Raw genomic sequence first — 72089 nt, forward strand, 5'->3', positions numbered from 1 at the left:
GTATTCTAGTGGCATTATTTTAGAAAAGAAGAAATCTAGTGACACATGGATAGAGACAGGTGGACTTTTTCTTTTATTTATTTATTTATTTGGAAACTTAATATTTTTCTACTAGTTGGCTCGTTTGCTTCCGTTCTTACCTACGGCCGTTGAAAAGAAAGTCGCGGAGTAGATAATAATTCAAGATTAAGGTCAACGTTGAGGTCGTATTTCTTTTTTTCTTTTTCTTTTTAATAATTTCAAGCAAGGAAATTTCAAGCATGGCAACGTTTCTATTTCTCTAAATTTCAGTTTTTTTGTTCCACCGAACAAAAAAGGGAAAATTGCCAAAAAAGTCATAAACCTTTTGTATTTGTGTCAATTTAGTCATAAACCTTTATTTTTGTGCCAATTTAGTCCTAAACCTCTTTATTTAGTGCCAATAAGTCTTTTCTGGCCAATTTTGGCCGGATTTTTGACGGATGCCAAAGAAGAATGTTGACAATTTTTAATAATATTTTAATATTTTAGAATTTTTTATTATTTTTATTTTTTATTCTTTATTTTTTTCTTCTCTCCTCCTTCCTTCGGCCGTTGGCTAGACTACGAGGACTAGCCAGAGGCAATGGTCGACAAGGCTCGCCCTTGCTGGCGTCGCCCAAGCCGTGATTCAGCGAGGTTGAGCCTCGCTGGCCATGGGCGAGGCTTGACCCTCGCCAGATTTGGTGTGAGGCGGCCTCCTGCCGAGTTGGAGAGGCTCGCCTTGCACCGGGCTGGCGAGGCTCGACCTTGCCTAATCGCGGCCTAGGTGGCGCCGGCAAGGTTGAGCCTTGCCCATGGTCGGCGAGGCTTGACCTCGCCGAATTGTAGCCTGGGTGGCGCCGACGAGGCTCGACCCTCACCAGATTCGGCAAGGGTGAGCCTTGCCGCCTAGCGTGAGGCCGCCTTTGTGGCCACTGGTGAGGTGGCCGGTGAGCCTTGCCGGCCGTTGCCTTTGGCTAGTGGCCGCGATTTAGCAAGGTCGAGCCTCGTCGGCCATGGGCGAGGCTTGACCCTCACCAGATTCGGTGCGAGGCAGCCTCTCGCCGGGTTGGAGATGCTCGACCTCGCCGAATCACTGCTTGGGCGGCGCCGGCGAGGTCGAGCCTTGCTGGTCATTGGCGAGGCTCGACCCTTGCCAAATCTAGCGAGGGCGAACCTCACCGCTTAGCGTGAGGCCGCCCTTGTGGCCACTGGTGAGGTGGTCGGTGAGCGTCACCGACCGTCGCCTCTGGCTGGTCGCCATGGTCCGCCTAGCGGCCGGAGGAAGGAGGAGAGAAGAAAAAAAGAATAAAGAATAAAGAAAAAGAACAAAAAATTATAAAATATTAAAATATTATTAAAAGTTTTCAATGTGAGCCTCGATTAGACCACTTCACCCGACCGGTGTCCAATTAGCAAAATCCGGCCAAAATTGACCGGAAATGACCGAATCGGCACTATGTAAAAATGTTTAGGATTTTTTTGGCACTTTTCCTGAACAAAAAAATAGAAATCCGTTTGGTAACGCTAACTTATTTTTCTATTCCCGGAATAGAAAAGTAGCCGAGAATAGATTTGAAACAAAATAAGAAACAAAAAAAGGTAGTTCCTTGTTGCGAGAACAATTTCTAGAAATAAGTATTTTTATTTATGGAAATAAGTCTATTTTTTCTTTTATATTTTTCTTTTGTTCTTCTTTCTTGCTATAGCCACCGCTGGTCCCCCTGCTAACCATCGACCACCTTCGGCGGCCCGCGGCCATTGTCGGCCGACCGCCGGTCATTAGCCATTGCCGCCGACCACCGGAGACCGTCGTTGCCTCCGCCGCCCAACCGTTGTCGGCCGATCGCCGATCGCTGTTGCCTGACAGCAGGTGATCGTCATCATTGCCGCTACTTAACCGTCGTCGCCATAGCCTCTAACTACCGGTGATAGTCATTGTCGCTGCCCACAGCCCATTGGCCACCCCTGTTGGCCAGCAACTGCCCGACCGCCAGCCGCCTACCGGTTGATGATAGCCGCTTGACCGTCACATGATCGCTGCTCGACCGCCACATGACAACCACCTGACCACCGCATGACAGCTGCCCGACTGTCGCATGACTGCCGCACAACCACCACCCATAGCCCACCGACCATCAGCCACAAGCGGTGATCGTGCCGCGGCCGGCGACGGTTGGCGATCCGTGAGCAAGAAGAAAAAACAAATATATTCAAAATTTATAAATCATATCAAACGCATTTCTATTCTTTTTCTATTTCAAAAATAGAAATTTTGTATTGTTACCAAACACGTTATTTTACTCTGAAATTGTTCCCTGGAGTAGAAATAAAAACAACTATTTCTTAAAAGAAACTGTTTCCCGGAATAGAAGCGTTGCCATGCGCACCTGTAATATCCTCCTTAAACTTTTAATATATTAAATGTGATCCTTAAATTATTCCTAGATGTTTAATGTAGTCCTTAAACATTCAATTTGTTCGATCTAGTCTATAAACTTTCCATAACAAAATTAAATAAATTATTTGATATTATTCACAATTTTTCACAATGGCAATTTAATAGAAATTTAGAATCCCTTTTAGTTCAATCATTTTCATTAATCAGCAGGTATATTTGAGCTTGATTTAAACTAATTTAAAGTCGTATTGGATTTACTATATCTACTCTTTCTAGTCTAAGTGTTTTATTAAATATACCTAGGACTGATATTAATTTATCTATATCCACCTGTACTTTTATAGATCTTGTTCCTAAATTTTTACATTAATATAATTTCCACTCTTGTGTGTTTCATGTTGTCTAAAAAATAAGGAACGATGTTTTGATTTAGATTAATATATGTACGGATATCTATAAATAAATTAATATCGTTTCTCTCATGATATTTTTTATTTTGGTCGAAAGATATCCTCATGAGATACATACATAATATAGCAAACTTGTCAATGTGAGACACCTCAAAGGAAGTTTATTCTTTTACTATTATACAGAGCATAAGTTAAAATTTACTTACGTTAATCTATTGTAATATTTATAAAGATTAGAAAGGTTGATTCCTGAAAATAATGGAAATGAAACAGGTAACTCTAAAATCTGGGTAAGGTTGCAATTATGAAAACTTGTTAGTATAACCGAAGGACTGAGTTGAATTTGTTATGAAAAGTTAAGGGATTAGATTGAACAAATTGAAAGTTTAAGAACTCTATCAAAGTGTGATACTTCATATGTATAGCTTTTGCGTTTTGTTTCATCTCACCCCTTGTTTCGATTTGAGCAATGCAAGATATGAATTGAGTTGATTTGTGAATTTTGTATTGGACTCTAGGAATTTTTGTGTTGTTAGATTTATTAGATGCAGAATAGTTAAAAAAAAACTATAAAAAGTTACGCCTTAAACAACCGACTTCTCTTCTCTAGCAACTCTCTTATTTTTCAAAAACTTTTATTTACTCTTCTTATCGGCGCTTTAGATTTATTAACTATTGTATGATATAATTAATCTTTGTTTCGGTGACTTAGAAGGTTTTTTTTTTTCCATTTAAGTGACACAACAAAAAAGTCAGTAAATTAAATAAACCAAATATACTTTGATGAATAACTGAAATGAGAGTAATCCCAAATAAGTTTATAGCTTAACCGAAGAAAAGTTGATAAATCACTTAACTTGAAGTTAGTAATTTCATATAGGTGTCAATAAATTTAAGACATAGTTAATAAAATAAATAAAAGTTGTATAAGATACCAAAAGTTGTTTATCAAAAGAAAATGAAGTTAATAATTTTTTAAAGAGTTGGTAAATCAAGATGTTGTTGAGAAATGTAAATAAAAGTTCGTAAATGGTAAATCGAAATATCCATGAGTAACTCAATGGGAGTTGACCCAATACTAGCAAGCAATGTAACATGAGAAAATTTGGAGATTCACGCTAAATTAGATTGTAATCGCTAAAAAGAGTTGGTAAATAAGAAATTGTTAACCAAGTTGAATAAAAATCGGTAACTTGATAAAAAAAAATTGCTAAGTTGACAAAACAGAAACCAAAATTCAGTAAGTAAGTCAAATTGGTAGCCCAAAATTACTGGTTAATTTAATATGACAAAATTTGGTAAGTCGATCTAATTTAGATTGGTAATTTTTTTTTATAAGAGCGTAAATTCAAAACGCAAGTGAATTATACAAATAAAAGTTTGTAAATTGCTACAAACGTCCATGATTTACAAACTACATAACGACAATAGTAGCAGCCGATCATAGTCATCGCGCTCAATTCGGATTAGACCACTTCGAATGAATGGTTTAAATCTTTTCACATCCTCTCTCTCCTCGACATCTTCCTAGATCTTTCCTTCCCCTTCTAATGAAAGCTACGTAAAGAAAGCTACGTAAAGACGTGACCGTTTGCCCTTTTGACTTGTCTCCATGATCAAGTTGTCCGAGGACGGATTTCGAACCACATCGAGAAACATCATTCGATCAGCTCGATGCGTTCTAGGTACAGCCAGAAAACGTAGCGAAGTTCATTAGATTCCATAAAACTGCTAGATTCTTAATGTATGGACCTGGTTGTATCCGACGCAACTAGGACCATCGCCCGGCAGTATTTTGTATGTTTGCACGAGAAATAGCATGGAGATGTTTTGGATACATCCAATCATAGTGATTGTGAGATCTAAGTGTAAATAATAATTTTGTAGCAAGTGACTCTTATCACCAAATCGATTGGATGCGTTTGAACTATGATCTTTCATATTTTCAAGAGATTAACGGAAAATATCTTCTCGTGCTTAACTTCTTAACAAAGTAATTACATGAAAAATCATGGCATGGGTGGATCAAAGAGTGACATGTGTGTAGACTAGAAAATGCCATCACGAAACTTGATTCTCACTTCATCAAGTGCATGCAATTTCGACGTTCAACTCCATGCCCGAGTTTCGAGCACACTTCTAGAATATGATTGAGATACTTCATAGATCCAATGTTTTCTAACCTATATTGAGGTGTGATTCATATTCCCCATCAAAAGAATGGCATGGATGCATGATACTAATTATGGTAGAATTTTCAACTGAACGTAGCACTAGCTTTATGATGAACTCGGATAAAACTTTACATCTCAAATTTTCTCAATCGTTTTTACTCTTTCCCTTTTTTGTGATTGTGTAGTGAATCCCAACAACCTGAAGCAAGAAACCATAGGAAACAATGAATGCTATCCAGTTATTCTCTCATCAGCTAGGAAACTGATATTGGTCATGTATCAAAAATTGAATGACCTTTCCAAGGTTCCGCGGACGTGAATCTAGGATAGGCGGAATACAAGACCCCAGAATATCCCTAGGTATTCTGCAATTGGTGCAAGAAAGTGAAATACACCAATCACTGGAAGTTGTGTTATATAAACATATGTGCTGGATGCTGAAATTTCACACATGCGCATCTCCCCCGTCTGACGCGACTTGCATGACCTTTCGTTCCCGCATCTAGTATAGATCTGAAAAGACGACCGAATAAGATTTGGCAGACTTCAGATCAATTTCAAGTTCCATCACTCCGTATACACTTCTTGATCTTGCTCTAGAGAGATACCGATGATGGGTTCGTCCCATGCACATGTACACGCCGTGTGCGTCCCCTTCCCGGCCCAGGGCCATGTCAACCCCATGATGCAGCTCGCCAAGCTCCTCCATGCGCGCGGTGTCTTCGTCACGTTCGTCAACACCGAGTTCAACCACCGCCGCCTCCTCCGGTCTAAGGGACTCGACTCCCTCCGAGACCTTGGAAACTTCCGCTTTGAGACGATCCCAGATGGCCTCCCACCGTCGGACCGCGATGCAACACAGGACCCCCCGGCCCTTTGTGACTCGACTCGGAAGAACTGCTTGGGCCCTTTCAAGGAATTGCTTGCCAGGATCAATAGCGACGAGGTTGTTCCGCCTGTGACTTGTGTGATATCGGATGGGGTGACGAGCTTCGCCAGTAAAGCTGCGAGAGAGCTTGGAGTCCCGGAGGTTCAATTCTGGACTACCTCGGCCTGTGGCTTCATGGGTTATTTGCAGTATAGAGAGCTTGTTAAGAGAGGGATCGTTCCATTCAAAGGTACTCCCCTTGTTTACTTATTCAATTTTGCTCCTCTCGTATAGATTCACTAGATCTTTATTTGTTTATTTAGTTATCTCTCCCTTCATGAGTTATTTCCATTCATCTGTTGCTCTTATTTAAACTTCTTTATTGGGTCCTTCCTACATATTTTATGTAACAGATGAAGACTTCCTGAACAACGGGAGGCTCGATGATCCTGTCGACTGGATCCCTGGCATGAGAAACATCCGACTCCGTGACATCCCAAGCTTCATACGGACCACGGACCCAAATGACATCCTGTTCGACTTCATAGGAGAAGAAGCGCAGCATTGCCTGAAATCATCCGCTATCTTGTTCAACACCTTCAATGAGTTCGAGCATGAAGTACTAGAGAAAATAGCAGACATTTCCCCTCGAATTTACTGTACCGGGCCCCTTTCATTGCTCATCCAGGATATTCCCTCGAGCTCAGTCAAGTCTTTCAGGTCCAGTCTGTGGAAGGAAGACTACAGCTGCCTCGAATGGCTTGATCAGAGAGAAGCCGAGTCGGTTGTGTATGTGAACTATGGGAGTGTCACTGTCATGACTGATCAACACCTGAAGGAGTTTGCTTGGGGCCTTGCAAATAGCAAGAACCCATTTTTGTGGGTGATCAGGCCTGATGTTGTGGAGGGTGATTCTGCACTTCTACCTCAGGAATTCCTTGAGGAAGTGAAAGACAGAGGGTTCTTGACGAGTTGGTGTCCGCAGGATCGAGTCCTGAGTCACAGATCAGTCGGCGCTTTCCTCACGCACTGCGGGTGGAATTCTACCTTGGAAGGTATCTGTGGAGGCGTTCCTCTCATTTGCTGGCCATTCTTTGCCGAGCAACAGACAAACTGTCGTTACGCATGTACTGAATGGGGGATTGGCTTGGAAGTGAACCAGGATGTGAGGCGTGAGGAAATAGAGGCTCTTGTTCGGGAAGTGATGGAAGGGGTTAGGGGGAAGAAGATGAGGGAGAAGGCTAAGAAGTGGAAGGAGAGAGCTGCGGAAGCCGCCAGTCTTGGAGGGTCATCGTACAATGACTTCAACAGATTCATTAAAGAGGTTGTCCATTTGAGGGAGTAGATTAAGGGGAACTATTACCATATTCCTCTATCTTCCATTATATATATACACACACATACTTATATGATGAATTTATTCTCAATAATCAGTCACATGTTATGTGATCACAGCTCTAAGTAACTATATATTTTGTGAACTATTCTTCCGATTATACATATATGCATACGACAGATTTTGCTCTCGCTCTCTCTCTCTATCTCTCTTTGGGTATGTGGCCGACGATGGAGTCTTTCTGTATATTATTTTATGGTGTTCTCTCTTTCTTTATCTTTCATTTTGCTTGGTATTTAGCATCGTATGCAAGAACCCAGATGGACCATTGCTTCTTTTTCTGAAAATCTGATCATGTCTGATGTCAAAGTTGGAGACTTTCATTCTCGAGCCTTCCTCTTTTTGCGAGGAATGATCGTGTCTGATGTCAAAGTTGGAGTCTTTCCTTCTCGAGGCTCCCTCTTTTTTGCAAGGATTGATGTTGACACCTAAATTTTGGCGACCCGCTTAGTCATTTATTGCATTAAAAAATTAGGGGTTAATTTTATTCCAGAAAAAATAGTTAATTGCATAGCATATAGTTTTAGGTGCATTTGTTTCTTAATTTGCATTTACATTGGGTCGGTGACAAATGGGTTTGATTTAGTAGTTCTAAGCTTTAATTTGGCGAGTCGGACTAAGCCCACGAAGCAAGTAAATTGGCCCGAGCCCGTTTTCTTTTAATGACAAGAATTACCTAAATTGAGATTTGAAATAATATTACGGTGGATTTTTGGAATTTAAGAAAATCGGGTTGCAATCTTATCTTTAGGTGATAAAATTAGGAGATGTGGAAAATAAAAGAAAAGTGATATTGCGTGCGGAAAAAAATCTTCGCGGATGCGATTTGAAAAAAAATAAAACCCTGTCTTCAGCCTATAAAAGGTTTTCGCGTAGGGTTTCAGGGAGCTCAATAGAATACACGGCCATTGATAAAAACACATCAAGGGATACACACGTGAGAGAGAAGGTTGGCGGAGCCTCCCACAATCCATTGATCCCCTTGCCGTCCGTCGATCGTGACGCCTACCATTGCGCCGGTGCTGCTTTGTTTGATGATATCCATCAACGACTTTGCTTGATAGTCAACACCTCCGTGCATCACATCGTGAAGCAGAAGCATCGCGTCAATCCGCTGTACCTCACCAGTTGAGGCCACGCATATTGATACATACGGCCACAAAAAGAGAGTATTTTTCTATTCTTTCTTTCTTGCAGGTTCTGAAGGTACAAGGAGAAAACTCGCTCACCTCGTTGGAGAATACGACAAAAGGGGGCCACTTCATAGATTACACATGCGGCCGCATCGAGAAAAGTGCAATAGAGAGAGGCGAGTCACGGCCGCAACACAGAGAACACACGTTCTCCGCAAAAGAGAAGCGAGGGCTACATAGAATAGTGAGAGGATAAATCGTGGGAGTTTCTTTTATTTCTTGGGTTAATCCGGATGCTTTTATCAAGAGAGAGAGAGGGAGGAGAATAAAAAAGGTGACACATATTCTGCACATTGAAGAGGACGCACTAGAGAATGTCAAAGGAGGAAACGTGGAGAGGAGTCATGCATTAAAGAAAGCACACCATCCGAAAAGAAGGTCAAGCGAGATCAATTGACCCGAGAAGCCTCAGTCCCAAATCCAGTCGCCGTCCAGTCGTTTGTTCTTTATTTGCAGGTTTCCGGTGATCCCAGCGCTCGCAGCCCTTGCTCTGCCAATTTTGCTTCACTTTCTTGCGGGTTTTTAATCACGTCCGAGGTCTCGCCATCAAGCCTACAGTTGCTGCCACCCCCAGCGACGTCCCCAAGGCCAAGCCATCACCTATGATCCATGAAGCCGCTGAGCCGAGCCTCACCGCAACCGTATCCGTTCGTGACGCGCCTGGCCGAGTATCGTTAACCGTCCAAGCCGTGCTTCTCACTGACTTGAAGTCCACGGTCAAAAAGTTGAGGAATCAGCAAAGCTTGTTATTGGTCAAAGCAAGAAGACAAGAAAATTTTCTTTGGATCGTAAGGCGGTTTTTCCTTCAAGAAGTTGCAGACTTGTGCCACCGCACCACATTAACGTCAGCAATTCTCTCTGGGGGCTCTGACCAATGTCTATTTATTACCACGAAGCGGTTAATCGAGTCATCCATTAGCAAGTCTTGGTATATCTCTAGCCTGCCATGAGCCACGCCTAGTGGACTTTTGTTGATTCTCCCGCAGGTTCTCCGGCGATTTCCGCCGGTAACTACGGCACTCGGCCTCGCTTTGCATGATCCCAGCCGCCGCCACACTGGTCAATCCCACCGTGAGCAGCCAAGCCCTGTTTTGGAAAGAAAACAAAAGAGAAATTAGGTAGTTTTTCTTTTACCTTATTTTACTTTTATTATTATGTTTTATTTGCTTTTTTAGTATAATTATTCCTTAACGAGAGATTGAGATTCGAAATTGTGTTAATTAGAAATCATATCTATTGGCTGAGTAACCCTAGTTGATTTCTGGCACGGGTGAGATGTGATGTGTTTAAGCGTGTAAAGCATTGCTGTTCGAGGGGTTCTATCGCTGCTTCCTTCGTTCTCGTGGAGCACTGCTGTCACGATATCTTTTGACTTTCATCGTGCGTTATAGAATCTCTCTAGCGCTTTGCCAATTCGGCATTAAACAGCAGAATGATCACATTATTCATCTTTTTTCGTATACTCCTGAAGAATATAATCATGATGAAATTATGGTCGATATCCTCTTAGTTAACTCGTTGGGCCTATCAATATAAATTTGCAGGATTTGTGACAGTTCTGCAGGAGTTGATGTCACTAGCCAGTGTGGCTCATCAATGCCTCTTTGTATCGCAGGCAGTACGGAACAAGGAAAAGTAAAGAAGTCACCATTGAAGGGAGGGTTCAATTTGACTTGTTCTACGTACGGTTTCCAGAGGTTTTACCTGAGTACCTCGCTCTTTTCGAAGGATATATATGGATAACCCAAAGTTTTCTCTTTTGTGATAGGCTATGCAACGAGATTATAAACTGAGTTCTTATTCAATGAACTCTGTTTCAGCACACTTCCTTTCTGAACAGGTGAGCTTCAATCTCTTGCTGAAGTTTAGGTCAGCATTTGCTTCTGTGGTGACTGTTTTTTTCATTTGGCATATGCGTGATCGAGATGCAAGGTAGTTTCTGTGGCTAGGAGGAAAAGTTTCTGTACTGTTTCTGCAGTAACTGGTAATTGAAATGTCTTCGTTAGTGTTGGTGTTTGCGGAAGCATGTGCGCGCGCGCAAGTGTGTATGTGTGAAGCATGGGTGGATATTAGTGGACTATAATGGCAAGGGAGTATGAGTAAAAAAAAGAACTTTTATTATAAAAATTTGTATTACAAAGGAAGGAGTATTGCTGGTTTTTTATGCTACATAAAACACACACCTCAACTCCTATTTATAGGCGTGAATCACCGCCATCCTTCACCGACATTGAGTACAAAATTAATATAAATTAGCTGGCTTCTTGTCTTCTGCTTGTTGCGACTTCTTCCGCATCTTCTGGTGGCTTTTCAATTATTCTTCATTTTTCTATTCTCTCGGCTGCCCACGTACTCTAGATCATTCTTTCTTCATGGACAAGCAGCCATTGTTGACTTTCATTCAAGATTTGCCATGCACAAATTTTCCATGCATGAGACTTTTCTAGTTTGTTCTCCTTCAGCCGCTATTCTTGACTTTTCTTTTGCTTTTTGCTGCCCAGGTGGTCTTGCTACCAGAAAGTTCAACATTTGAGAATCTTCTTACATTTTCTTGCATGCATGTGTACTTACTTGTTGCCGCCAACTTTTTTCATTCTCCATTAAGCATGAATAGTCTAAAGCTTTACCACCGGCCGCGGTGGCTCCGGGATAAGATCCTGCTGATCTTCAGCTCAGAAGTGAATGGTTCAAAATCAAGGGAGACGCTAGGTGTATTAAGTGTGCTCAGGGATGGTGGGTCCTCCTGCTTAAGTGTAACCTGGGAGTTTACGGCGCGGCTGTCGGCTGCAAACCGGTTATTCCAGCACAAAAAAAAGAAAAAAAGTCTAAAGCTTTCAAAAATGGATCACTTTTTAACAGTTAGTTTGAGGGACTTCTTTTTTGTTTGGGCATCAGAGCATGGTGTGCATCCTGGAAAGATGTTATAGGATAACATATTGTAAAGATAATTGGAAAGGTTAATTGTAATGTCAGCTTTACAAGTTCACATCTGAGTTCCCTTATGCTCCAGCTTAAGGTTCACCTACCATCTTCATGATGAGGGAAAACTTTGTATCATTGTTCTCATAGCTTGATGAGCTGATGACGAAATGTGATGACATAAGATGTTTAATGTTTGCCAATAATAAAAGCATTGTTAGTCTAAGGAGCTGGATTATTTTCTCCGCGACTGATCTCTTCTTCTACAGTTTTACTTTTGAGACTTGCTTTTTCGTGAGGGCCTCGGCATTACCAGCCTTACATCTTTGAAGATTATTATTGAGGGCTACACATGTTTAGAAGTTAATTTAATGTGTATTTTGACGATTGGAAAGATTTTTTTGTTATGTTTGACTGAACTCTTCACTGTTATAAGGAGTGGTCACAAGATTTAGTCGATTCAATTGTTTCAATTATCAGCTTATTATATGGTGAGCTAGGAAGCACAATATTTATTAGCCTATCATAGCTCATGTCCCATTGACAATGCTTTTCATCTGCATGCTTTGGTGACACGCATGGTCGAAGAAAATATTTGCCGGTCAATGCATCAATGGTCGTACCATCTCATTCGCAATATGATGCTTCCACTAGTAGGATTTGAAGAATTGTTCTTCTAGGGATCTGGCTTTTCATAAGTTAATTAAGAGCATAAATATCAACTGTGATTTTTGTAATTGAACATATTTCCCTTCATCACTTTCTTGGAGGTAGCCAAACTATCTTATATGAGTTCATGGCACTTCTTTTCATTCAGAAAGAGGATGTTCACCATTAAATTATATTGGATCTTCAAAATGGCAATGCGGAAACGAGGAGGTGGCTTGCTGTATATTGTTTGAAGGTACAGACGTTCTTTGGAAGTTTTCTTCTACTTCCAGTATATATTACCCTTGCTCCATACGTGTTCCTATATATTGGCTGGGTAGTGTGTACGGTTTTGATATAATTCCACAATTAGTTAGTAATCTGCAGGAGGGTGGAGCTTGACGCTTCCGAGCCACAGGCAAATCAAATGCTGTTGCCATTTTTTTATCCTATCTAGTGTGATCTAGTGCATTTTTCTATTTGGATTTCCATTTTGATATAGTTTTTTGTTTATTAACGTTGGCCACAGCCTATAACAGCTGCTTGTCAAATCATGGTTTGTTGGTTTATGTTCCAGCAGGAATTATGTGGAAATACAGAGTGCTTTCAGGATGCACATTAGAAGTGTCCTGTTGATGCATGGTCTTGTTAAGAAATTGCTTGACTGGATTACGTAATATTTGAATCAGTTAAATTGCTTTAGAGCGTTTGATAGGTTGTCCTGAGGTTAGTGTATGGCTTTGTCTACCTTGTTTTTCCTCGAGTGTTGCATTCAATCCTCGAGAATTAGATGAGGTCTGTCACAGTGTAGGTACCGTCGAAAACATCCATGTATCTCCATTTACATTTTGACTATAGCTTTGCTTTAGGAGACATTTCTTGCAACTAATGCATTGCTGGATAACATTTCTTTTGATTGCAGGATGCTTATCTCCCACAGCGGTTGCTGGACAAACTGATGTTAGTTTACAATCACGTGGAGATGGCAAGGGTCACCGGTTTTCCCATATCTTTTCTTCTTTTCCGGGGGCAGAGCATTAAGGTCGTGTATTCTTGGGTTTTAATTTGATGATCATTTCATTTTTAAATATTGTTGCTGATTTCGGAAAATCCTACCATTCATTGTTGCAGGTGCTTTCCCAACTTCTTAGGAAGGCAAAACAGAAGAATCTTGTTATCCCAAATATGAAACGGGCAAGATCTGAGCAAGGAACATATGAGGGTGCTACATTGAGTTGGTCTTATAAACTTCTCTGTCCGAAAACTGCCAGATAGTTTTAGTACCACTGCCGATAGCTCCCTTTTCTCACTAGCCAATAGTTATGTCGTTCTCACTGAGCATATTTAGGAAAACCAACTTTACATCGCTTGCAGCCTGTGACAATTTAAAAATAACTCGTATTTCTTGATGGTCCGTGATTTTTCAGGTTCTGGAAGCCAAGGCAGGTTTCTATGAAAAGCTTATTGCGACATTGGATTTTGCTTCTCTGTATCCATCAATAATGACGCCCTATAATTTGTGCTATTGCACACTGGTGATTCTTCTTGCTGTGGCTCCTTATAATGCCTTCAAGTTATTTCAAGACAAAAAGATGTAGGGAAAATTATATTTCATTTTCATCTGAGGTAGAAGCATTTTGTGGTGATTGTTATTTATTATAAAACTATTCTTTGTTATGCTTGAGTTTACTCCGCCATGTATTGAATGGTCAATTGCTAATACAACTTACACGGTACTGGTATCCTTTCCGGCTATTATTTAGACTGGCTGTGAACTTTACTTCATAAATCCTTCTAGATATGAGAGTGGGTTTTCTCATAGTGATGTTCTGCCGAGTCAATACACTAATGTATACCAACCAAAAAAAAAAAAAAAAATACAGTAATGTATTGTTGATCAGACTTGATCCCACTTGGCACGTGCTCCCTAATCACATCATGTTTTTTCTTGGAGGAAAGAGAGAATCACGTGTCATGGTCAAGAGGTTCTTGTGGCTAAATGACCGTGTACTTTTGAGGAGGTTCTCGAGATCACCATGTTTCCCGCAAGAGAGCTTCCGGAGTGTTCCAATGGCGGGTGATACAGTAATTGTGCTGAATCTAGAACTCTCTTGCAAGAGAGCTTCCGGAGTGTTTCAAGGGCGGGTGATACAGTAATTGCGCCGAGATTTAGAACTCTCTTGCAATTAGTGTTGGTGGTTGGTAGGTTGGGTAGTATGATCTCGTTCGCCAGATGAAATTTCGATCAATGGTTGTAATCTGAGAACTTCAAGTATAAGAGAGATGCTCTCTCCCTCATTTGTATTCATCCAACCATTTAGTAATCAAAGGCTTCTTTCTTTTTTCCAAAGCTTCGGCTTAGCACCCGACGATCCAAACGATCTAAAAAGAGCCTAAGCTGCCAATCACTCGAGGACTAGATTTCTTTTGAGAAGTAACTCAACTTATCATAGTTCAACGCTAAAAGAGGGCACTATGAGCTATTTTTTGTCAAATTGTTGACAATTTTAGTTACAACTCAAATGGTAAACAACACTATTCGTAACTTGGGCCTTTTAAAACTAGAACAAATCTTCGACCATAGTATAAAAGTTACAAAACAGGCATGATAGAGATCTTTTCAACTTACTAAATAGTGTCACCAAAAAGCTATGATAACAAGTATAAAAGCTACCCTATTTTGTTGTGCCAAGAAAGTAAACAATTAATTTTTTTCTGAAAGAAAGAAATAGTTTTTCAAATGGTTGAGAAAGTATTGGTAGGAATACTGGCTTTGTCATGATATTGACTAGAGCCCTTAGCTTCTAGTACAAAGATCACCTTAGAAATCAATTGTTTAGACAAATTTTGTGCTTATATAATCCATTCATACCTTGGCATTGCTAACTGCAAAATAACTTGCTTCAAGTTTACCATTGAAGGAGCTGATCGAAAGACCTTGCAGCCGGGTCGGGCATGGATGGGACAGCTTACTTGCACTAATAGCCGGTGGTTTGTCTGTACCACTTCTTCCAAAGAACAGATGTGCCCCCAAACAGAAAAACCCACCCCCAAATAGAAAAAAACCACTTCTTTATGCATAAACCCTCTGCCCCACGGAAACAAACCCCCTTATGTAGAAACTAGAAAGTCAAATTGTACAAACCCAAATAGAAAAAACCCCCAAAACAGAAAAAACTGAACCCCAAACTACCTCTCTGTGTGTTGCTTTCGTTGACTTCTACTGGTTGACTTCTACCCGCGTATTTGTTACTTTCGTTGACTTCTACCCGTGTGTTTGGGGCGCTCTCTCACTTTTGCTGATAAGAATACAAGGAGATCAATTGAGTTGCTGATAAGAATGCAAGGAGATCAATTGAGAGCAGTAGGGTTTACTTCCTCCACGAAGTGCCGTTAATGTTCAGTTAGGTAAATCGTCAATTATTGCTGTGTATGCTATTTTCATTAGTAATGTATAAAACCACCTTCATGAAGCGCTATTAATGTTCAGTCAGGTAAATCGTCAATTATTGCTGTGTATGCTATCTTCATTAGTAATATATACTTTCTTGGGTATGTGGTTTTGTAATGAGAAGTCAGAGTAAAATATTGACACCATTACTTATAATGATTTGCTTATATTATTTGAACATATTGTGCTTTCTTGATATTGATGAAAGTTCTAGGCTACATTTAATCATCTTGCCCGCAAGTTGCAAAACTGATTTTCAGTGGAGTGTTCATGGAAAACATCAAGCATCGGTGGCAACTCTGCATAAAGACTAACTGAGCGTTTTAAACATGCATCGAGAATTGCTCTTGCTGTGGAAGTCTGAGACCTCTTACTCCTGAAATCATTATTAAATGATTTACGATCATACCAAAATAAACATGTACGTTGGTTCGTTAAGGAAAAAAACCTATCTTGATTATGGAAATGTGGCCCTGGCATAAAATAGGCTTACAAGCCTATTGATTCGCGCTGATTTGGTAGCACTCTGCATGAAGACTAGCTATTGCAAACAATGCCGCTCTGAAACCAAGTGACTGTGGCTCCTATTTTAATATCAGAGAACATTGCGGCGGATTGCGTTGAATAAAGCGTAATATCGCTCACGGAATATGACCGCCCACAATTGGATTCCTTCCATTGTCTTAGCGCGGGGGAGAGAATTTAGGATTCGGAGAGAGGGAGGGTTGGCTGCGAGCCTGCGACCTCTGGCCGTCGTGCCCAAAACAGGGCAAGAAACAGGGCACGGACATAGGCTTCCCGGTTCGGCTCGATGGCGTCGACCACAAAGAGTCGTGGGCGGAGCTCGCGCGCGGCCGAGGTATCGGATGAAGCCCTCCCGTTCTCGCTCGCGGTTCTCACTCGCGGCTCTCTCTCCCTCACTCGGTTCTCCTCTCTCTCTCTCTCTCCGAACCCAGCAAACGAACCCGGCCTTCTCTCGCTTTTAAGCAGCGGCGCACATGGCCTCTGACATGCCAGCTGCTCCTGGCCGGCCTGGCCCCGACCACCAACTCCCGGTCGACGCTCTACCTTTTGTCCCTCGTCCTTTGTCCGTGCTCCTGCTGCAAATCGTGAAGGACAAAAGGGAAGAGGGGAATGGGAAGGAACGAGCCGGGCCGGGCGGAAGGGAAAGAAAATGGGCCGGGCCCATATGGGAAAGAGGAACAAGAAGGAAGAGAAAAAAGGCCGGCCGGGCCGGGCCTGCCCCCGGCCCGGTCTCGCTTTCTTCTTTCTTGTTTTTTTTTTTTTTTTTTTTTTTTTAAAAATAATAATATTTTTTAAATAAAATAAAATAAAAATAGTTATAAATTTTTTTAAATTAACGCTAGTAATATAAATGCTTCTAATGTCTATATGGGGTGCAATTTAATGAAAACTATTTTTGTTAGGGGTTAATAAATTAATCCATAATTTTCTGTGTAGTTAATGACCCTTCTACATTAACTACTGTTTCGGCAAGTCTAGACACGATCAATTTTGTGTAGTTTGTTTGATGATTTTTTTCGATCATTAAGAGCTCAAATAGAGATTTTCAAGCGTCGCAACCGCTAGTACAAAAGAACTCGCGTCTATCTATATTTTGCTTACTGCTTTTCTGAGACAAACTCAACATATTTACTTTGATGCAAAGATTGATCTCTTTGAGTGCTGACTCATTTAAGCACTTGAGATTACAACACATTGCCTAGATTAACCTTGCAGACACATTTGCAAATGTTCTATGATTGTTAGGTGATAAAATTTGATCAGTTTTACCTTTCTTCAAGTCAAGAGGATCTCAGAAAGCCCAATATAGAAGCAAAATGATTTGATAAGACGAACAGAAATCCAAGCTTTCTCGGATAACCATTGAAGGAAAGAGGGAAGGGTATTCTAGGGTGACGATCCTCGCCAGAAGTTATGATCTCAATATTTAGAGCAAACATCGTTTCAGGGCAACCTATTCCACTTCATCAAGTCCAAGCCAGTCATAAATAAAAGAGAACACTACTGGCGTTGGGAACACATTTGGAAGCATGAAGTACCATGTCCTATGGGTATGCCTTCGTTTTAGCAGTTTCAAAGGAGTTTGGACGACAGTTATGATGTATTTAGTGCCCAATAAAGGTATTCCTGAAACCTAGCTTTGCCGAGACAAGGGACAGGAGAGAATTCAAGATGCTAACTTCATCCGCGACCATGAGTTCATCGGACACCTACGGACTAGCCGCTCATGCACCCGCAGCCTCCAATTCAGACCAAAAGAAAGAAATCAGATGACACAGCTACTCACCTCAGCCATCACTCAACAGACAAGGTCAGAGAACAGAGACCTTTGTAGCAGCCGACAAGTTGAGTCGGTCAGCACTCGGACTTGAAATTCACCACATGTCACCAAATGCACGGTGCGTAGATGTGGTTTTCCATTCTCAAAATCAAGACACTGCAGTGGACATGCCGCACAATAATACTATCTCAAGGGAAATGTTTTCCCGCATCTACTTGCAAGCAAGCAAAATCAACTAAAGAGGATAACATATAAGGATTTATTGACCAACTTTCTGGAAAATGTGAGCTAGAGGGTGCGTTTGTTTGTGTTTTTCGTTTAAAAATTGTTGGGAAAATAGAAAAAAAAATGTTTACGTTCCGGGAACAATTTTTGAACAAAAACGCGTTTGTAAATTTGTTCCGGGAATAAAAATAAACAGAAACACGTTTGGTAAATTTGTATAATTTTTTTATTTTTTAATATTTTTATTCTATTTATTCTATTTTTTTCTTATTTTTCCTTTTTTTTTTTTTCTTTTTCTTTTTTTTTTTTTTTTCTTCTTTTTTGGCCGTCGCCGCCTCGCCATGGCCGGCGACCGGCCGACGAGGGCCGGCGGCCTCGCCCGGCCCACGGCGAGGCTCGCCGGCCCTCGGCGAGGTCGAGCCTCGCCGTAGCCGGGCGAGCTCGGCCTCGGAGGCCGGCGAGGCTCGGCCTCGCCCGGGATCGGGTGAGATCGAGCTCGCCCGGCCCGGCGCGAGGTCGGCCTCGCCTTGGCTGGGCGAGCTCGAGCTCGCCCAGATTCGGCAAGGCCGAGCTCGCCCGGCCGGCCGGCGAGGCTCGGCCTCGCCGGCCACCGCCCGAGCGACGCCGACTGGCGGTGGCTTGGCGAACTAGGCCGACCCTCGCCGTGGCTGGGCGAGGCCGCCGGCCCTCGTCGGCCGGTCGCCGGCCATGGCCGAGGCCGACGACCGGGAAAGAAAAAGAAAGAAAATAAGAAGAAGAAAATAAGAAGAAAAAGAAGAAGAAATACAAAAGTGTTTCTAAGATTTGTTTCAAATAAGAAACACAAAATTTGTGTTTCTTATTTGTGTTTCTTTTTGTTCCTGAACAAAAGAACAAAAGGAACAAAACGCACAAACGCGTTTCTTTCCTTTTTTGTTCCCAGGAACAAAAATACAGAAAAAGTGTTTAAAAACAAAAAAAAGAAACATAAACAAACAGACCCTTAGTGTTCCCATAATACATGAAATGAAAATATGTAACTCTGGTTCAGATAATTGAGAGAGAGTTTTTTCACTCTGCAGCCTAGCAAGAAATAGAAATGCAAAGAAGCCAGATCCGCCCATCAACCCAAATTTTGGGTAGTTCTTGTCAGTCCGACGTTAACTGCCATCAAAGGGAATTACCTATGGAGAAAAAAGGACAAAAACAAGTACCAATAAGAAATCAGTAGTAACTTCACAAAATTTAGTAAAAATGTAAAACCATGTACCTTCAAGTAAGACCATAAGAATAAATGTCCACATAGCAGACTCAAATTGTCCCTTGAGCTCAGCAATGCCTCACCATTTGCCAAATGCTAGCAAAGAATATTGAAATATAAGCAATGAGTATTCCCTATTTGAATATTCGAACTGGCAACTATACTAAAGCAACATTTAGACCTTCAGCACCCCGCATTTCTCATCTTGCTGGTTTAAATTTACAGTTACTTGACCCATCCATCATCATCTCACCAGCCTCTCTGTAATCTAACAGAGTCTAGTTAATGACAGAAAGAAAAAGGAAAGAAGAGAGAGCACATGAGTTTGTAAACACGTGAGCCATAATTGCTTTCCACTTATTTATGGGATAGCACAAGAAATAAATTGAGAAGAGATTAGAGTAGAAACCTGAGCATAAATCTAAGCGGCAGCCTTCAGCGGCTCTCTCCCGGCATGGTCCCTAATCCTTCTCTCGAGTGCTGGCCTAAAATGCCGAATGAGACCCTGGACAGGCCAAGCTGCCACATCACCTAAAGCACATATTGTATGCCCTTCAGTCTGCTTCACCTTGCATTCCCAACCTTTCCATTATCATCCAGAGCCATCCTGTGCCTTCCCTGCAGGGTGTGCACTGCCCACAGCTCTCATGCTTATAGAAATAAGAAAGCCTTGCGCTTGCATCGACAGCATTGGTGGATTTAGCCATCACTGTAACAGCTGCTGTTCCTAGATCAGACTGGACAGCCTTCAGAGCATCATCGTCCATCAGCACATCATCACATATGTTCATTGGAAGAAGCAGTACAGACAAACCACTGGGTATTAGTGCAAGTAAGCTGTCCCATCCATGCCTGATCCCGCTGCAAGGTCTTTCGATCAGCTCCTTCAATGGTAAACTTGAAGCAAGTCATTTTGCAGCTAGCAATGCCAAGGTATGAATGGATTATATAAGCACAAAATTTGCCTAAAAAATTGATTTCTAAGGTGATCTTTGTACTAGAAGCTAAGCCTCTAGTCAATATTATGACAAAGCCAGTATTCCTGTACCAATACTTTCTCAGCCATCTAAAAGACTATTTCTTTCTTTCAGAAAAAAAATTAGTTGTTTACTTTCTTGGCACAACAATATAGGGTAGCTTTTATACTTGTTACATGGCTTTTTGGTGATACTATTTAGTAAGTTGAAAAGAGCTTTATCATGCCTGTTATACTATGGTTGAAGATTTGTTCTAGTTTTAGAAGGCCCTAGTTATGAAGAGGGTTGTTTACTATCTGAGCTGTAACTCTGAAATTGTCAATAATTTGACAAAAAACAGCTCACAGTGCCCTCTTTTAACGTTGAACTATGATAAGTTAAATTATTTTGTCTACAATTAGAGTTTGGTGGCTCATTTGACAAATTGCATTTTTCCGGTTACATGGAGAAATGTGTAGGATTCTCTCTGCAATTTATTGCAAAGTATTGGCAATTTTACTTGAATTAGAAGCTGCAAAGCCTAGAAGAAACTCTCAAATTCAGGCTTTGTGCTCGTTGCATGTGGCCCCGGAAAAAAAAAACCAAAAATATGCTTCAGCATTGCTCAGGACGTGGTAAACTTTACCTGGTAACTTTCTTCTTGAAACTTTGGGCGATGCCATTCTCTTATTTGTGATCTTATGGCATTGTGAATTTTATGCGGCTTCCAACGGAGGTTTCTTTTGGGAGATTGAAGAGGCATTCTGTGTAATGAGTCTTATCTTCTTCTCCTATTTTATTTGATCATTACATTAGTTTTGATTTCGTGTGCCAAGCTTTGTAGTTTTCTCTCAGCAACCCATTTTCCATTGCAGGCAATAACAGGGGATTCTGTTCTTCTTTAGTTTGAAAAGGCTCAGTTTGCTCTTGCAGATAGCCTCAGAAGAGTTGAAGACAGTCTCGCAGTGTATTAGTTGTGAGGTAATTTTTAGTCGTTTAGACTACTATCGATATAGGGGCAAGTTCCTTCTTTTTGTAAATCAAGCTGATTTTTATGGAGATCTTTCTCCTAAATTGAGAGGAACTAGGATGATTTATACGTTGATGACTGGCTGTTTATCTACTTAGTAAGCAAAGCTTCAGATGAGGGGCACTGAGAGACCTACTCTTTTACTCTATTGATTTAATGGAACATTCTTTGTGGCAATTACTTATATGTTTCTACAAATTCGTTGCCCTTCTATGTGGTCAATTTTATTGAATGTTATTATTTTGCATGTTGTATTTTTCTATTTTCATTTTAAGTAATTTGAATGGTCCATGAGTCCCTCTTGCTTAAACGGAAATAGGCTGAACCAGACACTATATTCTATTTTTGCAGATGTTGGAGATTGTTGCTGAACTGGAGGCTGTTGTATTTTCATTTGATCCGCAAAAGAAGCAAGTTGGCGAGGAAACAATTGCATTGCTCCAGCAAGAAATTTAATGATTCTAATGATAATAATGAACTTGAGTCTTTCCATCAAGCAGCTACTCAACTTGGAATAACCTCTTCTGGAGCGGCTCTTACGGAGAGAAGAGCTCTAAAGAAACTCATTGAAAGAGCTAGTGCAGAGGAAGCTAAGTGAAAAAAATCAATTGTGGCTTATCTCTTACATTTAATACGAAAGTAGCTGAAGTTATTCAGGAGTGAATTCTCTGACGACAATGATTTGCAGGGATCAACTCCTTGTTCACCAACCAGTCGGTTGAGTTCTTTTAACTTCAGGCCGAGAATCAGGAAATCAGGCCAGATGCCACTTCCACCATGAGAGTTGAGGTGTCCGATATCCTTGCAGCTTATGCATGATCCAGTTATTATTTCTTCTGGACAGACATATGAAAGGATCTAGAAATGGTTTAGTGATGAACACAACACCTGTCCTAAAACTCAACTGAAGCTGTCTCATCTTTGTTTGACTCCTAATTACTGTGTGACGGGACTTGTTGCTAGCTGGTGCGAACAAAATGGTGTTCCTGTCCCAGAGGGGCCTCCAGGCTGGCATTGTCTGAGTCTGAGCCCACAAATTCAAGATCAATGAACAGTATTGCTTCCTACAAGTCAAAGGGGGTCAAAGTGGTTCCTTTGGCGGAGGGTGGTACCACTGAGGAGGAAGAGGATGAGAAAGGGAATTTTTCTGCATCGGAACAGGTGCCTGAGGTCAATATTTCTCAAAAACATGACCATTTTCTTGAAGTGCTCACTGGAGGCTAGGAATTGTGCAGAAAGTGCAAAGTGATAGAACAAACAGGCTTTTGTTAAAGGATGACGAGGAGGCTAGAATTTTCATGGGGGCCAATCGCTTTGTTGAAGCCCCTACTACAGTTTCTGGAGTTGGTTGTCCATGAGAGGAATGTGAGGGCTCAGGACGTTGGAGCAATGGCTTCATTCAACCTTGCCGTCAACAATGATAGTTTTAGTGTAGTACTTAGCTGGTACGTCCATGATGGGGTGCGATTGGACCGCACCATTTGGACTTGATACGGTACGATGGAAGGACACCATTTGTAGGGGTGTCACGGAGACGTATAAAAGCCTCCTGAACACAACTGTTGGAGAGGTTGGCAAACATACGCACCAAATTTCTCTCCATTTCCATCAAGGAAGAAGAAGGCATTCCATTTCAGTTTTGCAAGAACAATCGGCATTTACGCCGTGGAAATCGGGTGTTTTCTTTGTGATTGCATCCAGACTAACGTGAGGTAGTGTTGTTCGTAATTTATTCGCAATTCAACGTTTGTTCTAGGGCTATTTGCTATTTGCCCATCGGAATCAGGTAAGTCGTCTTTCGCCGACTTGAATTCCAATATTTAGCTTTAAGTGTATCGCAATTTTGAGGGCTCTCAATACACTTTTGGCCATTTTGACAATTATTTATGGGGCAAAAGCAACAGGGTATTCAGTCGGAAGCTATCTGCGGAGGCGTTCCTCTCATTTGCAGGCCATTCTTCGCCGAGCAACAGATAAACTGTCAGTATGCGTGTACGGAATTGGGGATTGGCACGGAAGTGAATCAGGTCGTGAGGCGCAGGGAAATAGAAGCTCTTGTCCATGAAATGATGGAAGGAGTCGGCGGGAAGAAGATGAGGGAGAATGCTCAGAAGTGGAAGGAGAGAGCTGTGGAAGCCGCCAGTGGTGGAGGGTCATCGTATAATGACTTCAACAGATTCATTAAGGAGGTTGTGCATTCGAAGGATTAGATTAAAGGGAACTATCACCATATTCTCATATCTTCCAAGAATATATCGAAAGAAGTATTCAGAACACCGCGGTTCCATATTTCCCTTTTTCTTGTTTCCAATCTGTTAGCTTGCCCAGCCACTTTCCCTTACCGAACTCAATAGCAATATCTCTTTATGACTATAAAGTTAAAAGAGATTATTGCTTCTACGGTCTATGCTTGATCTCTATTCAATCTTTCCCATTAGAGAGCTCGAAGTGTCATAAGAATATCGTTGTGGAAGGCAATCAAAACTTTGCAATTAAATTGAGAGGGAGATAAATTCAACAAAGAAATAAAATGAGAAACAATAAAGGATATGAGAGATTTACTTGGTTTGGTCTCAAGTGTTGAAACCTACAACCCCCAGGGAGAGCCAACCGTCAATAATCTACTACTGAATTGGAGAATTACATAATCATAATCGTTCACTTGCTTGAGTGTCTTCAATTCTATAACTATAACCAATTTCCACGGTTTATACAGCATGAAGTTTGTGCTCAGCACTCCCCTTTGTTCGGGGTCTGTTTGGCTGATGAAAGAAAGCATAAAACACCAAAGGGACTACTACACATTGTGCTCAAAATAATACACAAAGGGAGTCTCTCGTCTATACCCCCATTTCCTTCATTGCAATTTACAAGAGTTCTTCTTTTGTGCTGAATGGACTCTGCACATCCTATCCTTGCTCCTTACATTGCTCATGCTTATAAATCTATTGCAAAGCCAATCAACTGTCTTGGATAGATGGGATGACATATTGAGAGGACAAGTGAAGCTTCACAACAAAAATTGGATAGGTCCCGCACTCCACATCCTCAAACGGTCGCTGTACTCTTTGGTTGCCACATGTTTGATGGGCCTCACTTGACGGGGGACTCCAAAGTCCTCCCTATCTCAGCTCAATTACAAGCCTTTGCATTCAAAATCTTAACTTCATTTTCTGTCTCCATTTTACTAATCTGAACTAATGTTTCAAAATATTAACTTGATTTTCTATCTCCATTTCACTAATGTGAACTAATGCACCTCACATCCGAATCAACATCTTAACACTCAATTTTTTGTCTCCATTTCATTGATGTGAGCTAATGAACCTTGCATTTGAATTGACATATTAATGAACATATGTTCGACATCTTAACCCGATTTTCCATTTCCATTTCACTAAATGATCTATTGTTATATCTTCATCAATTTCTTTGCTTGCTTTTCCTTGTGTGATAGTAGCTTCTTCTTCTTCACGCTTCACTTCTCATTTCCTAATACACTAGAGAGAGAGAGAGAGAGAGAGAGAGAGAGAGAGAGAGAGAGAGAGAGAGAGATTAATGGAGAAGAAAATACAAAGGAGAGTTTGAAATCTCTTGACAAGTGGCGTGACGCTCAAAGAATAGAGTAATTATTCGCTCATATGGAGTGTTGGGCCTACCCAATATATTCTTCTAGAGGATATTGTGTAGAACTATCTCTCCATGTAAGATTATAGATCAGTCTATTTATCGTTTGATACATGTACGGTAAGACCGAGTCATCAATTTTTATTTGGTGAGTGGGACTCACTACTATTTGCATGGATGAGGCCTCTCTTCCTTTTCTTCTCTCCGATATTCATCTTGCCAAACAAATCCACCGTTTCACCCAAAGTCTCTCTCCTAGCAACATCTTCCACAACAAATGCAATTTTTTTTTGTCACAATAAAACACAGAAACTTGTCAATAAATAAGATAATCACATTTAGCAAAAAGGAAGGAAGAGTAAAAGAAAAACAAAAAGAAACTTAGGATAAATAGTGTTGGAAGATAGTGTGGCTCGAATTCACTTTAGATCATATAATTAGAGGAATTCTGCCGTGGCTATGATCTAATATAATCAAGTCTCTAAATCCATTGAATTTCTAGTTCTTAGAAATAAAATATATTCATGCACTTAGATGCTTATTTGATAATAATTGATTAGTAGTGGCTCTAAAAGGTTAGATAAATTGCATGTTTAATTGAGTGCGAAGTTGCGGTTGATAGAGTTTGAGAGAGTCTGTGCTAAGTGTATGTTTAGTAATTTGACGATTTTCCCTTGACGGTCCATCTCTGAGAAGGTCACGAAATTCTTGTGCCATTATTTTAGAAAAGAATATATCTATTGACACAACGAATAAAGACATGTGGACTTTTATTTATTTATTTATTATTTGGAAACTTAATATTTTTCTACTAGTTGGCTCATTTGCTCCCGTTCGTACCTGCGGCTGTTTAAAAGAAGTTCAAGATGAAGGTCCACGTCGAGGTCACATTTCTTTTTTAAAAGAAACAATAATTTCAAGCAAGGAAATTGACATTAATAATCTCTAAGTTTTTGCTGTGTAATATCATCCTTAAACTTTTAATATATTAAATGCGATCCTTGAACTATTTCAGATATTTAATATAGTCCTTAAACATTCAAGTTGTTCAATCTAGTCTATTAAATTTCCACAACAAAATCAAATAAATTATTTGATATTATTCACAATTTTTCATAATGGCCATTTAATGAAAATTTAGAATACCTTTTTATTTCAATCATTTTCATGAATCAACAAAGTATATTTGCACCTAAAATCAAGTAGAAACTAATTTAAAGTCGTATTGGATTACTATATCTACTCTTTCTAGTCTAAGTGTTTTATTAAATATATCTAGGACTGATATTAATTTATCTATATTCACCCGTACTTTTATAGATCTTGCTCCTAAATTTTTACATTAATATAATTTCTACTCTTGTGTGTTTTGTGTTGTCTAAAAAATAAAGAACAAGATTTAGTTTAGATTAATATACATATGGATATCTAAAAATAAATTAATATCATTTCTAGATATCCTCATGATATTTTTTATTTTGGTCGAAAGATATCCTCATGAGATACATATACATAATAGCAAAATTATCAACTGAGACAGCTCTAAGGAAGTTTATTCTTTTACTATTATAAATAGCATAAGTTAAAATTTACTTACGTTGAACTGTTATAATATTTATAAAGACTAGAAAGGTTGATTCCTGAAAACAATGGAAATGAAACAGGTAACTCTTAAATCTAGGTAATGTTCCAATTATGAAAACTTGTTAATATAACCAAAGGACTTAGTTGAATTTGTTATGAAAATTAGGGATTAGATTAAACAAATTGAAAGTTTAAGAGCTCTATCTAAGTGTGGCTCTTCATATGTGTAGGTTTTGTGTTTTGTTTCATCTCACCCCTTGTTTTGATCTGAGCAATGCAAGATATGAATTAAGTTTTTTTTTTTGGTCGTAAGATATGAATTAAGTTGATTTGTGAATTTTGTATTGGACTCTTGGAATTTTTGTGTTGTTAGATTTACTAGATGCTGAATAGTAAAAAAAATAATAAAAGTTTGGTCTTACACGACCAACTTCTCTTCTCTAGTAATTCTCTTATTTTTTTACCAATTTTTATTTACTTTTCTTATTGGCACTTTAAATTTATTAAATATTGTATGATATAATCAATCTTTGTTTCGGTGACTTAGAAGCTTTTTTTCCATTTAAGTGACACAATAAAAACTTAGTAAATTAAATAAACCAAATATATTTTGATGAATAACTGAAATGAAAGTAATCCCAAATTAGTTTATAGCTTAATCAAAGAAAAGTTGATAAATCACTTTAACTTGAAGTTAGTAATTTCATATTGGTGTCAATAAATTTAAGACATAGTTAATAAAGTAAAAAAAAAAAAGTTGTAAAAGATACAAAAGTTGTTTATCAAAAGAAAATAAATGTAATAATTTTATTAAAGAATTCGTAAATCAAGGTGCTGTTAAGAAATGTAATTAAAAGTTTGTAAATGGTAAATCAGAATATCCGTGAGTAACTCAATGGGAGTTAACCCAATGCTAGAAAGCAACATAAGAAAATTTGGTGATTCACGCTAAATTAGATTGCAATCGCTAAAAAGAGTTAGTAAATAAGAAATTTTTACCCCAGTTGAATAGAAATTGGTAACTTGATATAAAAGAAAACAAAAATTGCTAAGTTGAAAAAACAAAAACCAAAATTCGGTAAGTAAGTCAAATTGGTAGCCCAAAACTACTGGTTAATTTAATATGATAAAATTTGGTAAGCCGTTCTAATTTTAATTGGTAATTTTTTTTTATAAGAGCATAAATTTAAAATGCAAGTGAATTATACAAAAAAAAGTTTGTAAATTGGTACAAACGTCCATGATTTACAAACTACATCACAACAATGGCAGCAGCCGGTCATAGTCATCGTGCTCAATTGGGATTAGACCGCATCGGATAGTTTACATCTTTCCTTATCCTTCCCCTTCTAATTCAAATCCCTCGCCCCCGATCGCATGTCCTCCTCAACGCATCCGAACGGCCCCAGCACAACATGATCATGAAAGCTACGTAAAGACGTGACCGTTTGCCCTTTTGAGGACGGATTTCGAACCTCATCGCCAAACATCATTCGACCAGCTCGATGCGCTTTAAGTACAGCCAGAAAACGAAGTGAAGTTCATTGGACTCCACAGAACTGCTGGATTCTTTATGTATGGACCTGGTTGTGTCAGACGCAACTAGGACCATTGCCCGGCAGTATTTTGTCCGTTTGCACGAGTAATTGCACGGAGATGTTTTGGATACATCAAATCATAGTGACTGTGAGATCTAGCGTTAATAATTTCGTAGCAAGTGACTCTTATCATCAGATGTGTTTAAATTAAGATTTTTCACATTTTCAAGAGATTAACCGAAAATATCTTCTCATACTTAACTACTAGACAGTAATTACACAAAATATCACGGGCATGGGTGGATTGAAGAGTGACGTGAGTGTATACTAGGAAATGCAGTCACAAAGCTCAATTCTCACATCATCAAGTGCATGCAATTTCGATTTTCAACTCCATGCGCAAGTTTTGAGCACACCTTGAGAATATGATTGAGATACTTCATAGATCCAACGTTTTCTAATATGTATTAGGATGTGATTCGTACTCTCCATCGATAAGATGGCATTGGTGCAAAATACTAATTATGGTGGAATTTTTAACTGGATGTAGCTTTGATTTTATGATGAATCATGATAAAACTTTATGTCTTAAATTTTCTCTTTCGTTTTTACTTATTTTCTTTGTGATTATGTGGTGAATCCTAACAACCTGAAAGCAAGAAACCATAGGAAACAATGAATGCTATCCAGTTATTCTCTCATCGGCAAGGAAACTGATATTGGTCATGTATAAAAAATTGAATGACCTTTACAAGGTTCAGCGGGAAGTGTTCGAGGCAATCGAGTCACCTGACCACCTTGCCCGTCTTCTTCCAAGAATCTAGGATAAGCCGAATACAAGACACCAGAATATCCCTATGATTCTGCAATTGATGTAAAAAAGTGAAATGCACCAATCACGGGAAGTTATCTTATATAAACATACGTGCAGGATGCTGAAATTTCACACATGTGCGTCTCCCCCGCTAACGCGACTTGCATGACCTCTCGTTCCCGCATCTAGTATAGATCTGAAAATACCGACCGAAATTGAGTAAGATTTGGCAGACTTCAGATCAATTTCAACTTCCAGCACTCAGTATACACTTCTTGATCTTGCTCTAGAGAGAGATACAGGTGATGGGTTCGTCGCCCCTAGAATCAAGAAACTCCCGTGCACCTGCACACGCCGTATGCGTCCCCTTCCCGGCCCAAGGCCACATCAACCCCATGATGCAGCTCGCAAAGCTCCTCCACGCTCACGGCGTCTTCATCACGTTCGTCAACACCGAGTTCAACCACCGCCGCCTCCTCTGGTCTAAGGGATCCGATTCGCTCCGAGACCTCGGAAACTTCCGCTTTGAGATGATCCCAGATGGCCTCCCGCCGTCAGACCGCAACGCGACGCAGGATGTCCCAGCCCTCTGCGACTCGACCCAGAAGAACTGCTTGGGCCCTTTCAAGAAATTGCTTGCCAGGATCAAGAGTGACGAGGTTGTTCCGCCTGTGACTTGTGTGATATCAGATGGGATAACGGGCTTCGCCAGTGAAGCTGCGAGAGAGCTTGGAGTCCAAGAGGTTCGGTTCTGGACTGCCTCGGCTTGTGGGTTCATGGGTTATTTGCAGTACAGAGAGCTTGTTAAGAGAGGGATCGTTCCATTCAACGGTACTTACTTTTTCTATATTTTTTATTTGCTTCTCTCGGGTAAATTCACTAGACCTTTATTTGTTTATTTAGTTATCTCCCCATTCATGAGCCATTTCCATTCATCTCTTTCTCTTGTTAAAGTTCTGGATTGGCTCCTCACTACATATTATATGGAACAGATGAAGACTTCCTGAACAACGGGACGCTCGATGATCCTGTCGACTGGATCCCTGGTATGAGAAACATCCGACTCCGGGACATCCCAAGCTTCATGCGGACCACAGACCTGAACGACATCATGTTCAACTTTGAAGGAGAAGAAGCCCAGCACTGCCTGAAATCATCCGCTATCTTGTTCAACACCTTCCATGAGCTCGAGCACGAAGTACTGGAGAAAATAGCAGACATTTCCCCTCGAATTTACTGTACCGGGCCCCTTTCATTGCTCATCCAGGATATTCCCTCGAGCTCAGTCAAGTCTTTCAGGTCCAGTCTGTGGAAGGAAGACTACAGCTGCCTCGAATGGCTTGATCAGAGAGAAGCCGAGTCGGTTGTGTATGTGAACTATGGAAGTATCACTGTCATGACTGAGGAACACCTGAAGGAGTTTGCTTGGGGCCTTGCAAATAGCAAGCAGCCATTTTTCTGGGTGATCAGGCCTGATGTTGTGAAGGGTGATTCTGCAATCCTACCACCGGAGTTCCTGGAGGAAGTGAAAGACAGAGGGTTCTTGACGAGTTGGTGTCCGCAGGATCAAGTCCTGAATCACGGATCAGTCGGCGCTTTCCTAACGCACTGCGGGTGGAATTCTACCTTGGAAGGTATCTGCGGAGGTGTTCCTCTCATTTGCTGGCCATTCTTTGCCGAGCAACAGACAAACTGTCGGTACGCATGTACTGAATGGGGGATTGGCATGGAAGTGAACCAGGATGTGAGGCGTGAGGAAATAGAAGCTCTTGTTCGGGAAGTGATGGAAGGGGTCGGCGGTAAGAAGATGAGGGAGAATGCTAAGAAGTGGAAGGAGAGAGCTGCGGAAGCCACTGGTTGTGGAGGGTCATCGTACAATGACTTTGACGGATTCATTAAGGAGGTTATCCATTCGAAGGATTAGATTAAAGGGAACCATCACCATATTTCCATATCTTCCGAAAATATATCGAAAGAAGCATAACACCGTGGCTCCATATTTCCCTTTTCTTATTTCCAATCTGTTAGTTTGCCCAGATCCTTCCTCATGCTATTTTTAAATCATAGAGCATTAGATTCTGTCCTAAACCTAATCGGAGCAACCAATCCGGGCAAGAACTCGAACTTTTGCCCAGTCACTTTCACTTGATGCAAAGTCGTCAACTACTGCAACTGTAAAGCTGAATTTGATAGCAATATTTCTTCATGACTATAAAGTTAGAGATTAGTTCTTCCGCAGTCTATGCTTGATCTACCTCAAACTTTCCCATTAGAAGGCATGCTTTCACTAACCTTGTGTTTAACTTTTTAATTAGCAACTCAACGTATTGTAAAAATAGAATGCTTTCACTAACCTTGTGTTTAATTTTTTAATTAGCGACTTGACATGTTGTAATAATAACATTGCGGAAGCCGATCGAAACTTTGTAATTAAATTGAGAGCGAGAGAAATACAAAGGAGAAATAAAATGAGAAACAATAAAGGGCACAAAAGATTTATATTGTTCGATTCGAATGTTGAAACCTATATTTATAGAGAGAACAATCACCAACAATCTACTAATAAATCGGAGAACCACATAATCATAATCGCTCACTCACGCTTGGAGATTTTTCAATTCTATGATTAGACCCAATATCCACGGTATTTCTCAGGACTCCCTTTCGTTCTGCCAGAGAGAGTCGCTTCTGTTTGGCTGATGAAAGAGAGCATAAAAGACCGAAGGGACTACAATGCCTTGCGCTCAAAATAATACCGAAGGGAGTCTCTCCTCTGTACCCAAAAGTGAGCTTATTTTCCTTTTATAGTACTCACGAAAGGTCAGAGCTCCACCAATCATTGATGAATGTGAGCCCCACCTCCATCATTGCAATTTATAAGAGTTCTTCTTTTGGCTGAGCCAATCAACTGTCGTGGATTAGATGGGATGGCATGCTGAGTGGACAAGTGAAGCTTCACGATAAAACGGAGAATATATATATATTGGTCAGAAAACGGAGAATATATTTGGTAGGCCCGAAACTCTAAATCAGCGGACGGCCAGTCCACTCTTTGGTGGCCGTGTCTCACTTGACAGGATATTTCAAAGTTTCCTTATATCTTAGCTCCATTTGAAGCCTTACATTTTTATCTCCATTTCACTAACGTGAACTAATGGGCCTAACGTTTGAATCAACATTTTAATCCGATTTTTCTTTTTTATTTAATTATGTGAGCTAATGAGCCTTACATTTGAATTGACATCTTATTGGACCTCGCGTTTGACATTTGAACTTGATTTTCTGTCTCTCTTTCACTGACATGAATTGATGAATACATTGGTTGTTTTATTGTTGATTTCTTTGCTTGCTTTTCCTTGTGTGATAGCGGTTTCTTCTTCTTCGCTCTTCACTTCTCATTTCCCGATACTCTTGAGAGAGAGAGACCAAAAGAGATAACGGAGAGAGATTAACGGAGGGTGGAGAGAAAAAGATGGGTTTGAAATCTCCTGACAAGTGGGGCCCATCGGATACGTGGCACTCAAAGAGTAGTGGAGCAGTCGTTCGCTAACATGAAATGTCAGCCTGCCCAGTATATTTTCCGAGGGAATGGTAAGGTGGGACTATCCCTTCACTTTGAGAAAATATTGGTTGCATGGTGCTGCTGGTTTTTCGTCTGGCCTGAAGTGGTCTTTCATGCCAAAAGTATCAGATGACCGTCCTTCCTTCCTATCTTGTGGTCAACGCTAATGAAAGTGAACCGGGAACATGTGAATATAGGGAAATTATGCGTCACGATCCTCGCAAGCTTCTCGAAGGATGCTTAATTGCTGGTGTGGGAATGAGGGCAACTGCTGCCTATATTTATATAAGGGGTGAATACGTAAGAGAACGTAAAACTCTTGGACAGGCCAGAAAAGAGGCTTATGAAGCTGGACTTTTGGGACGGAGTGCATGTGGATCCGGCCACGATTTTGACGTCCACATCCGTGATGGTGCTGAAGCTTGTATTTGTGGTGAAGAGAATGCACTATTGGAAAGTCTTGAAGGGAAACAAGGAAAGCGAAGGTCCAAGCCACCTTTCCCAGCTAATGCCGGCTTATATGGCTGTCCTACCACTGTTACCAATGTTGAAACTGTGGCTCTTTCTCCTACGATCCCCAGACGTGGTCCAGATTGGTTGCCAGCTTTGGAAGGAAAAACGATTCGGTGACAAAATTGTTTTGTGTCTCGGATCATGTAAAAAAGCCTTGCACAGTCGAGGAGTAAATGAGTATACCATTGAAGGAGCTGATCGAAAGACCCAGCAGCGGCGTTAGGGGTGGATGGGGCAGTTACTTGCAGTAATACCTGGTGGTTCATTTGTACCGCTTCTCCCAATGAACACGATGATGTGCTGATGGGCTATGATGCTCCTAAGGCTGTCCAGTCTGGTCTAGGAACAGCAGCTGTTGTAGTTATGAATAAATCCACCCATGTCGTTTGATGCAATCGGGAGGCTTTATTATTTCTGTAAGCATGAGAGCTTTGGGCAGCGCACACCCTGCAGGGAAGGCACAGGATGGCTCTGGATGATTATGGAAAGGTTAAAAGTTGGGAATGCAAAGTTGGAGGAGATTGATATGCTGCAGGAGGTGACCAAACGGATTGAAGGGCATACAATATGTGCTTTTTAGGTGATGCGGCAGCTTGGCCTGTCCAGGGTCTCATTCGGCATTTTAGGCCAGCACTCGAGAGAAGGATTAGGAACGTGCCGGGAGAGAGTTGCTGGAGGCTGCTGCCCCATCTATGCTCAGGTTTCTACTCCAATCTCTTCTCAATTTATTTCTTGTGCTACCCCATAAATAAATGGAAAGCAATTATGGCTCACATGTTTACGAACTCACGTGCTCTCTTTTTTCCGTTTTCTTTCTTTCATTAACTAGACTCTGTTAGATTCAAGAGTGGCTTGTGAGATGAGGATGGATGGGTCAAGTAACTGTAAATTTAAACCAGCAAGATGAGAAATGTGGGGTACTGAAGGACTAAATGTTGCTTTAGTATAGTTGCCAGTTCAAATATTCAGATAGGGGATACTCATTGCTTAAATTTCAATATTCATTGCCAGCATTTGGCAAATGGTGAGGCAGAGGAGCTTAAATATGACATATTGCTGAGCTCAAGGGGCAATTTGAATCTGCTATTTGGACAATTATTCTTATGGTCTTACTTGTAGGTACATGGTTGTATATTTTTGCTGTGATCGTGAAGTTACTACTGATTTCTTATCAGCACTTGTTTTGGTCCTTTTTTCTCCATAGGTAAATCCCTTTGATGGTGGTTAATGTCGGAATAACAAGAAGAACTTCCCAAAATTTGGATTGATGTGCGGATCTGGCTTCTGGGTCTTTTGCATTTATATTTCTTGTTAAGCTGCACAGTGAATTTACTCACTGCCAAGGAAACTTATTCTCTCTCTCAATTATCTGGACCGGAGTTTTGTATCTTCATTTCATGTACTATGGGAACACTAACTAGCTCACATTTTCCAGAAAGTTGGTCAATAAATCTTTGTATGTTATCCTCTTTAGATGATATTACTTAGATGTGGGAAAACATTTCACTTGAGATGGTATTATTGTGTGGCATGTCCACTCCAGTATCTTGATTTGGATAATGGAAAACCGCATCCGTGCACCATGTGTTAGGTGAATTTCAAGTCTGAGTGCTGACTGACTCAACTTGTCGGCTGCTACGAAGGTCTCTGTTCTCTGACCTTGTCTGTTTGAGTGATGGCTGTGGCGATTAGCTATCTGATTTCTTTCTTTTGGTCTGAATTGGATGCTATGAGTGCATGAGCGGCTAGTCCGTAGGTGTCCAATGAACTCATGGTCGCTGATGAAATTAGCATCACGAATTCTCTCCTGTCCCTTGTCTCGACAAAGCTAGGTCACAGAAACTACCTTTCTTGGCCACTAAATACATCTGTAACTGTCGTCCGAACTCCTTTGAAACTGCTAAACCAAAGGCAAACCCATAGGACATGGTACTTCATGCTTACAAATGTGTTCACAACGCCAATAGCATTCTCTTTTATGTATGATTGCCCTGAAACGATGTTTGCTCTAAATATTGGGACCTTAACTTCTAGTGAGGATCGTCACCCGAGAATACACTTCCTCTTTCTTTCTCAATGATTATCCGAGAAAGCTTGGATTTCTGCTCATCTTATCAAATCATTTTGCTTCTATATTGGGCTTTCTGAGATCCTCTTGGCTTAAGAAAGATAAAACTGATCAAATATTATCACGTAACCATCATGAAAGATCGTTTGCGAATGTGTTTGCCAGGTTAATCTAGGTAACGTATTATAATTTCAGATGCTTAAATGAGTCGGCACTCAAAGAGATCAATTTTTGCATCAAAGTAAACATGTGAAGTTTGTCTCAGAAAAGCAGTAAGCAAAAGATAGATAGACGCGAGTTCTACTGTGCTAGTGGTTGTGATGTTTGAAAATCCCTATCCGAGCTTTCAATGATCGAAAAAATTATCAAACGAACAACATAAAACTGATCGAGTCTGGACTGGCCGAATTAAGGGCTAAGGTAGAAGGGTCAAGCATGAAAATGGAATTGCTCGTCCAAATCTGTCCGTTTTGCCTTTTCGGATCGATTGAGCCTAATCCAACATGAGCTGGTCAGGGACGCCTGATCCATCATCACTTTCGTTACCATATGCTTAATCCTTGATAGTACATGTCATGTGATTCAACGGTTGAGATGCTCCCATGAGCACCAAACGTTTGTTATGAGTATTTATGTGTAATGTCTGATATTTTCAATTTTTTCTCTTCATCAATATTTTGACTTTCATTTGGCATCTCCTCAATCTTTAGAATTTATATATGAGACTTTCAGTCTTTGCAATCGTGTAAAATCTTTGCATGATCTTTTAAAGTTTAATAATCTGCATGATTTCAACGAAAAGGAAAGGAAGTAACTTCTATTTAAAAAAAAAAAAAAAAAAAACTTGAAAGTGAATATATACATGATCCATCACGTAAGCATAATGCATCATTGCCTATAATTTTTTTTTTTTTTTAATGTGAGATCCGCGTGATATAACAACTGAGGTAAACTCATTAGTCGTCTCATCAATCAATCCTCCTAGAGATAGACAAGAATACTTATCAGAGATAAAAGCATGTAAAATGCAGCTACACTTATGGGAACTATAAAACCGTAAACTCTACTAACCATTACTCCATTGACCAAGGAGAGAACATACATAGACATCTAGAATATCTAAAATTTAAGGAATGTCATGAATTTGATACCCGACACTCCAATATATCGTGTTAAACACTATCTCATGTTTATTCAAAAAGTCTGTTTCGCGAAGAACTGTTGAGCTCAATATCTACAGTCACGTGATCATAGGGCAAAGTAACTTCTTCAAGTACTTCAACAAAGGATTTCAAAAAGATCCAACCAGAGAACAATATTAGAGGACACACATGAACTCATGCACACACGAAAGAGAGATTTCATACACGAGCCATCACATCAATAAAGTTCAAAGCACTATATAGAAGGCATGTCCATGAATTCAATAAATGTTGGATAGTAAGCAGAATTGTTTTGGAAAGGCATGTTCAAACATTCACTCGCCATTAGACAAAAACCAGAACTCTCCTGAAAATGAATTTCCACAATATAGAACCGAGATTAAATGAAGAGTGTAATCCGATAAAAAGGTTGCTACTATGAAGTTACAGACATGCCCAATGAGAAGCAACGTTTGACATGGTCTAGAAATAGAAGATGATGCTCAATGCTTGTGTGAATAGCTTTTAGCAGCTAAACTTCCTGTAATTCTGTCTCCCGGTGACCTGACGAAATCATATGGCATATTGTAGAGAATCAAACACCTCCAAAAGATTTGAGGAGAACCATAGTTCCACGTACTAGATAGATTCGACATGAGATTTAATTCCATTTGCATTTGGTTTCTTTTTTAAACCCTTTGAAATCGAGGATTTCATCTCTTGGGACTCAGATTAAAGTCGAGCTCACGTTGCTTAGATGATTAATTTACCTTTTATCACTGTTAACTAGATTAAATCAGAGTTCAGGCTATGTGATATATAGGGCAAACACAGACAGAATTCGAAGTCGACATACTTTAAAGTCCATTTGCATCAGTTCACCATGGTCCACAAGAGAAGAAACCGAAATACTTAAGGAACGGTACCGCAGATAAAGCAGACCGAAACTCCCAGCCTCCTGGATAAAAGGGCTCGTCGACGAAACCAAGGCGGTCCCACAGGATTCGGGTCCAAAACATTCGAAAAAGCTGCTCAATATATCAAAGCTTCCTTTTGGTGTTGGGCGCAAAATTGTAGACTGAGGGCAGAATAACGGCAGAGCGTCAGACAAAATTGAGATGTACACGGGTATCGAAATGCAATATCGATCGATCGATTGAGACGAGGATTGCGATTCAATAGAGAAATGCAAAGAATCCACAAAAAATAATAACTTAAAAGGTGAATTCCTTCCTTTTTTCTGAAACTCGATTGGAGCAACTATTCGGTTGAGTTTGAAAGCAATATTGACACGACTGTTATCTTTATCTGAATAGAGATATGTGACTAATCGTGGGTGACACCACCGAATTAGAAAATTATCGTCGGCCAACACTAGACTGATTTTCTTATTGTTTTGGTACCCTGTGTCCGTAATTGAATACTCGAGATTTTCACGACAATCAAGAGTCGCCATTGAGTTGAGTGGGTTCATAGTGGCTCGAAGAAAATCGACCACGGGTCCTTTGCCTTAAAAAGTTACCTCAAAACTACCCGATAGTCTAGGTCACGCTAAAAACGCGCCAAATGAAAATTAACCGCCAATTCGAGTCCGATTTCGAAATTGAAGTTTTGGCCATGTCACAATAAATTTTAGGAGCATCGACTCGCCTCGTAAGATTTTTCTGACAACCGATACTTTTTGGGAAAAAGTCGTCGCGGGTTGTTTTAGTGCGAAAAATGCCGAAGGTGGTTTTCGATTGTGAAATTGAGAAGCGTGAAGGATTTTGGATGAGGAAAATTGTCAATTGAGGCATTGAAGTGCCAATTGATTTTTGTAAGAGGTCAAATGAATTTAAATCGAGCAAGTTCAATGTCCACGATTGAGGGAGGGCTTGTGCCAAAATTCGTGTACCCCACAAAGCCCACAACCTTTGGACCACTTTGTCTTTTAGAAGAGGTGTTTTGATGGCGCATTCACGCCAAAGATTCTACCTACCAAGAAAGTGATTTTGGAAGATATTTTGTGAAATATCCAACCAAAAATGGTGCCCAACTCACTCATCTCTATCCATCTCTTTCCCCTCACCCCCTCAACCGATCGGACTCTCCTCCCCTTTTCATTTTCGTGCGACATTTCCAACAGCCGCTGAAGAAGACCGAGCAAACCCCCTGCAGCTCATACAAGATTTTCCTCCACCGTTTCGGCCCGCCCCTCCATGCGTCCTCTTCAGTCAACAACCGGAAGCACTGAAGCCTCTTTGTTGACCGAACAACACCCGTGAATCTCGAAGACTGAAGTCGTTACGTGTCTCTCGTGGTCCAGGCGAAGTTGCTCCTCCATCCGTATCTTCTGTCCAGCCAGCTGAGTCAAAGACCCGAGCAGTCTTCTCCGCAAGCATCGACACCAGCTGCATCTCCATCTGCCGCGCGTCCTTCACCCCTCAGCTCCACGATCGTCTGCTCCACTATCCATCTTCACGCTGCCTCTCACGCCAGCTCACGGTCAACACCAGCAACAAGCGGAGCCTTCGGTTGACTGAGCATCATTCCCTTGCTGCCACTTGGCCGCATCTGCCTCTTCTTCGGTCAACAAGCGGACATTGAAGACCACCGAGGAAGCCTGCATCTCGTCCGCAACGCCAGCCCACGCGTCTTCAGTCACGAAGCTTCAGTCCGCGCGTCCACGAGTGTCTTCGGTCAGCAATTTCCACCGAAGGAATTCCAGAACCCCAGCGAATCAGCAGCATGATCGAAGCCGTGAGTCCACGGTCTTCAGCCACGTGAGCAGCCGAAAGTCCATCCCCTGTCCGCGTGATTTCTCTTCTTCACTCGTGGAGCAGCCGGCCCAAGCTTGCAGTCTTCGGACCATCTCCTTCGCAGTAAATTGGGCCCAGCAATCCACCTCCTCCAGCAGCTCAGCCCAGATGAAGCCTGCAAGCCCAGCAAGCCCAGTTCAGCTAGCGCAGTTAGTTCAGTCCAGAAATTCAGCAGGTCCAGCCCATTCCAGTGCAAGAACAAATCTCAATTGGGCTGAGATTTGTTGGGCCTAAGCTTAAGGCCCGGTTCAAGTCCGCCGGTGTTGTCGAAAGCCCGATTTCGGCCGCCGTCGTGTCGCCGTTGCGGTGATTCGATCTCCGCTTTTGTCAAGTGAGTTTTACTCACTAATGCTTTATTAGTTTGCTAATTATGCTTAAGGTTGGTTAGATTTAATTACATGCACTTAGGTGGTTAGATTAGGTTAGAACAATTAATTTAGTGACTTAATGATGCATGTTAGGTGGTTAGACCTAGCTATTAGCAAGTAGAAATGTTTGGTTGTTTATTGAATGCATCTCGGATTTTTCCCGACCCGCTTCGGCTCCAATAAGGCAATATGGGCATAAATTGGATTTTTAATGTTTATTTATTTATTTTCGAAATTTATTTATTTAATTAATTATTTTTCTGGAAATTCAACCGGATGGCCGGTGACCAGAATTTCGTGCTGATTGTCGTGGTGCAGCCCATTTATTTATTTGAGCTCTACGTTGTGTGGAATTGAATTTATTGTGGAATTTTAGGAATTGTCCTAAATTGTTTGTTATTGAATATTTGATTGGTTGTTGGCCGAATATGGGTATATAGCGCCAGTTCGTTGATGGGCTATATAGTAGAGAGAATGGTGAGAGCTAACTGAGAACATTATTGGTTGAGACCAATCGGGTACGATATTATTGGACATACGTGGTTCGGTGATTGGAAGTATCACCTGGCGAAAACGGCGCTTTAAAGAACGCACGTAAATGACTTATAGACAAACGTGGTTCGGTGGTTATGGGAATATCACTGGTGAAAACGGCGCCTTAAAGAACTCACATGTTGTCTATAGCCGATGTCACCTTGGCGAAAACGGCGCCTAGAAAGGACACGTGGTTCGGTGATCAAGGTTATCATTGGTGAAAATGGCGCCTTAAAGAACGCACGGTGTCGGTGATCGGTATGTCATTAGCGAAACGACGCCCGGAAACACATGTGATTTGGTGAATGAGTACACCACTGGGAAATCGTGGTATGAGTGGGAATGACCTAGAAAGTGGTCCTCATTCGACATGTAATCGACTTAGTCGATTGACCAAGCTTGATTGAATGTCGTGAATTGTTTGAATATCTGTGTTTAACCTTGAATTGCGGGTTGAACCGAGGCTAAGGTAAGTCCTCGACTCGTGTTGTGCTTAGGCAACCGTATGGTGTATTAGTTTACTAATCGAGTCGTAGGGGGTAGGACTCGTTGAGACGTGGTCTCATTGGTTATTAATAATCATTTCGGGACCCCGAGGAGAAGCTAAGGAAGAGAAACCTGAAGGGGAGAAAGACTTTTGAAGAAGAAGAAGATCCAGAGAGGGATCTTGAATATAACCCAGATGTGGATTGAGATCCCATCCCTTTTGTGAACCCTGTCTTAGTGTAGATAGGTGTGAGACAAGTATGTTGTGAATAGTATTGTAAATATACTATGAGTTGTGCTGTTAATGAAAGTGTGGTTATGAATTTCAATATGAAAAATATGGCCTACTTTCTTATCCCATTGTTTTATTGTCTGGGGATTTATAACTGCTTCCGCATGTGCTTAATAAAAAGAAAGGGTCGGCGATACATAATCCTGGGATATCGCATTCTAAAATCGACCAAGTAGAAGGATGTGTGCGCGTTCGAGGATCGGGGCGTGAGAGTAGGTGGTGAGGGGGAGTGTTGGATCAATCACCGCCTCTCTCTCTAGATTATTCTTCATCCTGACAAGTTTGACCCTCTCTGTCTCCCGAGAATTTTCTAGGGAAGGCTACAAGACTCTAGGCTGTTTGTGGCAGGTAGAGCCTGTGGCTGTAAATTGTCCAACATGAAAGATAGAAGCAAAAATCTCCCTTGTCTAAGGATAATTTGCTAAGAGAGTTGGTAGATGAAGGCTATAAATAGCCTAGCTTCATCCACTTGAGTTCATGCCTCAAATAGAAGAATAGGGGTCTTGTGTAGTGAGTGGGTCTTCAAATGTGCTGTGTGGAGTGTGTTGAGCATTAGGGATGAGCATCAGTCCAGGGTCAACCTTGGACCATCCCTGGACCGGCCCAACCCTGCCGGTCTTGGTCCAGTTTTCAGGGAGACTGGGTCGATCATTGATTATGAAATTCCTGGATCAGCACTGTGCGGGTCGATCATCGATCCTTGAGAGTTTCGAGTTGGTTCAATTCGGACAAATCTTGACTATATATTTATATATACAATTATTTTATATAGAGAAAATCTTAAAATAAATGGCATCATTAATAACATTAAACAACTCTTTAGTGATGATTTCAAGTAATTTTACATTATTCTTTTATAACTTAGGTTTTTAATATCTTTTACGACGTCAATAGTCATAATTTATCAAGGAGGAAAATATTTTTGTGAGAAGTCCTCACAATGTCCAAAAAGGCACCTTATGGCATCCTTTTTAGTATTCGTTTCTTTTGTCTCATTTGTCCTCTTAATTTTCAATTTTCCAAAATAAAAGAAATAATTTTCCGCTCGCCACTCGACACTTGCCTTACTCGCTTTGGGTCACTCGTGCTACTCGCCGATGCTTGCTCGCTGGCTTGTCGCTCCCCGCTCGACATTCGATGCTCATTCTGTTTAATGCTCACTCCACTTGACCCTCATCGCTTGCTTTTCTTAACTAACCTCGCTCATCATCGAACTCATTAGGTCAGTACGATTCTCGGTTGCCCTTTTAATGAGTACAAAAAATGAAATAAAAAATAATTGGTTGATTCTAGGTTGACCTTGAAACCGAACCGAACCGAACCGAACCAATTGGATTAGTCCACTTCTCAATCACTTTTTTAAGGAGTACAAAAAAATGAAATAAAAAATTGTTGATTGGTCTCGAGTTGACCCTAGAACCGGACCGAACCCATTGGGTCGATCCGATCCTCAGTCCCAAGCTCAATAGGGTCGGTCATCGATCCCAAAAATTGAGGACCAGCACTGTATGGGTTGGTCTTAGGATTAGGGGGTGGAGTGGCTCAACCCGGACTATGCTCATCCCTACTGAGCATGTGTGGGAAGTAAGTGATAAAGGCGTATGTAGGGTGTTTAGTGAGTGGCATGAGGTGAGAGTCCATCACGTGTTTAGCAAAAATGGTGTAATTAAGTGGTTTTATAATATTAAGAGAGTGATTATTATAATCACATTTTCGCAACTTTACAAGTGATATAGAACTAAACCACGCAGCTCAACAGGGTCTCAATACTGTTCTGCGTATTTTTTGACAATTATTTATGTGGCAAAGGCAATAGGGTTAAAGGAAACAAACCAAGCGGCGAAAAGAGAGGGCCAAACAACAGCCAAAGAGAACCAGCTATCCTTCCCTAAAACCCGTATTCAGTCGTTAGTGGATGCTATAATTTCCCTTTTGGGCTTGTCCGTGGGTACAGTACTAGAGTTTCTCACATCTCGGCTCCATGTTCTAAGTTTGTATTGCTTTTATTGATAGCTACCGGGAATTTGTCGTTGTTTGCAGAAATGATGGATATTGTTTCTACGCTTATGGCTTCCTTTCTTGGCCAACCTCACGGACGTGGCTCAACGATAGCAAATGGTATTTTTGTTTATCTTATCTTTGATTTATGTTTAATCTATACTGATATTTATAGTTTAATTATCTAATATTACATTGTTGATGGATATATAATTTAAAGAGTATGTTTGTCATTTTAAGGAATACAAAAATTGAAAAAAAAAAAATAATCGGTTAGTCCGGAGTTGATCTTGGAACTAGATCGGGTGTGTCCGATCCTCGATTCCAAGCTCAATAGGATCAATTATCGATCCCAAAAATTAAGGATCAATATAGTGCGGACCGGTCCTTGGATTAGGTACTAAATCGACTCAATTTGAATCATGTTCACTCTTAATGGGCAAGCATTTGAAAGATACCTATCAAAGCTGAGTTTCTTTTTTTTAACTTTAGGCCGAGTATCAAGAAATCAAGCCAGATGCCACTTCCACCAGAAGAGTTGAGATGTCTGATATCCTTGCAGCTTATGTATGATCCAGTTACTATTTCTTCTGGATAGGCATATGAAAGGATCTGTACTGAGAAATGGTTTATTGATGGGCACAACACCTGTTCTAAAACTCAACAGAAGCTGTCTCATCTTTGTTTGACTCCTAATTACTGTGTGAAAGGACTTGTTGCTACCTGGTGCGAACAAAATGGTGTTCCTGTCCTAGAGGGGCCTCAATACTTTCTTGATTTGAATCATTGGAGGCTGGCAATGTCTGAGTCTGAGCCCACAAATTCAAGATCATTGAACAGTGTCGCTCCCTGCAAGTCAAAGGGGGTCAAAGTGGTTCCTTTGGCGGAGGGTGGCACCACTGAAGAGGAAGAAAATGAGAAAGGAAATTTTTCTGCATCGGAACAAGTGCCTGAGGTCGATATTTCTCAATAACACGACCAGTTTCTTGAAGTGCTAAATGGAGGAGAGGAATTGTCTAGAAAGTGCAAAGTGGTAGAACAAATCAGGCTTTTGCTAGAGGATGCCGAGGAGGCTAGAATTTTCATGGGGGCCCATAGCTTTGTTGAAGCCCTTACTACAGTTTCTGGAGTTGGCTGTCCGTGAGAGGACTGTAAGGGCTCAGCCCGCTGGAACAATGGCTCCGTTCAACCTTGCTGTCAACAATGACAAGTTTGACTTTTAGTCTATTGCTGTTTTGAGGGGTCTCAATAGTCTTTTGGGCATTTCGACAATTATTTATCTGGCAAAAGCAATAGGGTATTCTGTCAGAAGCTATCCACGGAGGCGTTCCTCTCATTTGCTGGCCGTTCTTCGCCGAGCAACAGACAAACTGTCGGTATGCGTGTACAGAATGGGGGATTGGCACGGAAGTGAACCAGGCTGTGAGGCGCGATGAAATAGAAGCTCTAGTCCGGGAAGCGATGGAAGGGGTCGGCGAGAAGAAGATGAGGGAGAATGCTAAGAAGTGGAAAAAGAGAGCTGCGGAAGCCGCCCATCGTGGAGGGCCATCGTACAATGACTTCCAACTGATTCATTAAGAAGGATGTCCATTTGAAGGATTAGATTAAAGGGAACTATCGCCATATTTCCATATCTTCCGAAAATATACCAGAAGAAGAAGCATTAAGAGCACCGTGGTTCCACATTTCCAATCTGTTAGTTTGTCTGGTCACTTCACTTACTGAACTCGATTGCGATCTCTTTTTATGACTATAAAGTTAAGAGATTTTTCTTCTGCTGTCTATGCTTGATCTCCACTCAATCTTTCCCATTAGAGAGCACGGCATGTCATGAAACTATCGTTGCAGAAGCCGATCAAAACTTTGCAATTAAACCAAGAGCTAAAAAATTCGGTGGAGAAATAAATGAGAAATAATAAAGGATGAGAGATTTACTTGGTTCGGTTTTGAGTGTTAGAACCTATGACCCCTTAGTTGAGCCAGCCGTCAATAATCTACTATTGAATTGGAGAATCACATAATCATAATTGCTTATATGTTCGAGCGTTCTTCAATTCTATAATTATATCCAATTTCCATGGTATTTACAGCATGAACTTGGTGCTCAGCACTCCCTTTTGTTCGAACAGAGAGAGACTCCCTTCTGTTTGGCTGATGAAGAAAGCATAAAAGACCAGAGGGACTACTACACCTTGCGCTCAAAATAATACTAAAAGGGAGTCTCTCCTCTGTACCCCCACTTCCTTCATTCCAATTATGAGAGTTCTTTTTTGTGCTGAATGGACTCTGCACACCTTACCCTATCCTATTGTTGCCTTCTTTGTCTTGTTCCTTACATTGCTTATGCTGAATGGACTACTACACCTTGCGCTCAAAAAATCAACTGTCTTGGACAGATTGGATGACATGCTGAGAGGACAAGTGAAGCTTCACAGTAAAAAGGATAAAATATTTTATGGGTCCGGCACTCTACATTATTGTGCGGTCGCTCCGCTCTTTGGTTGTCATGCGTATGATAGGCCTCACTGTATAGGAAATTCAAGGTCCCCTCCTATCTTAGCTCAATTTCAAGCCTTGCATTCGAATCAAAATCTTGACCCAATTTTCTATATTCATTTCATTGATGTGACTTGACGATTTTGAAATCTTAACTTGATTTTTCGTTTTCATTTCACCAATGTGAGCTGACGAGCCTGGCGTTCGAATTGACATCTTAATACTTGACTTTCCATCCCCATTTCACTTATCTGAGCTGATGAATCTCATGTTTGAATCAATATCTTAACTGGTCTCACATTGATACCTTAACCCGATTTTTTATTTCCATTTCATTGATAAAAATGATATGTTGTTTCATCTTCATTGATTTTTTTGCTTGCTTTTTCTTGTGTGGTAGCGGCTTCTTCTTCTTCACTCTTCACTTCTCATTTCTGAATACTCTAGTGATAGAGATGAGACTAAAAGAGCTAACAAGAGAGGGGAGGGAGAGAGAGTAACAAAGGGGGGATAGAGAAAGAAGGTTTGAAATCTCCTTATAAGTGGGGCCCATCGAACATGTGACATTCAAAGAGTGGAGTAGCCATTCGTTGAAATGAACTGTCAGGCCTACCCAATGTATCTTCCAAGGTTGTGTTTGGCAGTAAGGATAAAATTCAGGATGTGATATGATTTATCCTATCTTGTATTTGTTACTTACTCAAGATAGGATAAAGTCGGATATAATGGGATATAGGTCGGATAAAATTATCCCATTGGGGAGATGTGGGATAAATGTGGATATGATTTCTAATATTTTTTTTTTGTAAGGATTTCTAATATTCATAATAAAAAGGTTATTTTTCTTGAATAAAAAACCTATTAAATTAACAAAAATAAAAATTATATTTCAATATAAATAGAATTATAATTTAAGAAATTAAAAATTAAAAATTATTTGTTAATTTAATCTTATTTTAATTTATATATTCAACTTTAATTCTATCTTATAATAAACATTCAATCTATAAATTATATATTTATATTTATTATATATATTTTAGGTATTTTTTGTATTTTAGATATGTTAGTACAGTTTACTATTTGATAAAATTTTATTACAAAATGATAAAAGGGGAAAAAAGAAATAATAAAGAAAATAATTTTAAAAGGAGGAAAATAAAATAAAATAAAATAAGGATTAGTGTCGCGAGAGATTTTCACAATCTCCGTTAATGAACTTTTAAGTTCACTTATAATGATATGTCGTTTATATTTAAAAAAAAATGTATATGATATAATGGGAATATATCCGACTTTAATATTATGATTCACTAAACAATATATAGGATATAGAAAAATCCTAAAATTTTATATCCTATTCTATCCGGTCATATCCTGATTAAAAATCCAAACGACCAAATGTAGCCCAAGAGAATATTAGGTAGAACTATCCCTCCACTTAATATTATTGATCGGTCTATTTATTGTTTAACACTTGTACAATAAGGTCCGCTCATCAATTTTTATTTGACAAGTGGGCTGCAACTTGCCTGATGAAGCCTACTTCCTCTCTTCACTGCTCATCTTTCCCGATAAATCCATCGTTTCGTCCATAGTCTCTCTCCACTGTCCATCCCCACAACAAACCCAACTTCTTTTGGCACGGTAAAACACAGGAACTTGTCCTTAAATAAGATAATCACATCTAGGAAAAAGGAAGAAAAAGAAAAAGAAAATTAGGGGAAATGGTGTTGGAAGATAGTGACGCTGGAATTCGCCTTAGATCAGACAATTAAAAGGAATCCCGCCATGGCTGTGACCGGTTCTGGTCACCTTGCCAAGATACATCCAGTCTTCAGTGCCTGCGTACGTGCGAATCATCACAGCCTCTTCTTTTTTTTTTTCTTTTTTTTAATACATTCTCGTTCTTTTTCAGAGTCTTGGTGGAGAAGAAGGATATTGGTGATGAATTTTTGGGTAAGTTGTCGATGAAGATGATGAATACGACGAGGAAATGAAAGCGAAGCAGGAGCATTTCCAGTGATAATTTGGTGATGGTGAAGCTCCGCCATCAACCGGAGAGGGGGGCGACCACTGCCGACGGCTTCACCCAGGACCTTCTCCGGGGGCAAAGCCTCCAGTGACCATGCGTTCCACTCATGAGCAGTGAAGAGACGTAAAAAGTAGGTGGATTTGTTGAGGACGATGAACGATGGAGAGAAGGGCTTTGTGTGTGCAAAAGCTGCCGTGGTTCCCACCTGCCAATTAAAAATTGATGAATTAGCCTTACCCGTGCATATATCAAACGATTAAGTAAACTGGTTCAAAGATTGCATCCTCCATTAAATTTATTTCCTTTTTTGGTTGTGGTAAATATTTAATATATTGTCAATCATGTAGGGTGTTACATTTCATTTGTGATTCGATAGGAACATGCATTATATAAAATATATAAAAAAGATTACATACGTTTAGTTTATATTGCATTGCGTTTAGTTTCCTAATTCAGAAATTACATATCTTACGTGCATTACGAATGATGTAGTAATTAGGAAATTACCTAATTTAGATTAGGATTTAATATGAATTATTTCCTAATTCGATTTAGGTAATCATCAAGATTTAGGCAATTTCCTATTTAATTTCCAAAGAAAATCCAAAAAAGTATTGCATGTATATCTCATCTAGAATTAATTAATTTCGTAAATTCCATGTCACATATTACATGACACTTAGTAGTCATATGCTTTAGGGTCATGCCATAATTGCATCTCATGCATTGCATATAACTTTAATATCTATAAAAAGAAAACACAAAAATGACAATCTCACATAATTGAATATTGGGTTAAGTCATGATTAATTCTATTTCATGTCATGAGAATTGCATATAGGTCATATTCAGTAAAATTTAATTAACATAGCATACATGTCACTTAGATTTCATTTTAGTTCATTAATGCATGCTAATTTAGGCTTATATAAATCAAATTACATGTCAAGGTAGTTTATAGTTCTTTTGCTTGTCATTAGGATTAGTTGCGTATAAATTGCATTTAAATTCTATTCACATGTCTCTAGTTTAAATTAGAATTTACATAGACATAACTTAGATTAAAATTACATCCGATGCATTGCATATAGATTCATTTTTATATATACAAGAAAACCCATGAAGAATTAAATGTCATTGCATCTAGAAATCTTGTGTAGGCCAGACACATGTTTTTTTTTTTATTGACAATTTTGCGGATCACTTTGGGCATTATCATAATGAAGTTATGATTTACTTAATGCATTGCGGTCTTTTCCCATTCTTAGAAATTTATTTACTGCATTGATTTATTAAGTGTTAAATTTTGATTGCGCAAGATCACTTCTCACATGGTAATGAATTAAGATTAAAATTAGCCAAGAGTGCTCACAAAATATTCTTGAAATGAAAAGAAAATGTGTCAAAAGGACGTTAGATTTATCTAGCGTAACCAAATATCCGTATAATTGAATTTCTAGTTCTTGGAAGTAAAATGTATTCTTACACTGTACTTGAATTTCTAATCGACCTTAACTGATTAGTAGTGCCTCTAAAAGGTAAGATAAATTGTATGTTTAAATTGTGTGCGAAGTTGCGATTGATAAAACTTGAGAAAGCTTATGCTAAGTGTAAACTTAGTAATCTCTCAGTTTTTCCTTAATGGTCTACCTTTGGGAAGGTCACAACATTCTTATGGCATTATTTTAGACAAAAAGTTATCTACTGACACGTGGAATAAAGACACGTGAACTTCTTCTTTTCTTTATTTATTTGCAAGCTTAATTTTTTTTCTAATAGTTGGCTCGTTTCCTTCCATTTGTACATACATCTGTTGAACAGAAGGCCATGAAGTAGATAATAATTCAAGATGAAGGTCCACGTTGAGGTCCCATTTCTTTTTAATTAATAATTTCAAGCAAGGAAATTGACATTAACAATCTCTAAGTTTTGGCCTCATGTGTAATATCATCCTTAAACTTTTAATTTATCAAATATCATCCTTGAACTAATTCTAAATGTTCAATGTAGTTTTTAAACATTCAATCTACTCCATCAACTTTCTATAAGAAAGTCATATAAGTTATTTGATACTATTCACAATTATTCATAATGGCAATTTCACTGAAAATTTAGAATACCTTTTTATATCAATCATTTTCATGAATCAACAAAGTGAATTGGCGCTTAAAATTAAGTATAAACTAATATAGAGTTGTATTGGATTAATATATCTACTCTTTTTAATCTAAGCGTTTTCTTAAAATTATCTAGGACCGATGTTAATTTATCTATAACCACCGTACCTTATAGATCTTGTTCCTAAATTTTTACATTAATATAATTTTCACTCTTGTGTGTTTCATGTTGTCTAAAGAATAAGGAACAAGATTTTGATTTTGATTAGTATATGTATGGATATCTATAAATGAATTAAGGGAAAATTTCAAATAAGGACCTAAAGTGCATTTCTTTTTTCAAAAGAGAACCTGAATTGAAGTCTGTCTCAAATAAGGATCCAAAATAGTCATTTAGTCTCAAATAAGGATCTCACTCGCCGGCCAGTGAACAAATGCATTTCCGATTCATATTTCGGTAGCTTGATTAGGGATGTTTTTGTCCATTTCTTTTAAAAAAATTTGGTTATCTTGTTTTTTTTTTTTTTTTTTTTTGGGTCAATGATTGCACTGTTCATCATCTTCTTCATCCCCCTTTCATCATCTTCTACTGTCACTTGGACTATGACTAGCTAAGCTTGATCGATATCGTCTTTGTCCAATGTTGTCGAGAGGAAGGAATTACAGATAACATACGCAAAATTTTTGAGTCGTGTTCTGCCGTGGACGTTCTTCTAACATCCCCGGAATTAGGCTAACGAAGAAGAGATGAAATTTTTCGAGAGAAATGTGAGGGCATACGAAAATGAGATTTTAATCAGGAGAGAGAAAACGGACTGAAGATGAGCATGGCGTCGGGGAGGGCGCCGAGCATGGGGAGGAAGAGGCCGCCGATGATGCCGGGCCCCAGGATCTTCAGCAGTAGCTCGCTGCCATTGGACAGACTTGATGGGCGAGCCCTCCCCCAGGGCCGGCCAGGGATGTTCTGTTACAGTACAGTGGATGTTATCTTAGTTGCAATATCAGTATCGTACTCATGACAGGATGATTACGAAGACTTGCCCACATTTAAACTAAATGCATGAGTTACTTGATTTTTGGGTTTGAAAGAGATGGGTTGTTGAGAATGGTTCTACTATGTTATGAAAGTTGCTTCGTTGCAATAATCACTTATGAAGAATGCAACTTTTGGTGATCATGGAATTGTGTAATGTCTTCAGGGTTAGATGGTTGGAATAAATAAAGTTGGACAATTTTCACATGGTCTGTGGTTAATTTCACAGTAAGGATCCATTATCAATTTCCAATGGACAGAAGGTTGGTGATTAGATTAAGGATCATCTGCACTTCTCACTTTGATTGGTTAATGTCTAAAGCACATGATAAGTACAAGCCGTGTTGCTCTCTATGAGCAGTGTTTTCCAATGGTAGAATTTCAACTTACTGTCTTCAGTGCTCTTCTACCAATTTCCAAGACACAGTCATGTCTTTCTTCATAGACCTTTCACATTGGAGTGCCCTTTTAAGGGATATGTGAATTGCATCCATGGGATACATTAGTGGTACTACAGAGTTCCTCTGTTTGTTTCTTATATGATGAATTATGAATGCATCCATGCCTTCTTCCTGGCTTTGTTTTGAATAAATCCTCTAGTCAATCCAGTCGATGATAAGCAAGGCTGAACTGGGAAATTTATTTGGGAAATTTATTTGTGTTAAGGAGAAGTTGTTTGAGCCTTTTCACAATGAACGGTTCCTTCTTTTCTCTTTGTAAAAATTGACCTGCTACTTTGCTCTATTGTATGTTATTCTCAAAAGTTAACACTTGTTGCGGCAGGTGACTGTCTATTCGGGGGGGTTGTCTTCTTTGGGCTATTTAATCTACCTAGCATTGGAGATGCATTTCCAAAGGAAGCTGTTGCTGTTATAAAGATATCATCATCTAGGATGGCCACGCAATCCGAACGCCTAGGCTATGAATTTGCGAAGTGGTTGGGCATCCAAACTCCTCAGGTTGTTTTGTAGGATAAAACATACTCCCTAGGCAATGATACTATCTCTTCCAATCTAGGCAGCTTTATCTGTTACAATCTTTGTTCTTGCCAGAATTTTAACATGTTGTAGTATTGCAGGCCAGAGTCAGTCATAATTCTAGCCCCGAATGGCTTCAAATAAAGGAAGCTGCAGAGCAAGCAAAAATGACAGCAATTTCAGAGGGAGATGATATTGGTGGAGTGACATGAGCAGAACTCTTGGAAGCTCTTCAGCTCGGTCGATGCCTTCTTCTGATGAGGTGTGCCTTACACTAAATTTGAATCTTTAATCAGGTTCCTCCATGCTGTTCGATGGAATATTCTTTGTGTTGGGAATTACTGATCCCCGAAAACCGGATTCGACACTAAATCGAACCCCTAAATCAATGCGGAAGACGAAGCCCGGAAAAACCACGCATCACCGATCGTAAAGCACACCACGGATTCGAGCGTACCTTGTTAGCCACAGATTAAACACCAAACGCCAATGGAGGAAGAGAATCCGGTCGAATCGATCCGATGAAGCCTTGAAGGAAGAAATTGGAAGCCGTATGCCTACTTGTCCTTTTGGGAGAGAAAACGCGGGAGAGAAAACGTAATTCTGATTCAACGTGCATTTTTTCTCTCTCTCTCTTCCCTTTTATACCTCCCTCTTTCCACGGGCCTTATTCCCGTGGGCCGGGCTTCAGGGCCCAACTTTGGCGGATGGGCCTTAAGCCCAAATCAAATAAAGCCTTCATCTCCCACTCGCACATGGTGGTCCAAAACCAACATGGGCGGACAGGCTACTCGGGCCCATCGGAGAATAATCCATCATAGACTCTCTCTTAACATGGTGGGCCGAACATAATCCTCTTTTCCTCTCTTCAACATTCATACCGGTGAATAATCCGTGCGACCAGCATACTTTGAGAGCTCGTTGCCATACATCTGTTAGGAATACATAGCAGCTCATAATTGGCATCACACTTTGAGTAGATTTTGTATGCGGTACCCTAGATCGATCGATCACATTTATATCTCTCTTGATCTCTTTTAAACAATGATATATATATATATTGTATTCACAATTATGATTATCACAAAGACAGTCATAATTGGTTAACCGGTGAATACAAAACTATAATGTGATTCTCCAAAATCGATCTTCCTCTTTCCTTCAAACTCTCAATTTCAGTCCACTTGCTTTTCTAGAAATGCCCCATTAGATCGAATCAAACTCATGACCATTGGCAACATCCTAAGATAGCAAACACTAAATAAAAATCTTGAGAATAAGTAAGAGTCATGAGGGGACTAAGAAATTGAGGAACTCTCTTCCTCAAGAGTCTCACACGACATAAAAAGTTGAGATCAAACTTTTGCCACTCTTATTGGTCGTCTCATGCATACGTAGTATGAAATACGTATTACGGTATTAACTCCTTTCCCATGGAGCGTATGTCTACACCTTTCAATACCGTACGATGATAGTTCGAGACATACCTAATGTCTAACTTGAGTTCACGTATCTACTCATTTACAAAATTCATCGAACTCACATCGGCATCATAGACGGATAAAGTAAAATATGTGGGTATTTTACTTTCGGACATAGTAAGTATCATGTCCTCATCTTAACACCCGATTAAGGCGACATACGTGTTTTAAGCTTGAGCTCTCGATTATCACCCGATAATAAGCTTAAAAACAGTCTCATCTCTATTTATCACACAGTAAATAGAGGCGATTACCCGTGTGAGTGGGCTAATCTCATCTGTCCGACATACTTCTTCTAACTTAAAATAATGCACCGAGCATTAAGATGCATAAAGATCAAACAAAGATTCATAGGCATTAATGATGAAAACACAAATTCATCAAATGTGAACTCTTAGGGAAATTACAATATTCAGTACATCATCCTCTACGCAATCCTAGAGATTTCACATGGCCACAAAACACATCTCTAAGTACTTGGCTTTGTCATAGGATCTGCTACCATTCTATGCGTAGTATGTACTATAAGTTCACATCTTTTCGTGCAATCATATCCATGACAAAATTATACTTGGTATCTATATGTTTGGTCTTGCCATGATATTTGGATCTTTAGTGTACACTTTTGCTGCTTGATTATCATAGTTAACTAATAACAAATCTGCAGCACTTCCAATAACACCTAAATGATCCAATAATCTCTTAAGCCAAACATCTTCTTATACTACTGCTGCGATAATACCACGAACTCAATTCCATCGTGGACAAGGCTATATACTTTTGTTTCTTACTTTGCTCCAACACATGGTGTCATTATTCGGTAAGAGAACAAACCTAGAGGTAGATTTCCTTTCATTTAAATCTCCTCCCCAATCAACATCGAATAGCCTTAGAGTCGCAGATCCTTTCTATAATAACTCAACATATAATCAGCAGTCCACTTTAGATACCTCGGTATTCACTTAACGGCTTTCCAACGTGCTTGACCTGGATTGGATTAGTATCTACTCACCATTCCAACTGCAAAACATATGTCGGGTCTTGTACACATCATAGCGTACAACAAGCTTCTAACAAAGACTAGCATAAGGAACATGTTTCATTTGTTCCTTCTCTTGTGGAGTCCTTGGACACGAGCCTATGGCTCAATCCTTCACCTTTTGCAATAGGAGCGTCAATGGGTTTACAATCCCATATCATTCAATTCAAAATTTGGAAGACAACCAACTTTTGACAAAAGTATTGACTAGCTCCATATTGCTTCCGGCAATTAGTATATCATCAACATATAATGATATGATCACAAATTGATCCTTGGATCTTTTGATATATACACAATGATCCTCATCTATCATTGTAAAGTCATATGCCATTATGGCATTATGAAAACGTATATATCCTTGTCTTGACAACTGCTTAAGGCCATATATCGACCCCCAAAGTCGACATACCTTTTCTTCTTGGCCTTTCACTATGAAACCAACAGGTTGTTCCATATATATTTCATCCTCTAATTCTCCATTGAGGAAAGCGGTCTTTACATCCATTTGATGTAACTCAAGATCCATACTAAACACTATTGCCAGAACTATGCGAATCAAGGCAAATCTTACTATAGGAGAAAAAATATCTTCATAATCAATTCCTTCCTATTGATTATACCCCTTCGCCACAAGGCGAGCCTTATGCCTTTCAATCGAGCCATCAGCCTTTCGCTTTTCTTTGAGAACTCACTTGTTCCCAATGGCTTTGCGTCCTTTTGGAAGATCAAATCCAGTTCCAGACTTGGTTTGATTTCATTGACTCCATTTTCCTCTTTCATTGCATAAATCCATTTCTCCTTACTAGGGCAATTTAGAGCCTCATTAATATTTCTTGGCTCATCCTCATCTTGCGGAGCAACCATAAAAGTTTCCCTTTCAATGTCAAAACATCGACGGGGAATACTTTGGCGACTTGTTCACCGTATGGGAGATTGTACACTTAGCACATCATTCCCCATTATGCTCCCACTTAGATTAGGTAATGATGATGTCGTCACATCAGGTGGTTGCAATTGAGAATGAGTTGAATTCAATTCATCACATCTTATATTACTCCCACTTGGATGAACTCCATTAATATCATAATCTTAATCCAAGGTTTCAAATAGGAAGTAATCTTCCCCTATTTCGCCCTTCTTAAGAAATTCATCCACTAAGAATGTGACATCCTGTGATTCAAATTCAGTTATTCTCCCACTTTCCTGCTCACTTACGAACACATACCCTTTTGAGTGTTCGAGTATCTCATTAAAATACTCTACTTTTATATGGGACTCAATTTCCCAAACTTGTGAGAGGACATATGAGTATAGACAGCATAACCCCATGGCTTAAGTAAACTTAAGTCCGGTTTTCTACATATCCATAACTCATATGGAGTGAAACTAACTGATTTGGAAGGCACCCGGTTAAGTATTTAGGCAAGCAGTTAACAACACATCACTCCATAAAAGTGATATGTAAGTTAGCATACGCCATCATGGACCTAACCATTCCAAAAGAGGGTTCTCGTTTCTTCTCTCTCTCGCAACACCATTTTGTTGAGGAGTATATGGAATAGACAACTGTATTTCTATTCCTTTTCACCACATAATTTTCTGAACTCATCAGATAAATATTATCGACCTCGATCGGATCTCAATACTTTTATTTTCTTGTCTAATTGATTTTCTACCAAGTTCATAAACCTTTTGAAACAACTTATGCTTCAGATTTATGAGAAATCAAATAGACACATCCGAATCGAGTATAATCATCTATTAAAAGTGATGAAGTAAACAGCCCCTTGCCTTCCTCTCACATTCATTGAACCACAGACATCAGAATAGATTAAATGCAGAGGAAATTCAGCTCTTTTACCTTTTCAAATGGTTTCCTTGTCATTTTCCCTACTAGGCAATGCTCACATCTGGGCAAATCGACTTTTTCAATATTACCCAACAAGCCCTCTTTGGCTAGTCTTTTCATATGTTGTTGGCCCATATGACCAAGTCTAGCATGCCACCATATTCACGTCATTATCATATAAAGTAGAAGACATGAAACAAGGGAACAAATATTGACATCACCACAGTCAACATTTAGTTCAATGAAACCATTTAGAAAGTGACCACAACCATAGTAGTTTGTATCCAAATACAAATCTACACCTCTATTATGGAAGTTCATATAAAAATCAAGCTTGACCAACATCAAAACAGACAATTAAATTTCGACGAATCTCCAGAGCATTTAGAACATCATGTAGGAACAAGTTGCGTCCACCACACATGTTCGGTTGGCGGTGCCAATCCTTTTAACTTCAGCTCTGAGTTGTTTTCCACATAGATCCACTTAGTTCCGGTTGGTATTCGTCGGAATTCCACGAAGGATCCTTTATCCTTCGCTACATCGTCTGTTACTCCTGAATCTACAGTCCACAAAGGATTGGATTCAGCCAATAATTCAGAACTTGACACATAATCAAAGTTCTCAAATGTACAAGAGGTGTTTACCTTCTTTGGCTCACGACAGTCGCGAGCATAGTGACCCTTCTTGTCACAGTTGTAACATTTCACCCTTGACATTTTCTTCACTTGAGGACGTTTTCCTCTCTTGTGTTGGTTAACTCGTGATCTCTTGCAATAAGGACTTGATCCTTTACATTCCCACATATTGAACGAATCAATACGCTTGCGCTTAGAGCTCAAAACTCTTTATGAGCTAGAACCAGCATTGCAAATATCTATTCTCAGCTCACATGCCGTTAAGCGGTCCTCTACCAGCTCAAGGTGGCGCACAACATTCTCAAGATCTTCCATAACATGGTCAAGAGCTTCTAGTGCTTCTTGCTTTTCTAGCACATATTGAATCTTCATATTCAATATTTCACAATTGTAGCCGTTCATATTAGCAATTACATTCTTAGTTGCTGAACCATCGTTCTGAACACATCAGACATACATGCACGAATAATTAATGCCTATCATTTATGCATCCCTATTTACATAGACCCATCATATTAATGAATAATTTCAAGTAAGGCTTCAGAATCAAAAGGTCACTACGTTTCCAATCATCCTCCAAAAATCCTAACTTAAAACTATCATTAATATGATTGTCATATGCAAAATCAATTCTAAGAAGCTACACAAACTTCTAAAACTACCCACAGCTAATTACCCACAGCAACCAGCAATTACAGAAAGCAATAGATAATAGATATCAAATAACACAACAATGCTTTCATCTTATAATACAATCAATACATTGGTTGCTACATCAACAACTATCGGTAGTCAAACAGTACATAATATGTCCACAAACACATTTAACAAAAAAAAAACAGTAAATACAACTAACACCAAGTCAGCACACGAACTGGGAAAGATCCTCTTTTGTTCAATTTCTTGATCTTTTCCCTTGTCATAATACAATAATATTCATTTACAAAATCCATAATGATTTTCTTATATGAAGTAGCTCCGTTGACATCCCATATGCAATTCAACACATCTTGCCATTCTGTGGAAGAGTGCTTATGAAAAATCGCACCATCTCGGATTTGTGACATAGGACGACCATTCCATATGACCTGTTGAATTTTCCCGTTGACTTCATGGACGTGATCAATTAAGTCACCACTCTCCCCATCGATGATCGATCCGCCAGCCTATCAACTTAGACAAATTTCCTTTTGTTCATCCGGTCACTGCGCGAATAGGTGTGCGCAACCTCGGGGAGGCATTGTTCCTCGCAACAAATGCAGAACAAATAAGGGATTACATATAATCCACATAGACTTAATTGAAAAAGAAACACATTCTTTTCCTCTCTTTTTTTTTTTTTTTTGGGGTCAACGGTCAAAGTCAACGGTCAACGGTCGGTCAACGGTCAACGATCAAGTCAACGGTCAACGGTCGTCGACGGTCAACGATCAAGTCAACGGTCGTCGCCGGTCAACGCTCGTCGGTCCTCGGACGTTCGGGCGACCGTCCCGCACGTGCGCGCGCGTGCGCGGGCCGACGTCACGCGGTGCGTCGGCGACACGTGCCACGCGCGTGCCATCGTCGCCGGGTCGGGTCGGGTCGGTTCGCGGGTCGGGTCGCCCCGCCAACCGACGTCATCGCGACGTCATCGATGACGTCAGCCCCGTGATTACTTGACCGTTGGGTGACGTCATGCCGTCGCCGCACGCGTCGGTCCGTGGACTGCGCGTCTTGCCGTTCCGCCCGGCGGCGCGCGCGCGCCGATCGCCGACCGGCGCGTGTGCCGCACGCGCCTGCGATCGAGAGCCGGGCACGTCGCGCCCACGCGCGCCGCCTTTCGGCCGCGCGTGTGGGCGCGTGCGGCGTTGCCCGGCCGCGCTCGAGACATCTCCAGACTTGTCTCGACGTCGTCTATCTCCCAGTGCTTTCAGAATTTGTTTTTGACATTCGAAAACTCATGAAAATGGCCTAAGAAGTCTCGGGTGTCGGGATTTGTCGCCCGATCCGTACAGCCGAAAACATTTTTGCGAAAAATCAATCAAAAACATCAAAAACAGATCGGGAAAACGTGAACTAGGGCTCGATACCAATGTTGGGAATTACATCCTCAAAACCGGATTCGACACTAAATCGAACCCCTAAATCAATGCGGAAGACGAAGCCCTGGGAAAAATCACGCATCACCGATCGTAAAGCACACCACGGATTCGAGCGTACCTTGTTAGCCACAATTAAACACCAAACGCCAATGGAGGAAGAGAATCCGGTCGAATCGATCCGATGAAGCCTTGAAGGGAAGAAATTGGAAGCCGTATGCCTACTTTGTCCTTTTGGGAGAGAAAACGCGCGGGAGAAAAACGTAATTCGATTCAACGTGCATTTTTTTTTTTCTCTCTCTTCCCTTTTATACCTCCCTCTTTCCACGGGTCTTATTCCGTGGGCCGGGCTTTCTGGGCCCAACTTTGGCGGATGGGCCTTAAGCCCAAATCAAATAAAGCCTTCACTTTGATTGGCTTACCTCACAATATTGGATATTTTGGTAGATTGAGTTTTTGTTTTATCATGAGTCTCAGTTGTTTTGGTTCTTCATTATCTTATCACACCAGATTATGGTCTCCATCATACCACAGCAGTTGCACAATGTGCTTCTTTGATCTTTCCATGGCCATAAGAGAGAGCATGAGATAACATGAAATTTCTCCGGAATGCCTCCAGCATTAAATTTTTTTCCCCTTAAATTGATGTAGATGTTTGTTTTGAACAGTTATGTACACGGTTCTCCGTTAATGGAAAGTTCAGCTGCATTTGAGTCTTGAGAAGCTGCAGAAAAGACAGCAGCAGCTCTTGGCAGGGTCTTGATGCTGGACCTTGTGATCAGAAATGAAGACAGACTTCCTTGTCGTCAGCTACGGTGGCGGGGAAATCCTGCCAATCTTTGCAAGCGTCGGCCACTGCTGAGGCCACACTCTCACCAGCCCTCACCAACGGCGCTCGTTAGCCCTTCCCAAGTTCGATGGTCTTGAGAAGAAGATGAACAAGGGACAAAGAAGATACAGTGCAACCATTGGCCCAAAAAAAAATATATATATATATATATATATATATATAAAGAACAAGACAACTGAATTTTTTTTTTTAAAAATGGACAAAAATATCCTTGATTAGGCCACTAGAATATGAATTGGAAATGCATCTGTTCATTGGCCGGCGAGTGAGGTCCTTCTTTGAGATTAAATGATCACTTTGAGTCCTTATTTGAAACAGACTTCATTTCAGGTTCTCTTTTGAGAAAATGAATGCATTTTGGGTCCTTATTTGAGATTTTCCCATGAATTAATATCATTTCTAAATATCCTCATGATATATATATTTTTTTTTTGGTCGAAATATATCCTCATGAGATACATGGACATAATATAGCAAAAATATCAATCTAAGACAGCTCTAAGGGAGTTTATACTTTACTATTATAAAGAGCATAAGCAAAATTTACTTGCTTTGAACTGTTGTCATATTTATAAAGACCGAAATGGTTGATTCTTGAATACAACTGAAATGAAAAGATATCTCTAAAATCTAGGTAATGTTGTAATTATGAAAACTTCTTAATACGACCGAAGAACTGAGTTGATTTTGTAATGAAAAGTTAATGGACCAAATTGAACTAATTGAAAGTTTAAGAGATTTATCGAAGTGTGGTTCTTCATGTGTATAGCTGTTGTGTTTCATTTCATCTCATCCCATTGTTTCGGTTTGAGCAACGCAAGATATGAATCATGTTGATTTGTGAATTTTGTATTGGACTCTTGGAATTTTTGTGTTGTTAGATTTATTAGATGTTGAATAGAAAAAAATGCCAAAAATTACGCCTTGAATGACCAACTTCTCTTCTCTAGTAATTCTCTTATCTTTTGCCAACTTTTATTTACTTTTCTTATATACGCTTTAAATTTATCAACTATTATATGATATTATAAATCTTTGTTTCAATGACTTAGAAGCTTTTTTCCATTTGAGTAACACGATAGAAAAGTTAGTAAATTAAATAAACGAAATAAACTTCGCTGACTTACTCAAATGAGAGTAATCTCAAACTAGTTTATAGCTTAATCAAAGAAAAGTAGATAAACTACTTAACTTGAAGTTAGCGATTTCATATCGGTGTCAATAAATTTAAGACGTAGTTAATAAAGTAAATAAAGTTGTAAAAGATCCGAAAAATTGTTTATCAAAAGAAAATGAAGTTAATAATTCTTTAAAAGAGTTAATAGATCAAGGTGCTGTTGAAAAATGTAAATAATAGTTTGTAAACGGTAAAACAAAATATCTGCGAGTAACTCAACTAGAGTTGACCAAGTATTAGCTAGTAATGTACCATAAGAAAATTTGGCAAGTCACGCTAAATTAGATTGTAATCGCTAAAAAGAGTTAGTAAATAAGAAATTGTTAATCAAGGTGAATAAAAGTTGGTAACTTTATAAAAAATTGCTAAGTTAAGAAAACAGAAACCAAATTCGGTAAATAAGTTAAATTGATGGCCCAAACTACTGATTAATTTAATGTGAAAAAAATTTGGTAAGTTGCTCTAATTTAGATTATTAAATTTTTTTTTTTATATAAGAGCGTGTATTCAAAACACGAGTAAATTATACAGACAAAAGTCTGTAAATTGGCTACAAACGTCCATGATTTACAAACTGTGCAAACAACAACAGTAGCGCCCGATCATAGTCGTCATGCTCAATTTGCATTAGGCTGCTTCAGATTGTTTACATCTTTCCTCATCCTCTCTTTCCGTAGAAGTCTTCCTAGATAAGTGAAAAGACGCGACCCGGAATCCGAGAAAATATTGGGTGGTCCGGGACTACCACGTCAGCGTGGTCCCGACCACTCATATGGCGCCACACGTGAGGGGAGGGGACAAAAGAGAGAAAGAGGAGAGAGAGCGTTAGAGAAGTGGGCCCGGTTTCAGTCCTTTGTCTGTGCTCTCCATACACGTGGCGCCGTGTGAGTGGTCGGGGACCACGCTGACGTGGTGGTCCCAGACCACCCAATATTTTCTGCGCTGAAGTACCCCGAGGACGGATTTCGAATCACATTGTCCAACATCGTTCGACGAGCTCGATGCGCTTCAAGAACGGCCAGAAAACGAAGCGTAGTTGATTGAAAATCGCAGGAGTGATGAATAGTTAATGTGTGGACCTGGTCACATTATGGACCTGGTCCCAGCGGACGCAACCGGGAGAATTGTCAGGCCGTATTTGTCCGCTTGCACAGGTAATTGGACGGAGATGTTTTGGACATATGCAATCATAGCGATTTTGAGTTTGACTGTGAATGATAATTTCGATCTTCCTCCTTTTCAAGAGATCGTCTGAAAATATCTTCTTGCTGGACGAAGTAATTACGTCAAAACGGGCGTGCGTAGACTAGGAAACACCATCAAAGTGCAAGCAATCTCAATCATTGAGCCTATTGTAAATAATACGTGAAAACGATAAAATCTCACAATTTATATCAACGCGAAATTATTAAAATATAAATAAATAATAATAACACAAGTAATTTATGTAGTTCGATTCGACTATCAATATATACATCCACAAGGAGAGCCGACGATAAATAATTCACTATAATTGAAAAATTAGAGTTTACAATTGTTCACATATTCAAATATTTCTCATATCTAAAATTAATTATAAATCAAAAATATTTATAAATAAATAATATAAACTCACAGCATAAAACTTTATGACGCTCAAGCCCTTCATGTACGTCCAAGAAGAAACTCAGCATCTTCATCCTTGGTGCGCACGGCGGCTTCTTGGCATGTGGCTTCTATCGCTTCACAGGGCTCTTTCTTTTTTTCTTCACGTATGCAGCGCTCTAAAGTCTTGCAGCTCCTTACTTGAAGAAAGAACACATTTTTTTGCTTTTTATATGTCTGCCCAAGGTCAAAAATTTGATCAGGGCCCACCAACTTTAACTTCAACGTGAGCTAGCTTTCGATTTAACAAATTGTTACATGAATTCAAATTCAAAACAGAGTTTAGAGCACACCTATAAAATATAAATAATGTATGCCAATTTTTTTTATCATTTTCGATCTAGGCATTGTCTCATCAGCTACGAAACTGATGTTGGTCTTGTATCAAAAATTGAATGACCTTTCCAAGGCACGGTGGACGTGTTCGAGGCAATTAAGTCACCTGAACAGCTTGCCGTCTTCCTCCAGGAATCTAGAATTGGCTGAATTACAGGACACCAGAATATCCTAGGCATTTTATAATTGGTGTAAAATAATGAAATACACCAATCACCGGAAGTTGTGTTATATAAACATATGTGCTTGTTGCTGAAATTTCATACATGGCGGTCTCCCTCGTCTAACGCTACTTGCATAACGTCTCGCTCCCCCATCTAGTATAGATCTGAAAGACCGACCGAAATTCAATAAGATTTGGCAGACTTCAGATCAATTTCAAGTTCCATCACTGAGTATACACTTCTTGATCTTGCTCTAGAGAGAGAGCGGCGATGGGTTCGTCACCCCTAGAATCAAGAATTGCACACGCTGTCTGCGTCCCGTTCCCGGCCCAAGGCCACGTCAACCCCATGATGCAGCTCGCCAAGCTCCTGCATGCCCACGGTGTCTTCGTCACGTTCGTCAACACCGAGTTCAACCACCGCCGCCTCCTCAGGTCTAAGGGATCCGACTCGCTCCGAGACCTTGAAAACTTCCGCTTTGAGACGATCCCAGACGGCCTCCCGCCGTCAGACCGCGATGCGACACAGGACGTCCCGGCCCTCTGCGACTCGACCCAGAAGAACTGTTTGGGCCCTTTCAAGAAATTGCTTGCCAGGATCAAGAGTGACGAGGTTGTTCCCCCCGTGACTTGTGTTATATCAGATGGGATAACGGGCTTCGCCAGGGAAGCGGCGAGAGAGTTTGGAGTCCCAGACGTTCAGTTCTGGACTGCCTCGGCTTGTGGGTTCATGGGTTATTTGCAGTACAGAGCGCTTGTTAAGAGAGGGATCGTTCCATTCAAAGGTAATTACTTTTTCTATATATTACTTTTTCTATATATTCATTTGCTTCTCTCAGATAAATTCACTAGATCTTCATTTTTTATTATTATTATTTAGTTATCTCCCCATTCATGAGTTATTTCCATTCATCTCTTTCTCTTGTTAAAGTTCTGGCTTGGATCCTCACTACATACTATATGGAACAGATGAAGACTTCCTGAACAACGGGACGCTCGATGATCCAGTTGACTGGATCCCCGGCATGAGAAACATCCGGCTCCGGGACATCCCAAGCTTCATGCGGATCACTGACCTAAACGACATCATGTTCAACTTCGTAGGCGAAGAAGCGCAGAACTGCCTGAAATCATCTGCTATCTTGTTCAACACCTTCCATGAGCTCGAACACGAAGTACTGGAGAAAATAGCAGGCATTTCCCCTCGTATTTACTGTGCTGGGCCCCTTTCATTGCTCCTCCAGGATATTCCCTCGAGCTCAGTCAAGTCTTTCAGGTCGAGTCTGTGGAAGGAAGACTACAGCTGCCTCGAATGGCTCGATCAGAGAGAAGCCGAGTCGGTTGTGTATGTGAACTATGGGAGTATCACTGTCATGACTGAGGAACACCTGAAGGAGTTTGCTTGGGGGCTTGCAAATAGCAAGCAACCATTTTTCTGGGTGATCAGGCCTGATGTTGTGAAGGGTGATTCTGCAATCCTACCACCGGAGTTCCTGGAGGAAGTGAAAGACAGAGGGTTCTTGACGAGTTGGTGTCCACAGGATCAAGTCCTGAGTCACCAATCAGTTGGCGCTTTCCTAACACACTGCGGGTGGAATTCTACCCTGGAAGGTATCTGCGGAGGCGTTCCTCTCATTTGTTGGCCGTTCTTTGCCGAGCAACAAACAAACTGTCGGTACGCGTGTACCGAATGGGGGATTGGCATGGAAGTGAACCAGGATGTGAGGCGTGAGGAAATAGAAGCTCTTGTTCGGGAAGTGATGGAAGGGGCCGGCGGGAAGAAGATGAGGGAGAATGCTAAGAAGTGGAAGGAGAGAGCCGTGAAATCTGCCGGGCGCAGAGGTCCATCGTGCAACGACTTCAATAGATTTATTAAGGAGGTTGTTCATTTGAATGATTAGATCAAAGGGAACCATCACCAGATTCCGACGTGTTCCGAAAATCTATCAAAAGAAGAAGAATTAAAAACACCATGGTTCAATATTTCCCTCTAGTTTCCAGTTTGTCAGTTTGAATTGGTTCCTTGGACAAGTTATTTTAAATCATGAAGGGTAAAATAATATAAATAAAGATATTTTTACTTTTTTTGGCATTCTATGATTGTATTTGCTGCCTTAATCTTGCATGCGTCACAGTGGTTATTGAAAAATCCCAGTGCTATGCACAAATGCGACACATTCCACGAGTATTATATGATTGAAACCTCGACAATTCAAGATCTTCAGTCCGCCTTTTGACCGTTCATCTAGTTTCCTCGCCCATGTGGAGCGGATGGATCAACGGGGAAAGTTTTCAAGATCTTGTACATCTCTTTGGTTTTCAAGATCATCCATCCATTTCACCTGCACTTTCCGCTCAACCACTTGTCCAAATGCAGAAAACCAACGAGATTCCGCCATACCACTCGCTCAATAAAGTCCTCAAGATTCCCATCATTATTATCCAAAAGAACTGCCAATTATTGAGGTAAGCAACAACCCATTGACAACGTCAATGCCTCAACCATAACAAGACACGACGCCACGAGGACATCCACTTCTATGGTTATAGAAGCAGATATCGATGAACTTGCACGGACTTGAAAAGAACCGACTTTGAGCACGTTCAACCAAAGCTTAAAATTCAGACACTATCTCGGAGAGGCACTGTAGTCACATTGATGAAGTCCTGGAGGAAGGAAAAGGGCATCCGCTTGGGCGGACGGTGGCATTGTCTAAACTTATCAGTTAAACCAAGTGCATCGGACTGTCGGAATCTTTGTGTTGTTCGATTAATTAGATGTTAAATAGCAAAAAAAAAGCGTAACAAGTCACGCTTTAAATTACCAACTTCTCTTCAGTAATAATTTTTCTTATCATTTACCAACTTCTATTTAATTTATAAATTGACACTTTAGATTTACCAACCATTACATGAAATACTTTTATTTCAGGGACCCACAAACTTTTTGCCAACTAAGTAACCCAATACAAAAGTTAATAAATTAATAAGAGCAAATATATATTTTTTTTAACTAGCTTAAACGAGAGTCGGTAACCCCTAACTAGTTAATAATATAATAAAAAATTGATAAATCACTTTATAAAATATAAGAACAGGTTCTTTTTTTGGCTAATTTTTTTTTTTTTGTGAAAAATAAGGGACGAGCAAGTCGATAAAAATAGATGGAAGGAAAGAAATAAATTAGATACCGAATTTATTTGGTTTGGTTCGAATATCGAAACATTTTCTAGCTGCTAATAACACTCAATAACTCCTTCAATGTTTAGCCCCTCACATTTCCTCATTGGAAGTCCTCTCAAGGAATTATACAAATTCTTAATCACGAGAATTTAACTGGTTAAATCATTATAGGGTGGAATTACATAAAGCTAACCCTCACGAGAAGAACTCTTTGCACAATTCTCCTCAGTGTAGTCTCCAGAGTTCACTCTGTTGGATGTATTCCTAAAGTTACCATGTAATAGTTACATGATGTAACTATAACTTACATGTCAGGGATTTGAGTTGTACTATCAATCTTATTATTTAATTAATGGCAAAAATATATTCATTCATCTATCCAATTATTTATATATGAATGATTTCATAATATCAGTTATGACTAGTCCTATTCTTGAGACGTTAAGAATATGTGTGATGGATTCACAGTTAGACTGAATCTTCAAATCTTTCTCGATCAGTAGATCATCGAGTGGATATTAATGATTCTGTTAAGACTAGTGTGCACTTAGCTTCACCGTGAAGTATTGGATACTTAAATGAATGATGAGTCACGAGTCATTGGGTATTGTGCTGCCCAAGTTAGTACACATTTGCTTGTATCAAATAAGTTCATTGAACGTGACATGCGTAGAACGATTAGCGACATGAAAACTTTTAGTGTGGTCAATGTCTAATCATTCATGCTCTAATCTTGTGTAATAATCCTTAGACCTGAGACATCATATTAACTTGTGTGTTGAATGGTTATGGTTCACAGGTGGGTATATTGTTGGTTCATTGATCCTTCTCTGTACCTCAGGGTCATAATTTGTTCATATATGAAGTTACTCATATGTATAATATAGAATATGTCTCCTTGTTGCATGTAGGGTACAATAATGATGTGATATGCGATCTAATTATGACACTATATTGAAATCTTTGGCTAGAATTGTAACTAAGAATGAATTATTTATGTCTCGTGTAAAATGCATGTCAATTAGGTTTGTACATATGATCGAATTGATAACTTGACAAATATTCCATTATCTATGTTTGATCGAGACATAGTAAGATAGAGGGATTGGATTACGCTATAGCAAAAATTGATAAGTTCATTATGTTTTTGAAGCATCCACACTGTCTAGATAGTGATTAATATTGTTACATGTCAATCATGGCTTGTTGGACCTGAAGGTTGATGGGGACAATCAATTCTCTTGTATTATTAATATGTTAGTGCAAGTTTTATTACTAGCTTAGTGATAAATTTGGAGACATCATAACCAAATCAAAATGACGTTGAACGAGATGAATAATATTGTAAATATGTTTGCAATTATAGTAATCGAATAGTCGGTTGAAATTAAATTAAATGAGATTTTAATTTAATTTTTATTTTGGTCATGAGCGCATATGTATAAGATGCGCACGCACGCCCAAAAGTGAAAATATATTAATGTACCTAAATGTCGTTAAAAAAAAAAAGTACCTAAATAAAGGTCGTGCCTTTAATGTGTTAAAAAAAAAAAGAATAAGAAAAGTGCACGCACGTGGTCAGCAGTCAGCAACTGTTGCTGACCATGCTGACCAAGTGCAGCAAACGGTCAGTAACGGTTGCTGATCGTGTGCACGTGCACACACGATGATCAGCAACCGTTGCTGATCCTGGGCGATGTGCCCAACGGGCACGATCCGCAACTGCCGATCGTGCACTACGCGATCAGCAACAGTTGCTGATGATGATAAAGATAGAAGAGAAAATTTTTCTCGTTTGTGCCGTGACTGAAATTTTAAGAGTGCAGAGAACTGTCTCTACGAGATTGCTAGCACATATGCTATATCTAAACTAAATGTCCGACATTTGTGGGGCTTGAATTGAAGAACATTTGAATTAATTTATTTAAAGCGAGCTTTTAGAGTTTTTAGAAACTAAAATTGAAGAACATTTGTGGGGTTTGAATTGAAATTTTACTAAAATGCATGAACAACATCTTTAGAGATACATGTATAGTAGAATTTTATATTTATTTCGGCTGCATTTATGTTAATTTTACCTATGCATGTTCCGTAAAACACCAGCACACTCTCCTCGACTACTTTAACATCGAGAGAACTCCTTTATAACCAAGAGAATGGTATGTTTGATTTAGCATTTTGAGAGTCTCTTTGGAAAATTTAGAGTGTTTGGCAATCATTCTCAAAAAGCTTTGGGGTGAAAGCTAACCATAGGAAGGCTAAAAGCCTAAGGCGTACTATCTCCCGAGATGTTTATTACATTTCTTCTTCCTATCTTGCCCTCGCTAACTTTCTCATATTCCCTTTTACCCTCGTTAAGGACAAATTGTGGCTGGTTGTTGGCAAGCCCAAGCATCGCATGGGTCATGCGTCACCGGTGGTCAATGGGTGTTGTGCAAAACAAGTAGCGGCGCTTGGGCTTGTCGGCAACCTCAAACATCACGCAACCTCGGCCAATGAAACTGCCACTAAATCTGACTCGCCGGTGGCCTAAGACCTTTGCTGGCTCTAGCAAAGGATTTGATTTTTTTTTTTAATGAAAAAATAGAAAAACTATATTTGAGGAGTTTTTATCAAACGAAATTTATTTCCTCATAAGGCTTTAGGCTTTCAACATGTACATTTTCCCAAAGTCAATTTTTTAAAACCGAACTACACTCAACCCAGATCTCTTATCATCTATTGCAGCACGAGGAAGTCTTCTTCAATGGGTTGATAATTTAAGAGCTCTATCGAACTGTGGTTCTTCATATGTATAGTTTTTCATCTCACCCCCTGTTTCGTTTTAAGCAATGAAAGATATGAATTGAGTTGACTTGTGAATTTTGTATTGGACCCTTGGAATTTTTGTGTTGTTAGATTTATTAGATGTTGAGTAGTAAAAAAAATGTCAAAAACTACGCCTTAAATGACCAACTTTTCTTCTCCAATAATTCTCTTATCTATTACCAACTTTTATTTACTTTTCTTATCGACACTTTAAACTTATCAACTATTAAATTTTATTATCAACCTTTGTTTCAGTGACTTAAAGCTTTTTTTTTCCATTTAAGTAACACAATAGAAAAGTTAGTAAATTAAATAAACCAAATAAACTTTGATGACTAACTCAAATGAGAGTAATCCCAAACCAGTTTACAGCTTAATTAAAGAAAAGTTGATAAATCACTTAACTTAAAGTTAGTAATTTATAGGTATCAATAAATTTAAGGCGTAGTTAATAAAGTAAATAAAAGTTGTAAAAGATATGAATTTGTTTATCAAAAGAAAATGAACTTAATAATTTTTTTAAAGAGGTAAATCAAAGTGCTGTTGAGAAATGTAAATGAAAGTTTGTAAATGGTAAAACAAAATAACTGAGTAACTCATTGAGAACTAACCCAATACTAGCAAGTAATGTAATATAAGAAAATTCGGCAAGTCACGCTAAATTAGATTGTAACCGCTAAAAAAGAGTTAGTAAATAAGAAATTATTAATCAAGGGAATAAAAGTTGGTAACTTTATAAAAAAAAATTGCTAAGTTAAGAAAACATAAACCAAAATTCGATAAGTAAGCCAAATTGGTAGCCAAAACTATTGGTTAATTTAATATGACGAGATTTGGTAAGTCGCTCTAATTTAAAAAAAGTATATTTTTTTTAAATAACATAAATTCAAAACGTGAGTAAATTATACAAATAAAAGTTTGTAAACTGGTACAAATATCGATGATTTACAAACTACGTAACAACAATAGCATTTGCCGGTCATAGTCATCACGCTCAATTCAGGTTAGACCGCTTCGAATAGTTTACCTCTTTCCTCATCCTTTCTCTCCCTCGACATCTTCCTAGATCTTTTCCTTCGCCTTCTAACCCAAATCCCTCGCCCTTGATTGCATCTCCTCCTTGACGCATCCCAACGGTCGTAGTACGACATCATCCATGCCGAAAGCCACGTAAAGACGCGACCCTTTGCCCTTTTGACTTGTCTCTACGATCGAGTTCTCCGGGGATGGATTTCGAACCACATCGCCAAACGTCGTTCGACGAGCTCGATGCGTTTTAAGAACAGCCAGAAAACGAAGTGTAGATCATTGGATTCCATAGAGTCGCTGGATTGTTAATGTGTGGACCTGCTTTTACCGGACGCAACTGGGACATTTGAGCAGCTGTATTTTGTCCGTTTGCATGAGTAAATCCACGAAGATGTTTTGGGTGTATCCGATTACAGTAATTGTGAGATGTGAGTGTGAATAATAATTTCATAGCACATGACTTTTATCACCTGATCGATAGGATGCGTCTAAATTACGATCTTTCACATTTTTAAGAGATCGATGGAAAATATCTTCTCTTGCTTAACTAATGGGCAAAGTAATTACATCAAAAATCACGAGCATGGGTGGATTAAAGAGTGACACATGATGTTTTCTTTTTATTTTTTATTTTTTTTTGGTTGCTGTGACACATGATGTTTTCAATATATCCGTTCATAGCGATTGTGAGATACGAGTGTGAACAATAATTTCATAGCAAGTGACTCTTATCACCTAATGTATGGACCTGCTTTTACCGGACGCAACTAGGACTTTTTTTTTTTTTATCAGAGCAACTAGGACATTTGAGCAGCTGTACTTTGTCCGTTTGCATGAGTAATTGCACAGAGATGTTTTGGGTATATCCAATTATAGTAATTGTAAAATCTGAGTGTGAATAATAATTCCGTAACAAGTGACTCATCACCTAATCGATATGATGCGTTTAAATTATAATCTTTCATATTTTTAGGAGATCGACATAAAATATCTTCTCATGCTTAACTGATGGACAAAGTAATTACATCAAAAATCACAAGGGTGGATTAAAGAGTGACACATGATGTTTTGGATATATCCGTTCATAGCAATTGTGAGATACAAGTGTGAACAATAATTTCGTAGCAAGTGACTCTTATCACCTAATTGATGGGATGTGTTTAAATTACGATCCTTTACATTTTTAGGAGATCGACGGAAAATATATTCTCATGCTTAACTATTTGGACAAAGTAATTACATAAAAAATCACGGGCATGCATGGGTTAAAGAGTGACACATGCGTGGACTAGGAAACACCATCACGAAACTTGATTCTCACCTCATCAAGTGCACGCAATTTCAACGTTCAACTCCATGCTCGACTTTTGAGCACACCTCTAGAATATGATTGAGATGCTTCACAGATCTAACCTTTCCTTACTTGTATTGGGGTTTGGTTCATAATTTCTATCATCGACAAGATAGCACAGGTGCGAGATGCTAATTATGATGGAATTTTCAACTGGATGTGGCCCTAGTTTAAGAATAAATTTAGATAAACTTTGCGTCTCGAATTTTCTGCTTTTACTTATTATTTTCTTTATAATCATGCAGTGAATCCTAACAACCTGAAGAAAGAAACCATAGGAAAACAGTGACTGCTAAAAATTTATCTTTTTCGATCCAGTTATTGTCTCATATTTCAAAATTGAATGACCTTTCCAAGGCACGGGGGACGCGTTCGAGGCAATCAAGTCACCTGAACACATTGCCGTCTACTTCCAGGAATCTAGGATGGGCCGAATACGGGACATCAAAATATCCGTAGGCATTCTGTAATTAGTGTGGAAAAATGAAATACACCAATCACCGGAAGTTGTGTTATATGAACATATGTGCTTGTTGCTGAAATTTCACACATGGGCGTCTCCCTCGTCTATCGCTACTTGCAGAACCTCTCGTTCCCGCATCTAGTATAGATCTGAAAAGACCAGCCGAAATTGAATAAGATTTGGCAGACTTCAGATCAATTTCAACTTCCATCACTCAGTATACACTTCTTGATCTTGCTCTAGAGAGATACAGCTAATGGGTTCGTCGCCCCTAGAATCGAGAAACTCCCGTGCACTTGCACATGCCGTGTGCGTCCCCTTCCCGGCCCAAGGCCATGTCAACCCCATGATGCAGCTCGCCAAGCTCCTCCACGCTCGCGGCATCTTTGTCACGTTCGTCAACACCGAGTTCAACCACCGCCGCCTCCTCCGGTCTAGGGGAGCTGACTCGCTTCAAGACCTCGAAAACTTCTGCTTCGAGACGATACCAGATGGCCTCCCGCCGTCGGACCGCGATGCAACACAGGATGTCCCCGCCCTCTGTGACTCGACCCGGAAGAACTGCTTGGGCCCTTTCAAAAAATTGCTTGCCAGGATCATGAGTGACGAGGTTGTTCCGCCTGTGACTTGTGTGATTTCAGATGGGGCGATGGGCTTCGCCAGTGAAGCTGCGAAAGAGCTTGGAGTCCCAGAGGTTCAGTTCTGGACTGCCTCGGCTTGTGGGTTCATGGGTTATTTGCAGTACTGAGAGCTTGTTAATAGAGGGATCGTTCCATTCAAAGGTACTTCCTTTTTTTAT

At 39.8% G+C, this 72089-nt stretch overlaps 3 protein-coding genes and 3 pseudogenes across 3 annotated transcripts; all 6 read left to right on the forward strand.

Moving 5' to 3' along the window:
- Positions 1-5447: 5447 nt before the first annotated feature.
- Positions 5448-7379, forward strand: LOC104415772 (linamarin synthase 2). The gene is made up of 2 exons (XM_010027127.3): positions 5448-6103; positions 6267-7379. Exons 1-2 carry the CDS (start codon positions 5596-5598, stop codon positions 7196-7198), a joined length of 1440 nt encoding a protein of 479 aa, XP_010025429.2. The 5' UTR covers positions 5448-5595; the 3' UTR covers positions 7199-7379.
- Positions 7380-11048: 3669 nt separating this feature from the next.
- On the forward strand, positions 11049-23426 carry LOC120287475 (annotated as a pseudogene).
- A 5500-nt stretch (positions 23427-28926) lies between these two features.
- On the forward strand, positions 28927-31017 carry LOC104415773 (linamarin synthase 1). Its single transcript, XM_010027128.3, has 2 exons — positions 28927-29610; positions 29772-31017. Exons 1-2 carry the CDS (start codon positions 29085-29087, stop codon positions 30701-30703), a joined length of 1458 nt encoding a protein of 485 aa, XP_010025430.2. The 5' UTR covers positions 28927-29084; the 3' UTR covers positions 30704-31017.
- A 1350-nt stretch (positions 31018-32367) lies between these two features.
- Positions 32368-41246, forward strand: LOC104417783 (annotated as a pseudogene).
- A 21285-nt stretch (positions 41247-62531) lies between these two features.
- LOC104415774 (linamarin synthase 1) lies at positions 62532-64539 on the forward strand. The gene is made up of 2 exons (XM_010027130.3): positions 62532-63241; positions 63426-64539. Exons 1-2 carry the CDS (start codon positions 62728-62730, stop codon positions 64355-64357), a joined length of 1446 nt encoding a protein of 481 aa, XP_010025432.2. The 5' UTR covers positions 62532-62727; the 3' UTR covers positions 64358-64539.
- A 6766-nt stretch (positions 64540-71305) lies between these two features.
- Positions 71306-72089, forward strand: part of LOC108954867 — a 2034-nt pseudogene continuing 1250 nt past the window's right edge.

Source organism: Eucalyptus grandis, chromosome 8, assembly GCF_016545825.1.
Source record: "Eucalyptus grandis isolate ANBG69807.140 chromosome 8, ASM1654582v1, whole genome shotgun sequence".
Lineage (NCBI taxonomy): Eukaryota > Viridiplantae > Streptophyta > Magnoliopsida > Myrtales > Myrtaceae > Eucalyptus > Eucalyptus grandis.

Excerpts from the sequence above, each read along its gene's own strand:
- LOC104415772 (XM_010027127.3), top strand. The coding sequence starts at position 5,596 with ATGATGGGTTCGTCCCATGCACATGTACACGCCGTGTGCGTCCCCTTC. Across the intron at positions 6,104-6,266 it reads AGGGATCGTTCCATTCAAAG|ATGAAGACTTCCTGAACAAC; the intron begins GTACTCCCCTTG and ends TTTATGTAACAG.
- LOC104415773 (XM_010027128.3), top strand. The coding sequence starts at position 29,085 with ATGGGTTCGTCGCCCCTAGAATCAAGAAACTCCCGTGCACCTGCACAC. Across the intron at positions 29,611-29,771 it reads AGGGATCGTTCCATTCAACG|ATGAAGACTTCCTGAACAAC; the intron begins GTACTTACTTTT and ends TATATGGAACAG.
- LOC104415774 (XM_010027130.3), top strand. The coding sequence starts at position 62,728 with ATGGGTTCGTCACCCCTAGAATCAAGAATTGCACACGCTGTCTGCGTC. Across the intron at positions 63,242-63,425 it reads AGGGATCGTTCCATTCAAAG|ATGAAGACTTCCTGAACAAC; the intron begins GTAATTACTTTT and ends TATATGGAACAG.